Source organism: Mobula birostris, chromosome 18, assembly GCF_030028105.1.
Source record: "Mobula birostris isolate sMobBir1 chromosome 18, sMobBir1.hap1, whole genome shotgun sequence".
NCBI classification, from domain to species: domain Eukaryota; kingdom Metazoa; phylum Chordata; class Chondrichthyes; order Myliobatiformes; family Myliobatidae; genus Mobula; species Mobula birostris.
In genome coordinates this window covers 21,894,988-21,967,076 of record NC_092387.1, presented here as the reverse complement: position 1 = coordinate 21,967,076, position 72,089 = coordinate 21,894,988, and the positions used below count along the sequence as shown (strand labels likewise).

Sequence of the window (72,089 nt, the reverse complement as noted above, 5' to 3'; positions counted from 1 at the left end):
GAGTGCTGAGAAATTGTTTTTGCAGCCTAACTGGGATTCAGGTTAAGAACCGTGCGGCTAATTAATGGCAGCATGTAAATAAATTGTGAAAATAAAGTTTTAAGTTTGTCAGAACTGGGGTTAATTATGTTAGATAGGTTTCTTTGATTGCTGTAAAACCTTGATGTTTAGTCATAATCCCCTGGATGGTAACTTCACACCATTAGCTCTTCAGCCAAGCACGTACACCAAATATCTGAACCCGTGATTCCTCAAATACTGAGCCGGATTACTGTTACAACCACACATCACCATACAGTGAAGATGACCTGTCTCACAGTGATCTCAGCAAGTTATAACAGTCCAGATGAAAGGTCTTGACATAAAATGTTGACTCTTCATTTTCCTTCACACATGCTGTCTGAACTACTGAGTTCTTCCAGGAGTTTTTTTGTTCAGGTTCCAACTTCTGCAGACTCTTGTCTCCATAACGTTCACTTTGACCAGATTCCAGTTTATGCCTCCAAATGTGGATCCTTTTATTCCACCCCGTTGCGATAACACAGTTATGTTCTTTGAATTCCAAATCGAATTGATGTCAGGTAATTCAGCAGAAACCACCACTAAGATCTAAGCTTTAAATTGGCACCAAGGTGCAAGAGCTTTTTACTCCCAACGTACCCTAACATTTAACTGGTCGATTACAAGACTTTTGTGTGCAAATTAGCTGTGGAGGATTCACATGTAAATCACAAATGACTGCATATTTAAAATACAATTCCCACCATCTGTGCGTAATCAGTGTTAAACAAGTTATCCAATAACCCTATTGCAGACAGAATACAAGTAAACATGAGTAGCCACTCGGCCCCTCAAGGCTGATTTATCATTCATTGGGATCATGTCTGATCTGCTTGAAGCTTCAACTCTTCTGTGCCAGCTCCCCACAGTCCTTAACCCCTTGAACTTCTAAAAGTTTATCCTCCGTCTGCTCCAATGAACTAGCCTCTATCTCACTGAGGTTGAAAATTACAAAGATTCATTGTCATCAGAAGAATTTCTGGTTCATCTCAATTTTAAATGACTATCCTTTATCTTGTAACTAGGTTCCTTGTTCAAGATCCACACTCTAGTGCTAGCCTCTCAACATTCACTTTGTTACGCCTTCTTGGGATCTTTGTTTCAATGAGATCACCTCCCATTCTCAGTACCAAGGAATTGGGAACAGCTGGCATCTTCATTTTCTCACCGACCCAGAGACTCTAGTTCAGTTCATTTATTATATTTATTGACTTACAGTGTGGAATAGGCCCCTCCAGACCTTCAAGCCGTGCTGCCCAACAACCCCCGATTTAACCCTAGCCTCATCACGGGACAACTTACAATGACCAATTAACCTATCAACCAGTAAGTATTTGGACTGAGGCTACGTCCACACTAGACCGGATAAATCTGTAACCGAAGCTTTTTCTCTTCGTTTTCACCCTCCATCCACACTGAAACAGCTTTTTCCTCCCCCGAAAACGGAGCTTTTCAAAAACGCGAGGAAACAGGAGCACCTGATGGAAACCTCCCGGGGAGAAGGCACAAATTCCTTACAGACAGTGGCGGAAATTGAACCCAGCTTGCTTGTTCTGTACAGTGTTGTGCTGACCACTATGCTACCGTGCTGCCGATTCCTTCTGTGAGGTGTTTGCGTGGCCTTCCGGTTTCTGACTCGATGCCCTAATTGCTCTGGTAAGTTCTCATTCCAGAAAACATGGTTTGGTAGGTTAACTGGCATTGAGACTGGTATATCAGTGAGTGGATAATAAAGTAGTTCAGATCCACACGGAAAATGTCGGAGGAATTCAGCAGATCAAGCAACATCTACAGGAAGAATAAAAAGTCGGTGTTTTGGGCTGAGACCCTTCCTCAGGAATGGAAAAGAAGAGGGGAAGAAGCCAGAATAAGATGAGGGGATGAGAAGGAGAACAAGCTGGCAGGTGATAAGTGAAGCCAGGTGAAGGGGAAGATGGGTGGGTGGGGGGATGATTAACAAGCTGAAAGTTTACAAAAAAGGGAAAGGGCTAAAGAAGAAGAGATCGACAGGATCGGAGAGTGGACCATGGGAGAAAGGGAAGGAGAGGGGGGGACCAGAGAGAGTCAAGAGGCAGGATAGGCTTTCGTTTCCGATACTGATGAAGGGTCTTGGCCCAAAACATCAACTGTTAATTGCTCTCCTTAGATGCCGTATGACCTGAGTTCCTCCATCATATTCTCTGTGTTGCTCTGGGTTTTCAGCATCTGCAGAATCTCTTGTGTTTATGTACAGATCCAAATTCTTTAACTGCTTGTGATAAGATGACCCTCTCATCCTGGGAATTAGCTCATCTCGATTGCCTCCAATGCTGGTATATCCTCTAAATAAGGAAGTCAAAACTGTGAACAGTACTCCAGAAGTAGTGCCACCCACACCTTGCACAATTGTGATGATACTTCTCTATTTCCAAACTTGCAGCAAAGGCCAATATTCCATTTGCCTTCCAAATGACTTGTGGCATTAAAATTACCCAGGGCAACGCTGATATCTGTATACGCTGTAAAAATCCACTTACTTTTTCTAAACCCCAGCGGATACAAGCCTAACCACTGTAAACTTTCTTCATAAGGCTATCCACACATCCCAGGTATTCCGCCGGTAAACTTGAGAGAAAGTTCTTCCAATTTGCTGACCTCCTTTAAATAAGGTGACTAGTGTTATACATGGTATTCCAATTTATAATGAAATCCTGTCCTAGTCACATGCTCTGTAATCTTTCTCCGTTCATTTGTTCCTCATCAACATTGTCATACTGTGAACTAACTGTTGTGAGTGTCAGTGAAAGCCACTGGAGAGAGACACAGCTGGTAGTATAGAAGTCTTTATTAGGATCACACAATTGTATTTGGAGTCATTCTGAGGAGGGGCTCTCTGAACCAACATCACATCACATTTTTATATGCTAAAGATCAAATGTAATAGCAAGACAATTTCAATAGGCACTGCTCTACATACCATCCTTACACATCTGGAGAAGAAGGATGCTTATGTGAGAAATGCTGTTCTTCGACTACAGTTCAGCATTCAACACCACAGTTCCATCCAGCCTCGACAAGCTCAGAGACCTCAGCCTTGACCCTGCCTTGTGCAGCTGGATCCTGGAATTCCTGTTAGATCACAAGCAGGTTTTAAGAGTGGGGTCCCTCACCTCCAACCCTCTGACTTTCAATACCTCAGGGCTGTGTACTGAGTCCCCTCCTTTACTCTCTGTATACCCATGACTGTATCACCACCCACAGCTCCAATCTGCTAATTAAATTTGCTGACATCACTACATTGATTGGCCTTAACTCAAACAATAACGAGGTGGCCTATAGGGAAGAAGTCATCTCTCTGACACAGTGGTGTCAAGAAAACAACCTCTCCCTCAATGTCGCAAAAACAAAGGAGCTGGTTGTGGATTACAGGAGGAATGCAGACGGACTAACCCCTATTGACATTAATGGATCTGGGGCTGAGAGGGTAAACAGCTTCAAATTCCTAGGCATCCACATCACCGAGAATTTCACGTGGTCTGTACACACCAGCTGTGTGGTGAAAAAGGCACAACAGCACCTCTTTCACCTCAAATGGTTGAGGAAGTTTGGTATGGGCCCCCAAATCCTAAGGACTTTCTACAGGGACACAATTGTGAGCATCCTGACTGGCTGCATCACTGTCTGGTATGGGAATTGTACCGCCCTTAATCACAGGATTCTGCAGAGAATGGTGCGGACAGCCCAGAGCATCTGCAGTTGTGAACTTCCCATGATTCAGGACAATTACAAGGATGGGTGTGAAAAAAAGGGCCTGTAGGATCATTGGGGACCCGAGTCACCCCCTAACCACAATCTATTCTAGCTGCTATCATCCGGGAAACAGTACCACAGCATGAAAGCCAGGACCAACAGGCTCCGGGACAGCTTCTTCCACCAGGCCATCTGACTGTTTAACTCACATTGATTTGAGTGTATTTCTATGTTACATTGACTGTTCTATTTATCATAAATTATTATAAATTACTATCATTGCACATTTAGATGGAGACATTAAAGATTTTTACTCATGTATGTGAAGGATGTAAGAAATAAAAGTCAATTCATTTGCTATATTCTATAACTCTATAATGTGCCCTAGCACTAATATTTCACAATATTTTCATCTTTTCAATAGAAATTCTTCATTTGTTTATTTACACAGGGGAGAAAATAATGGAACAGATGCATATAAATGTTAAGAGTAGGATTACTTTTCAAGCAAGCCCAGGCTACATACATTACCTTGTATTCTTTAAAGTGCCAGCTATTCTCAACAATTATACCCTCCCTGCCCCCTAACATTTGTTTACCTCACCATCCATCCCCCGTGCTGATAACAAGGCATCCTTTTGCACAAAGTTAACTTGTAGTATTTTTGTATCTTGAACTGTAGTACCAACACAAATTTCATGCCATGCATCAGTGATAATGAACCTGATTCTGATCTGTACTGGCCAGTGGTCTTTGGAAGCCTTCTCTGCATAGAAAGGTCCCATAAAGATGATGTATGGATTGGTATGTTGTGGGCTGCCCCCAGCACATCTCGGACTGTGTTGGTTGTTATCTTATCTTAATGAGATGAATTGCCAGTTAATGTGCATCAGCTGTTGAGGCTTCATGTTAAATATTGGATAGGAAGAACTCAATCCTCATTGGTAAGTAGCATAGTTGGTTCCTTGGTACACTAGGAATTGCTCCTGGAGTGTCCTGGAGTCTCCAATGATTACAGCTGAATTCCCAGATAAACAACCTATCCTCATCTGCCAGCTTCATTATCATTAAGGTGTTACTGAATCCCTGGCACCCTCTTCATCCAATTGGTGTGGAAATTATTGGCCTGCTCATACTTGGAGGGTCATATCCTGATCTTTTTGCATTGATCACTCCTAAATCAGCAGCAGGGTACTCAGTTCAAAGTTCAAAGTAAAGTTGTTATCACAGTACATATATGTCACCATATACGACTCTGAGATTCATTTTCTTTCAGGCACTCAATAAATCCACAGAATAATAACCAAAATGAAATAAGTGAAAGGTCACACCAACTTGGGCTTCAATCAGTGTCAAAAAGATAACAAACCTTAGAAATACAAAAGGAAGAAATAATAATAATAAAAAATAAATAAACATAAAATATTGAGAACATGAGATTAAAAAGTCCTTGAAAGTGAGTCCATCGGTTGTGGGAACACTTCAATGAGGGGGCAAGTAAAGTTGAGTGAGATTATCTCCTTTGGTTCAAGAGCCTGATTATTATGACATTTATACCCTGTGTTTATATATGTCCTTAACAATAAACTTGAACTGCACGAATCCCACGTTCTTCAATTTCCTTACTATTCAATATATCTCTGTTTTGAATAGATTTGCCTGAATATATCTTTCATCTTTAGCCAGCAAGCTTCTCTTGGAACTCTCACTGATGGAACCCATTTTAACCAATGTCCACACAGCCAGGCAGTGCAGGGACCAAGATCTGTGCCTTAACACCACATACATCAGTCCTGTGACAAATCCAACCACTCCCCCCCCCGCCCCATATCCGCACTAAGCTGTTCAGAGTCTGAATCTGGCTTACGGCTACTGCCTTATATGACATTAAATTTATTGTTTTGCATCAGCAATACAGTGCAAGACAAAATTTCTACAAATTACAAAATAAGTAAGTACAAAAAGAAAGAATCAAGTAGTGTTGATAGGTTTGTGGACTGTTCAGAAATCTGATGGCAGAATCAGTAGGTGTGGGTTTTCAAGCCCCCAATGGTGCTAACGAGAAGAGGGCATGTCCCAGATGGTTAGGATCCTTAACGATGGATGAGTTGGAACCTTTTGAAGTACACCTCGATCCTCAATGGTGGGGAGGGTTGTGCCTATGATGGAACTGGCTGAGTCTACAAACCTCAGCAGCCTCTTAGAACCCTGCGCATTTGAGCCTCCATACCAGGCAGTGGAACAACCAGTCAGAATACTCGCCAACACACATCTGAAGAAATTTTCAAGAGTCTTTGATGACATAACCAAATTTCCCATTACTCCTAATTTAATAGAACCACGAGCTTGCTTTCTTCATGATTGCATCAATGTGTTGGGCCCGAGCCAGGTCCTCCGAGATGTTAACTCCCAGGAATTTGAAGCTGTTTACCCTTCCGTCACTGACCACTCAGTGAGGACTGTTTTGTGTTCTCCCAACTTCACCTCCCAGCCGTCCGGAATCAGAATCAGAATAAGGTTTACTATCACTAGAATATATAATAAAATTCGTTGTTTTGGGCCAGCAGTACTTTGAAACGCATAATAAAAAACATAAGTTATAATAAGTATATATAAAAATTAAATTAAGTAGTGCAAAAAGAACAAGAAAACAAGGTTAGATAGTGTTTATTGGTTCATTGTCCATTCAGAAATCTGATGGCAGGGGGAAGAAGCTATTCCTGAAACGTTGAGTGTGTGTTTTCAGGCTCCTGAACTTCCTCTTTGACAGTAGAAATGAGAAGAGGGCATCTCCTGGGTGAAGGGGCGGTCCTTGATGATGGCTTCCACCCTTTTGAGGCATCATATTTTGCAAGTGTCATCGACGCTAGGGAGACTGGCACCCATGATCGAGTTGCCTGAGTTTAAAACCTTCTGCAGTTTTTTCCAGTGCTGTGCAGTGTCCCCTCCATACCACAGGGTGATGCAGTAACCAGCTAGAATGCTTTCCACAATGTTTTCCATCGGGATGCAGCTCCTTAGAGACCATGTTAAGGAACTGGAGCTGCACCTCGATGACCTCCAACTCATAGGAGAGAATGAGGAGGTGATAGATGGGAGCTACAGGGAGGTAGTCACCCTAAGTTATAGGAGACAGGTGCCTGGGTGACTGTCCGGAGAGGGAAAGAGAATAGGCAGCCAATGCAGAGTACTCCTCTAGTGGTTCCCCTTAATCATAAGTATACTGCTTTAGGTACTGACGGTGGGGTGGGCGTTGGGGGGGGTGGGTGACCAGGTCTCTGGCACCGAGCGTAGCTCAGAAGGGAAGGGGGAAGAAGAGGACTGCAGTAATGATAATGGATTTCATATTTAGAGGGGCAGAAAGCACATTATGTGGATGTGAAAGAAACACCCACATGGTATGTTGTGTCGCAGGTGCCGGGGTCAGGGATCTCTCGGATTATGTCCATGACATTTTTAATGAGGGAGGGTGAACAGCCAAAGGTCATAGTACCAATGACAAAGAACTCCTGATGAGAAAATATAGGGAGTTAGGGAGAAAACTGAAAAGTAGAACCCCCTGGGTAGTAATCTCTGGATTGCTGCCTGTGCTATGTGCCAAATAGAGTAAGAATGGGATGATTTGGCAAAATAATGTGTGGTTGAAGAAATGATTCAGATTTCTGGATCATTTGGGATCTCTTCTGGGGAAGGTATAACTTGAACAAAAATGACGGGTTATATCTAAACCCGAGGGGGGGCAATGTCCTTGCCGGCAGATTTGCTTGAGCTGTTTTAAAGGGGAGGGTTTAAACTAATTTGGCAGGAGGATGGGAACTGGAGAGATAGGGCTGAGGATGGGACAGATGGTATATAACTAGATGCAGTGTGTAGTGAGACTGTGAGGAAGGACAAGCAGATGATAGGGCAAAATTGCAGTCAGTGGGATGTGGTGAAATGTAACGGAGGGCCAAAATCAAAAAGGGTGATGAATGCAGGACTGAAGGTGTTGGATTTAAATACACACAGCATATGGAATAAGGTAGATGATCATGTAGTACAGTTAGAGATAGGCAGATATGATGTTGTGGGCATCTCTGTGTTGTGGCTGAAAGAAGATCATAGTTGGGAGCATAATACCCAAGGATACACATTGTATCAAAAGGACAGGCAGGTAGGCAGAGGGGGTGAGTGGCTCTATTGATAAAAAAATTAAATCAAATCCTTAGAAAGAGGTAACAGTGGATCAGAATATGTAGAATCTTTGTAGGTAGGGTTAAGAAACTGCAAGGGTAAAAAAAAACTGATGTAAGTTATATAGAGGCCTCTGAACAGTAGTCAGGATGTGGGCTGCAAATTACAACAGGAGATGGAAAAGGTATGTAAAAAGTGCAATGTTGTGGTAATCATGGGGGATTTCAATATACAAATTGATTGGGAAAATCTGGTTGGTGCTGGATCCCAAGAGAGGGAATCTGTAGAATGCCTATGAGAGTGGCTTTTGAGAGCAACTTGTGGATGAAGCCACTAGGGGAATAGCAATTCTGGATTGGGTGTTACATAATGACCCAGGTTTGATTAGGAAGCTTAAGGTAAAGGAACCCTGAGGAGGCAGTAATCATAATATGATAGAGTTTGAGAAGAAGAAGGTAAAATCTGATGTAGCAGTAGTACACTGGAGTAAAGGGAATTACAAAGACATGAGAGGGGAACTGTTCAAAGTTGATTGGAAGGTGACATTAGCAGGGATGATGCCAGGACAGCTGTGTTTCTGGGACAAATTCGTAATTCGCAGGAAAGATATATCCCAAAGGTGATGAAGCATTCTAAAAGAAGGAAGGGACAACAGTGGCTGATGACAGGAGTCAAAGACAGCGTGAAAGCTAAAGAAAGGGCACATGGTATAGCAAAAATTAGTGAGAAGGTTGAGGATTGGGAAGGCAACTAAAAAACCACAAAGAGAGAAAAAATGAAATATCAGGGTAAATTAGCCAATAATATGAAAGAGGATACCAAGAATTTTTTAAGATATATAAGGAATAAAAGAGAGACGAAAGTGGATGTGGGACTGTTGGAAAATGACAGTGGAGAGATAGTGAGGGAGAACAAAGAAATGGCGGAGGAACTTAATAAGTATATTTGCATCAGTCTTTACTACACTCTTTAAGAAGGGAGGGAAGCAGAAGAAAAAAAGAAAGGAAGTTAGCCTGACTTCAGTGGTTGGAAAAATGTTGGCGTCTATTATTAAGGATAAGGTTTCAGGGTACTTGGAGGCACATGATTAAATAGGCCAAAGTCAGCATGATTTTCTAAAGGGGAAATCATGCCTGACAAATCTGTTGGAATTTTTTGAGGAAATAACATGCAAGGTAGACCAAGAAGAGTTAGTGGATGTTGTTTATTTGGATTTTCAGAAGGCCTTTGACAAGGCACGGCACATGAGGTTGCTTAACAAAATAAGAGCCCGTGGTATTACAGGAAAGGGACTAGCATGGTTAGAAGTGGCTGAACAGTTGGAGGCAAAGAGTGGGAATAAACGGGGCCTTTTCTTGTTGGCTGCCGGTGAATGGTAGTGTGCCGCAGAGGTTAGTGTTGGGACCACTTCTTTTCACATTGTATGTCAATAATTTGGATCAAGGAATTGATGGCGTTGTGGCCAAATTTGCAGACGATGCCAACATAGGCTGAGAGGCAGATGGTGCTGAGGAAACAGGATGTCTGCAGAAGGATTGAGGGAATGGGCAAAGAAATGGCAGATAATGTAGGGAAGTTCATGGGGACTTTGGCAGAAGGAATAAAGGTGTGGACTATTTTGTAACTGGAGAAAAAATTCAAAAATCAGAGGTATCGAGGGACTTATGAGTCCTTATGCACGATTCCCTAAGGTTAACTTGCAGGTTGAGTCAGTGGTAAGGAAGGCAAATGCAATATCAGCATTCATTTCGAGAGGACTAGAATACAAAAGCAAGAATATAATGCTGGGGCTTTCTAAGGCATTGGTTAGACCGTATTTGGAGTATTGTGAGCAATTTTGTGCCCTTTTCTATGGCATTGCAGAGAGCCAGAGGAAGTTCACAAGAATGACCCCAGTAATGAAGGGTTAACATAGTGTGGAGGGCTGTCAGAGGTTACAACGGGACATTGATAGGATGCAAAACTGGGCTGAGAAGTGGCAGATGGAGTTCAATCCAGATAAGTGTGAGGTGGTTCATTTTGGTAGGTCAAATATGATGGCAGAATATAGCATTAATGGTAAGACTCTTAGCAGTGTGGAGGATCAGAGGGATCTTGGGGTCCGAGTCCATAGGACACTCAAAGCTGCTACGCAGGTTGACTCTGTGGTTAAGAAGGCATACGGTGCATTGGCCTTCATCAATCGTGGGATTGAGTTTAGGAGCCAAGAGGTAATGTTGCAGTTATATAGGACCCTGCTCAGACCCCACTTGGAGCACTGTGCTCAGTTCTAGTCGCCTCACTACAGGAAGGATGTGGAAACTACAGGAAGGGTGCAGAGGAGATTAACAAGGATGTTGCCTGGATTGGGGAGCATGCCTTATGAAAATAGGTTGAGAGAACTCAGCCTTTTCTCCTTGGAGCGACGGAGGATGAGAGGTGACTTGATAGAGGTGTACAAGATAATGAGAGGTATTGATCGTGTGAATAGTCAGAGGCTTTTCCCCAGGGCTGAAATGGCTAGCACAAGAAGGCATACTTTTAAGGTGCTTGGAAGTAGGTACATAGGAGATGTCAGAGGTAAGTTTTTTACGTAGAGAGTGGTGAGTGCATGGAGTGGGCTGCCAGCGACGGTGGTGGAGGCGGAAACGATAGGGTCTTTTAAGAGACTCCTGGATGGGTAAATGGAGCTTAGAAAAACAGAGGGCTATGGGTAAAGCCTAGTAGTTCTAAGGTAGGGTCATGTTTGGCACAGCTTTGTGGGCCGAAGGTCCTGTATCATGCTGTAGGTTTTCTGTGTTTCTAACATATGAGGAACGTTTGATGGCTCTGGGCCTGTACTCACCGGAGCTGAGAATAATGTGGGAGGTGGGGGGACTCATTGAAACCACCCATCAAATATTGAAAGGTCTGGATAGAATGGACGTGAAGAGAATGTTTCCTATAGTGGGGGCACAGAGGGCGCAGGCTCAGAACGAGGGGAGTCCATTTAGAAAAAAGATGAGGAAAAACTTCTTTAGCCAGAAGGTGGTGAACACAGCTGTGTAGGCCAAGTCATTGGTTATATTTAAGGTGCAAGTTGATATATTCTTGATTAATTAGGGTGTCAAAGCTCAATGCCTTCTATGCTCGCTTTGACCATCAGAACATGGAGGAACCATTGTGAACCCCCACATCCCCTGATGATCCTATGATCTCAGTCTCTACAGCTGATGTGCAGGCTGCCTTCAGGAGGGCAAATCCCCAGAAAGCACCTGGACCAGACAGGGTACCAGGCCACATACTGAAAACCTGTGCTGACCAACTGGCTGGTGTGTTCACTGAGATCATTAACCCCGTCAGAGTGTGGTATCCACCTGCTTCAAGCAGTCTTCAATTATTCCAGCGCCCAAGAAGAGCATGGTGACCTGCCTCAATGACAATCACCCAGTTGCACTTACATCCAGAGTGAAGAAGTGTTTTGAGAGTTGGTGATGAAACATTTCAGTGCCTGCCTGAAAAGCAATTTGGATCCACTCCAATTTACCTTCTGGAGCAATATGTCCACAGCAGATGCCATCTTTCTTTATTAATCTTTTTATTGATTTAAAAAAAAGTATACATACAGTCAAGAGGAGAATTAATTCAAATATATATATATCAGTAACAATATAAATCAAGATTAAGATAAATGTCAAAATCATAGATATTGTTAAACTATTATAAAATATATAATAATAAAAAAAATAAAAATAACAATTCTGTTCTTACAAGTTTATGAAGAAAAAGGAAAAAACGTTGGGTAAACCACTACACTATAATAAAACAAAAAAAAAGGGACTGGATAGTCCATTTTGAGGATATGACAAAAAAAAAGAAAAATATTTTCTGATCAAATCTAAAACTTTGAAAAAAAGATTGAAAGCATAATAAATCAAATTATATGAAAATATTAGATAAATGTCGCCATATTTGTTCAACTTTAAAGGATGTATCAAATGTCCGACTTCTTATTTTCTCTAAACTTAGACAGGACATAATGGAGGAGAGCCAGTAAAAGACAGTAGGTGGATTAGAATCCTTCCATTTCAATAAAAAGGCTCGCCTAGCCAGTAGGGTCGAATACAGCAGATGCCATCTCATTGGCTCTTCACTTAACCCTATAAAAACTGGACAGCAAAGCTCTGCACTCTGTAATTATTTTCCCTTGTACTATTTCAATGCACTGTTGTAATAAATTGGTCTGTATGAACATTGTGCAAGACAAGATTTTGCCTGTATGTTGCTATGTGTGACAATTATAAACCAATTTGCCAATTATGTACTTTAAATTGTATGTCACATTGACTGTACCTCAGCTGCAGTGTCCACAAGTGCCACTGTGTTTTGGGCGTCATTAGAGCTTGTCCACAGCATCGTAATCCTAACCTGTATGTAATGCATTTTGGGCAGTCGAACCAGAGTTAGATAGTGATAGGAAGTGCGGTGCTCAGTGTTGTGAAACAGAAGGACCTGGAAGTACAAGTGCGGTTTGCAGAAAGACATTGTTGCACCGGAGAAGATCTACCATGGTGCTACCTGGACTGGAGGGCCTGAGTTATAGGGGAGTTTGGCAGAGTGGAGCACAGAAAAGAGGGGTGACCTCATAGAGGCTTAAATCAATCATGATGGGTATGGATAAGGTGAGCAGTCATAGATTTTTCCTCAGAGCGGGGAATCTAAAGTAGAGAGTACAGATGCAAGACAAGAGGGGAGAAATGTGAAGCTTCTTTTATATGGAGGAGCATGAGTATCTGGAACAAGGGGCCAGAGGAAGTGGTCCAGGCAGTATAATTACAACATTTAAGAGGCATTTAGATAGATGTATGGAGGGGAAGGACTTGAGGTTATGGGCTGAACGCGGGGAACTGGGACTAGCAGGGAGGATGCTGTGGTTAGCATGGACCAGTTGGGCCAAAGAGCCTGTTTCCATGCTATATTACTCTATGGCTCTATGCATCAGGGTGCTCTTTATTGACTACAGCTCAGCATTCAATCCCACAATTCCCTCAAAACTAATCAATAAGCTCCAAGATCTTGTCCTCAATACCTCCTTGTGCAATTGGATCCTGGATTTCCTCACTTGCAGACCCCAGTCAGTTCAGATTAGCAACATCATAAGACCATAAGACATAGGACCAGAATTAGGCCATTTGGCCCATCCAATCTGCTCTGCCATTCAATCATGGCTGATCCCTTTCTCCCCTTCTCAGCTCCACTCCCCGGCCTTCTCCCCATAATCTTTGATGCAGGGAGAAGACCAAGGAATGGGGCTGAGGAAGGGGAGAAAAGGGTCAGCCGTGATTGAATGGCGAAGCAGACTTCATGATCTCCATCAACAGAAGTGCACCATAGCGATGCGTGCTTAGCCCCCTGCTCTACTCGCTTTACACCTATGACTGTGTGGCTAAGCACCGCTCCAATACCATATTCAAGATTGCTGACAACACCACTGTCGTGGACCGAATCAGAGGTGGTGACGAATCAACATACAGGAGGGGAGACTGAAAATCTGGCCAAGTGGTGTCATAACAACCACCTCCCACTCAATGCCAGGAAGACCATGGAACTGATTATAGACTTCAGGAGAGGGAAATCAAAGGTCCGTAAGCCAGTCCTAATTAGAGGATCGTTGGTAGAGAGGGCCAGCAACCTTCAATTCCTGGGTGTTACCATGTGAGAGGACGTCCTGGACCCACCCAGCACATAAGTGCAATTGCCAAGAAAGCACAGTGGTGCTTCTACTTCCTTAGGAGTCTGCGGATATTCGGCATGACATCCAAACCCTTGGCAAATTTCTATTGCTGTGTACTGGAGAGTGTATTGACTGGCTGCATCATGACCTGGTATGGAAACACCATTGCCTTTAAATGGAAATTCCTACAAAAGGTGGTCCCTTCAGCCCAGTACATCACTAGGAATGCCCTCCCATCCACTGAGCACACCTACATGAAATGCTGTCATAGGAAAACTGCATCCATCATCAGAGATCCCCACCACTCCGGTCATGATCTCTTTTCACTGCTGTCGTCAGGTAGGACTTGCACCACAAGTCTCAAGAGCAGTTATCACCCCTCAACCATCAGGCTCTTGAATAAAAGGGGATAGCTGCACTCACTTGCCTCATCATTAAAATGTTCCTACAACCAACTGATCTCACTTTAAGTCTCTCTATCTCATGTTCTCATTATTTTTTGCTGTTTATTTAGATTTGCATTTGCACAGTTTGTTGTTTTCTGCACTCTGGTTGATCTTTCATTGATCCTGTTATAGTTGCTATTCTATAGATTTGCTGAGTATGCCACAAGAAAATGAATCCCAGGGTTGTATATGGTGACATATACAGTGTGTGATTTGATAATAAAATTTACTTTGAACCTTGAATGTTTGCGGTGGGGGGAGGCAGAGCAAATTCAATGGGCCAAACAGCCTAATTCTACTCCTAGGTCATATGGTACATCTGTAGGAATTTGTAGGTCATTGGTGACATACCAATTTCCTCAGACCTCTAATGAAACATAGCCACTATTGAGCCTTCTTTGAGCATGAATATGTTGCACCCTAGGTAGATCTTCAGAGACATTGGCACGCAGGAACTTGAAACTGTTCACCCTTTCCACTGCTGATTGCTTGATGGGGACCGCTGTGTGTTCCCTTGACTTCCCCTTCCCGAAGTTCACAATCAATTCCATGGTCTTACTGGCCTGAATGCCAGGTTGTTGTTGTAAAACAAATCAACCAGCTGATCCATCTTGCTCTTGTATACCTCATTGTAGGGGATGGCATGGGGAGAGAAGGGGTGGACAAAGGGGGAGGGAGAGAGGGGGAGAAGGAGGGGGAGGGGGAGAGGGGGCGGAGGGGGAGAAAGGGGGGATAGTAGTGGGAGAGGGGGTAGGGGAGAGTGGGATGAAAGGAAGAGATGGAGAGGAGGCAACAGGGAGAGGGGATGTAGAAGGGGAGGGAAGAGAGGGATGTAGATGGGGAGGGGAGAGGGATGGAGGGGTAGGGTGAGAAGGAGAGAGGGTGGAGACTGGGGGGATAGGGGGAGACGGGTGAGGGGAGGAAGCAGGGTGATGGCAACCAAAAGAATTGGGCAGATTAGGAGAGACAGATGAGCACAGGTTACCTGAAACTCAAGAATTTCAAGTTTGCGCCATGCGGTTGAGGACTATTCTACAGTCCAGTTTTATCAACTCTGGAAATGCTTCACAAAAATCTCAGCTGCTGTCCTGTAGACGCACTTCTGGCATCTGCGCTCTCCTATGTTGTCTTTGATACCTTTCAGGCTTTCTCAGGGAGTCAGATCTGATGGAAATGGCTTGCAAAACCCAGGGAGTTTATCATCTTCAGCGAGTAAAACAATATTTATTCCTCCACAACATTTTTAAATAGGTGGCTGTTTTTGTATTTGAAATCTTCTTGTGTGCAAATGGACTGCAGCAATTTCGAACAATTTCAAAGGCACTTTCCTGGCTCTCGAATGCATCAGAAGTGATAGGGAAGCTACTTTCTGCTTCAAGACCGACGTAAGTGAGAAAAAGACTACAGGTCCCAGAATGCATCCGCGAGGAAGTCGAGTCGACTGTGCACAGGAGGAAGAGGCGCTGGAAATAAGCTGGGTTCGTTCAAACTAAACACTGTATTGAGGTTTTGCAACGTTTGTCTTGATTGCACTGGTAGCTTACTTGCGCGCGTGTTGGTTGTCTTCAGTCAGATCTAAGATGCAAACTTTGCGCGTTTTATTGCGCACCGAGCTGCTGTAACCAATTGCACATGTCGGCAACAAATCCCAACGAACCGTTTCATTCAGTGCCTTAAGGGTGCATTTTTTTTTGCAGACCGTAAGAACTCATTTTAAAGTCGATTGAGATTTAAACCTTATTTAGTGCAACTAATCTCTGCCGACATTGTTGAATGTGTAATGTGGCCTCTGTGTGATTAGGTGCTTGGAATCAGGATAGACAAGGCACAGGAAATGGTATGTTTACACCATGTTTTAGTGTGGTTTGGCTTTGATTTTAGGTATCAGCTGGGGTTGAGTGGGGAATGCTGCCAGATCTGGTCAGGAGGTTTATGAGAGCGATTCCAACTTTGCACATTATGCGCGATGACACTCCCATACAAGACTATACAAGTTAGAGGCAAATCGAACAAGTCATGAGCACAAGGAGAGATACAATGAAAACGCTGCTTGAGTTGCATCAGGCGCATGGGTAGAGAGAACACAGCGAAAAATGAGCACAATAAAAAATAAGGACACGAACACAGTGATATAAGAGGGAGTCTTTAGTGTTCCGTTGCTGAGTTAGGGTTAGAGTTGTGTTGGTTGGATCGAGAACCCGATAGCTGTCGGAGACTGACAGTTCCTGATCACGGTAGAGTGTGGCACTGTTGGAAATGACGTCCTGTGATCCAGAGGTGAATTATCTAAGGCCTCACCTTCACACTTGGGTGGGTGTAACAGGTCCCATGACATTATCTGAAGAAGAATAGGAGGGTGCTTATTCCCGGTGTCCTGACCAATATTGACCCTTTGGGAGACTGGGGGCTGTGGGACTCTGGCCAGAGAAGAAGTTGGCCTGGGCTAGATCAGCTGGATCAGATGAACTGTGGAGAGACTTGATTGTTTCAGTAGTTTCCTCGGGTCTGAGGAGATATTTTCCACCATCAACTCGGTTGATCTCCCTCAGTGTCATTTGTTTTATTCTTAACCCAGGTTGTCCTATAAAATGCCTGAAGGACCCGAGCTTCACTTGGCAAGCAAGTTTGTTAACAGGGTCTGCAGTGGCCTCGTGTTTTCAGGGAGCGTGGAAAAATCTGCTGTGAGTAAAAACTGTGAGGTACCATTCCGGTGCGACGCCTACATCATCTCAGCGGTGTCACGGGGGAAGGAGGTCAAATTGACCCTGGCACCAATCAAAGAGGAGGACTGGAAGGATGATATGAAGTGCCCGGCAACGGAGCCTGGGGAAGAGTCTCCTGGTCCGGTGGATATCGTCTTCCGCTTTGGGATGTCTGGCTCGTTTGAACTGGCTGCAGAGGAGGAGGTCCCAAAACATGCCCACCTCAGGTTCTTCACCAGAGACAAGCCCAGACAGGCGCTGTGCTTTGTGGACCCAAGAAGGTTTGGGAGCTGGGAGGTCAACGGGACCTGGCAGCCGGACAGAGGACCCTGTGTGATGTTTGAATATGAAAAATTCAGGTATGTTATAGTAGAATCTACAGAACAAAAATAGGCCCGTGTGGCCAGTGTCATTCGTGCCAACCGCAATGACGATCTGCCCTAATGCCGTTTGCCCGCATGAGCCCCATATCACTCCATTCCTTTCCTGTCCAAGTACGTGTCCAAATAGTAATTTGTTTATTATTGTCTCATGTGCTGAGATAGACTGAAAACATGTTTTGCAAGCCATCTATACAGATCACTTAACTGAATAAGTGCATTGAGATTATTATTAATATTAAGTGAAAAGCAGAATGTAGTGTTACTGTTAGAGAAAGTACAGGCAATAACATGCAAGGGCCACCTTGGGGTAGATTTTGAGGTCAGGAATCCATCCTATTGTACAAGAGGCCCATTTAATAGTCTTGAACAGTGGTTCAAGCTTCATTTTATTGTCAAAGTATACATGTACAATACAACTCTGATATTAGTCTTCTCCAGATACCCAAGAAAATGCAAAAGAAACAAAACTGGCAGACCTCAGAATCCCCCACCCTCTCCCCCCAGAAAAAGAACAGCGACAATAACAATCCCCGACCCCCTTCCCCACAGAAAAAAACAGCAACAATAATAATCCCCCACCCCTCTCTCCCGCAGTAAAAACAGCAACAATAATAATCCTGACACTCTCCCTGCAGTAAAAACAGCAACAATAATAATCCCCCACCCCTCTCTCCCGCAGTAAAAACAGCAACAATAATAATCCTGACACTCTCCCTGCAGAAAAAAAAACAGCAACCATAACAATTCCCCGACCCTCTCCTCTCTGTCCATGAGCCTGGGTGCATATTTTCAGGTTGTTGTGTATTTTGCACAGTACTGTAGTAATTTTATGCAATGTACTGTACCACTGCCGCTGCAAAAAAAAAACAAATTTCATGACAGATGTAAGTGATGATAAACCTGATTCTGATATGGGTGTCTGTTGTGGACTGAGAGTGGGAAGAGGGCAGGGAGAAGGGAATCATGGTTGGGAAAAGGGGAAGAGAGAGGGGAAGGAGTGGGAAGCACCATAGAGACATTCTGTAATGATCAATAAACCAATTGTTCAGAATCAAGTGACCTTATCTGGTGCCTCAGGGTGGGGTGTGCCTACACCTGTGCCACACCAATAGTCTTGACTCGGCAATGGGGGTGCCTTTGCATGCAGTCGAAGCAACGGCCTCATTTTTTAACCGTGCCTCCTTTGCTAACCTACACAGGCAGAATGTGCTGTCGAATCTATCTAACAAAGCTTTTGACAAGCCGATCTGTGAGATGCTATTAAACCAGAAGTACTTCAATGGAATTGGGAATTACCTACGGGCAGAGATACTCTTCAGGTGAGTGAGGTGTTTCAGTTCTTCCCTTATTTCATTGGGAATTGAGCCTTGTATCCCTCCCCACAGCCACGGGGGTGGGGGGGGGGGAGGGCAAACAGTATTTATTTCTCACCAGTGTGGGATTGGAAATACACCCATCCTACTGGAACTTAATGTGGGCCATATGGCCCCCAGGGGCCCATGCCAGATTTCATATGATTAAAAAACAAGAAACTGGAGACCACAGGAGTTTCTGAATGGGCCATGAGAAATTTGCTGTTGTAATGAAATATTCCTCAGATATATGAATTAAAAAGGGATGAATAGTAACATAGAAAATAGGTGCAGGAGTAGGCCATTCGGCCCTTCGAGTCTGCACCGCCATTCAGTATGATCACGGCTGATCATCCAACTCAGAACCCTGTACCTGCCTTCTCTCCATACCCCCGATCCCTTTAGCCACAGGAGCCATATCTAACTCCCTCTTAAATATAGCCAATGAACTGGCCTCAACTGTTTCCTGTGACAGAGAATTCCACAGATTCACCACTCTCTGCGTGAAGAAGTCTTTCCTCATCTCGGTCCGAAAAGTCTTCCCTTTTATCCTTAAACTGTGACCCCTCGTTCTGGACTTCCCCAACATCGGGAACAATCTCCCTGCATCTAGCCTGTCCAATCCCTTTAGAATTTTATACGTTTCAATAAGATCCAATTGTTACAATACATACATACAGTCCAGAATACATACAATAATGTATATAACACACAAAAAGCTAGAGGAATTCACACCCTGCGGGGCATCCCCCTGAGACCCGCTCCACATCCACCCCCAAATCAGTGAGCACACTGGCATGACCCAGCAGGATACCTGCAACGTTATATTCAACACATAATAGTACCTATAATCTGTTAAAATATAAATATTGATACTATAATAGAATAATTAGTATAGTTGACCAAAAAAAAGCTCTAGAAACTTAACAGAGTGTGGGGGTCACAGAGGTAAATGAAAGTGGGTTACGAGCAGAAAATGGTTAAGAATCACTGATCTAAACTTCTCCACAGCCTTGATCCAACAAAAGGATTTCCAGAGTTGAGGTTCGGAGTAGCTTCTGACTGAGTTTGGTATCAAGGAGCCATTGTAAAACTGAAGTCATGGGCATCGTGGGGAAGGTACACAGTGGTGTGAACCTTAGCTCATGCAAAGGATGGTTGTGCTTGTTGGAGGTAAATCACTCTGCCCCAGGACATCATTGTGGGAATTCCTCAGGAGAGTGTCAATAGACAATAGACACTAGACAGTAGATGCAGGAGTAGGCCATTCAGCCCTTCAAGCCAGCACTGCCATTCACTGTGATCATGGCTGATCATCCACAGTCAGTAGCCCATTCCTGCCTTCTCCCCATATCCCTTGACTCCGCTATCTTTAAGAGCTCTGTCTAACTCTTTCTTGAAAGCATCCAGAGAATTGGCCTCCACTGTCCTCTGAGGCAGAGCATTCCACAGATCCACAATTCTCTGGGTGAAAAAGTTTTTCCTCAACTCCGTTCTAATTGGCCTACCCCTTGTTCTCAAACTGTGGCCTCTGGTTCTGGACTCCCCCAATATCGGAAACATGTTTCCTGCCTCCAGCGTGTCCAATCCCTTAATAATTTTATATGTTTCAATCAGATCCCCTCTCATCCTTCTAAATTCCAGTGTATACAAGCCCAGTTGCTCCAATCTTTCAACATATGACAGTCCCGCCAACCCGGGTATTAACCTTGTGAACCTACGCTGCACTTCCTCAATAGCAAGAATGTCCTAATTCAAATTTGGAGACCAAAGCTGCACACAGTACCCCAGGTGTGGTCTCACCAGGCCCCGTACGACTGCAGAAGGACGTCTTTTCTCCTATACTCAACTCCCCTTGTTATGAAGGCCCACATGCCATTGGCTTTCTTCACTGCCTGCTGTACCTGCATGCTCACTTTCAGTATGTATGTGTAGGCCTCAGTGTCCTAGGCCCAATCCTCTTCAGCTGTTTTATCTAGGACCTTCCTTCTGTTATAAGGCCAAAGGTGGGGATGTTCACTCTTTAATTCCATTTGTAACTCCTCAGCAAATGAAACAGTCCATGCCTGTGATTCAGAAAGACTCAGACAATAGTCACAGATGGGCTGAAATTGGCCAGTAAAGTCTTGTGTCACAGAAGTACGAGGCAGTGACCATCTTCAACAGGAGAGAGTCTAATTACTTTCCCCTGACATCAGCTATCGTTACCATCCCCAAGTCCTTTGCCATTGATATCCTCAAATCGCTGTTGATTCGAAACTCAACCGGACCAGCCATGTAGCTTCTGGATGAGTAGTAAGCACAAGATCAGTGGTGAGGCCTATGTCCTTGCTCCATGGTTGCAAACACAGGTCAGGGACTGGCCACCCTGTGGTGGTTGACACACCTCCTGACAACCAAAATTCTTTCCACTATCTACAGACCTGTGTCACAGAGTCATTGAGCACTGAATCCACCATCAGAATTCTGAATAGTCTATGAGCACTACCTCATTATTTTGCTCTTTGTACTGTTTGTTTATTTTATATTGTTGCTTATAGTATTTTTTACTGTTGCCATAAAACAAATTTCATGACATATGGCAGTGATACTAATCCTGATTCTGATTCAGAAATCTTCCCAACTGGTCCTCGCCAACCAAGATTCCCATCTAAGCTAGTCCCATTTGGCCTATATCCCTCTAAACCTCTCCTCTGCATGTCCTTTTAAGTGTACCTGTCTCAACCACTTCCTCTGACAGCTCATTCCCTATACTAATCTGTCTTTATCTTTAGGTTGAAAGTTCCTCCGTTTGAGAAAGCAAGGACAGTGTTGGAAACTTTACTTCATAAGGAGACGGTAAGGTTAATCCCAGGGTTTTACGGAGACAAGGTGGGAAAGAGTTTCCATCATCTGAACATTTTCACTGGAGCAGCGAGGAATGTGAAAACTCCCAGGGAATGCTGTGATATACATCCCTGAATCTGGAATATCGCAATGGTCCTTTGCAAAGTACCATTGGATTATTGGATCATTTTGCATTCCATAGATTTATTTTTGTTTGTGACAAAGAAACAGGTAAGGCAGTTTCTCGGTCACACACAAAAACATCCACACCTTAGTTGCTATACCTACACACAACTAAAGTTTTTCTATGTGGCTATGTGGCTAAACTCAGCTCAAACACCATCTGTAAATTTGCCAGTGACACAACTGCTTTTGATAGTGCAGCACTGTGCAAAAGTCTCAGCACATATATGTAGTTAGGGTGCCTAAGCCCTTTGCACAATACTGTAGTAATTTTATGTATTGCACTGTTCTGCTGCCTTGAAAAAAACACAGATTTCATGACATGTGTGAGTGATGATAAACCTGATTCTGATATGGGTCTCTGTTGTGGACTGAGAGTGGGAAGGGGGCAGGGAAAGGGGAATCGTGGCTGGGAAAGGAGGAAGGGAGAGGGGAGGAAGTGGGAGGCACCAGAGAAACTTTCTGTAATGATCAATAAACTGATTGTTTGGAATCAAATGGCCTTGGGGTCATTTCAGGGCTCTCAGGGCTGAGTGTGTCTGCACCCACACCACACCCCACCCCATCCACCTCCTTGTCTGCCACCCGTCCCACACTCCTCCTGCAATGCACCACTCTTGCCACTTCCATCATCCTTTGGTCCTGCCAGATTTACAAACTTGCACTCTGCTCCACGTTGACATATACCTGGTTATATACCGTATATGTGCCTAAGATTTTTGCACAGTACTGTATATCAGATGTCGATGAGGAGGCGTACGCGAGTGAGATGGATTAGGTGCTTAACAACAACCTCACACTCAATGTCTGTGAGAGCAATGATCTTCCCTTTTCTGCTCATTGATTTGGGTTCTTGATCATGCAGTTAAGTTATGCTACCTGACTAGTAATCCAGTAAAAAAAAAACAGGTTCACTCCAATCTGTACCATGGCAGTAGGTGAATCTAAGTTTAGCTAAGTAACCTGGAATGTGGAAATGCCAGTTGAGGTTGACCACCTGCTTCAGAGTCAGGAGGGGTCTTGTACTCAACACTTCCTGGGTGCTAACTCCTGAGCTAACCTGGCAGAATGTCCAGGAAGGCCGAACCCATTCATTGTTTCATGGATGAGGCTCTGTGGAAGAACAATGAATAAGCAGGAAGGTTCGGCCAGTCGTATAATGTGTAAAGGTTGGGGCAAAGTGAGCTGAGGTTGGGGGAGAGCAGTTGGATGGGAGTGGAACACAATGGCCAAGAGGTCTATAAGGGTTATTGAAGATCAGGAGCTTGCTTCCAGTGCAGCTACATTGAGCCATAGCACTGACTGTCCATCTCTCTATTCTCAAGACAGCTGAGTTGACTCTGAGTAAGAAAATAAAGATGAAATTGGAAAATCCTGATGTTCTCGAGCTGTGCCACTTGCTACCAATGGAGGTCATTAATTTGGGTAAGTGGTTCTATCTTCAGGCAGGAAAATGCTGATAATCCACCCGTCATCCCTTTGGAAATCCAATTTATGGTCCAGCTTCTGTTGAGGAAATTGGAGGGACGCCTCGTGTCTGCTTGAGCAGCTTCCAACTGGGCAGCATCAACATCAAATTCTCAAATTTCTAGTAACCGCTTGCCTGTACCTTTTTCCTTTTCACCTCTTCTGTATCCCTTGATTCACCAGGGACCCATCATCCCGTCTCTTTCCCCTCTCTCCCCTTCCCTATCTGCCCATTACCCACACACTTCTCCTACTGTTTCCCCTCCCTACGTCCCTCCCTGTATTCCATACTCCAATGCCCTCTCCTATTAGATTCCAAATTCTTCAGCCCTTTGTCACTTGCAAGCTTCTGATATCCCACTCTCTTCCCCTCCCTCATCTGGATCCACCTATCACCTGTCTGTTCCAGCTCCACCCCTTTCCTCCACCATTTTGCACTGGCTGTCTCTCCTCTGAAGGATCAGGGTCTGGACCTGAGCTATTGATTGTCATTTCCCTTCATAGGTGCCTGATACACTAAGTTCCTGCAGCACTTTTGTCTGTTGCTCCAGTTTCTGGTGATGTTGGTTGTGTTTCCTTTAAACTTGCTGGTGCCTTTGTTCCCACACTCTCTTTAGAAAGATGGGACATAGGATCGGAAGATGTTGAATCCTTGTGGGTTGAGTTAAGAAATTGCAATGATAAAAGGACGTCAATGGCAGTTATATACAGGCCTCCCAGCAGTGGCTGGGACAGACCACAGATTCTAACAGGAAATAGAAAAGGCGTGTCAAAAGGGCAATGTTATAGTAGTCATGGGAGATTTTAACATGCAGGTCGATTGGGAAAATCAGGTTGGTAATGGACCTGAAGAGAGTGAGTTTGTTGAATGCCTTAGAGATGGCTTTTTAGAACAATTTGTTATTGAGCCTACTAGGGGATCAGCTATACTGGATTGGGTGTCATGTAATGAACCAGAGGTGATTAGGGAGCTCAAGGTAAAAGAACCCTTAGGAACCAGTGATCACAATATAATTGAGTTCAATTTGAAATTTGGTAGGGAGAGGGCCGGCTGGTGGCGCAAGACATCGGCACCGGACCCGTGAGCAGAGGTTCCCAGGTTCGAAACTAGTCGGGTCCACTCCCGAGTACGCTTTCCATCCGTGCCGGGTTGAGTGTCGAGATCACAACTCAACCTCGTAAAATAAGAAAAAGGGAAAATACTGCAAAAATGTCTGTGTGAGGAGTGGCGCACCACACAGTCTCTCTCTCGCTCAGCGCCTTGCAAAAGCCATGAAAAAGACGTCATCACGGACGCATGCACAGAGACGCAGACACACACGCACAGACGCGCGTGCACGCACATGCACAGACTTGCACGCATGCAGGCACACGCCAAAAAAAAAGAAATTTGATAGAAAGTAAAGTCTGATGTAGCAGTATTTCAGTGGAGTAAAGGAAATTAATGGTATGAGAGAGGAGTTGGCCAAAGTAAATTGGAAGGAGCTGCTGGCAGGGATGTCAGCAGAGTAGCAATGGATGTGCATTTCTGGGAAAAATGAAGAAGCTACAGTACACAACAGGAATTCTGCAGATGCTGGAATTTCAAGCAACACACATCAAAGTTGCTGATGAACGCAGCAGGCCAGGCAGCATCTCTAGGAAGAGGTACAGTCAACGTTTCAGGCCGAGACCCTTCGTCAGGACTAACTGAAGGAAGAGCGAGTAAGGGATTTGAAAGTGGGAGGGGGAGGGGGAGATCCAAAATGATAGGAGAAGACAGGAGGGGGAGGGATAGAGCCAAGAGCTGGACAGTACATGTGTATTCCAAAAATGAAGAAGTACTCAAACAGTAAAATAGTATAACCACGGCTGACAAGGAAAGTCAAAGATCTTGTAAAAGCAAAAGAGAGGGGATACAACAAAGCAAAAAAAATGGCGGGAAGATAGAGGATTGGGAAGTTTTTGAAAACCTACAGACAGCAACTAAAAAAATAATTAGAAGGGAAAAGATGAAGTATGAAAGCAAGCTAGCAAATAATATCAAAGTGGATGGCAAAAGTTTTTTCAAGTATGTTAAAAATAAAAGAGAAATGAGAGAGGATATAGGACCGCTAAAGAATGAGGCAGGAGAAATAATAATGGGGAACAAGGAGATGGCTGATGAACTAAATGAGTATTTTGCATCAATCTTCACTGTGGAAGACACTAGCAGTATACGTGGTGTTGTAGTATGTGAAGGAAGAGAAGTGGGTGCAGTTACTGTTACAAGAGAGAAGGTGCTCAAAAAGCTGAAAGACCTAAAGGTACACAAGTCACCCAGACCAGAGGAACTGCACTTTAGGGTTCTGAAAGAGGTAGCATTAGAGATTGTGGTGGCATTAGAAATGATCTTTCAAAAATCATTAGACTCTGGCATTGTGCCAAAGGACTGGAAAATTGCAAATGTCACTCCACTCTTTAAGAAAGGAGGAAGGCAGCAGAAAGAAAATTATAGACTAGTTAGCCTGACCTCAATGGTTGGGAAGATGTTAGAGTCAATTGTTAAGGATGAGGTGATGGAGTACTTGGTGACACAGGACAAGATAGTACAAAGTGAGTTTATACATGTTCAAACCTGTTTGAATTCTTTGAGGAGATTACAAGTAGGATAGATAAAGGGGATGCAGTAGATGTTGTATATTTGGACTTTCAGAAGGCCTCTGACAAGCTGCCACACATGAGGCTGTTTACCATGTTAAGAGCCCATGGTATTACAGGAAAGTTACTAGCATGGGTAGAGCATTGGCTGATTGGTAGGAGGCAGCGAGCGGGACCACTTCTTTTTATGCTGTATATAAATGATTTAGATGATGGAATAGATGGCTTTGTTGCCAAGTTTGCAGATGATACAAAGATTGGTGGAGAGGCAGGCAGTGTTGAGGAAACAGGTAGGATGCAGAAGGACTTAGACAGATTAGGAGAATGGGTAAGAAAGTGGCAAATGAAATACAATGTTGGAAAATGCATGATCATGCACTTTGGTTGTAGAAATAAATGTGCGGACTATTTTCTAAATGGGGAGAAAATCGAAAAATCGGAGATGCAAAGCCACGTTAGCATTCATTTCAAGAATTCTAGAATACAAGAGCAAGGATGTGATGCTGAGGCTCTATAAGGCACTGGTGAAGCCTCACCTTGAGTATTGTGAACAGTTTTGGGCCCATAAACCTTGCCTATCCATGTTCCTAACACAAACATGAGAAGAACAGCAGATGCTGGGAATCCAAGCAGCACACACAAAATGCTGGAGGAGCTCAGCAGGCCAGGCAGCATCTATGGAAAAAAGTACAGCTGATGTATCGGGCTGAGACCCTTCACCAGGACTGGAGAAAAAAAGATGAAGAGTAGATTTAAAAGGTGCGGGGAGGGGAGAGACATACCTAAGGTGGATTCAGTGAAACTGGGAGAGGGGAGGGTGAAGTAAAGAGCTGGGTAGTTGATTGGTGAAAGAGATACAGGGCAGGAGAAGGGGAGTCTGATAGGAGAGGACAGAAGGCCATGGAAGAAAGAAAGGGGGGAAAGAAAGAGGGAGGTGATGGGCAAGCAAGGAGATAAGATGAGAGAGGGAAAAGGGGATAGAGAATGGTGAAGGGGGGGCCATTCACGTAAGTTCGAGAAATCAGTGTTCATGCCATCAGGTTGGAGACTACCCAGATGGAGTATAAGGTGCTGTTCCTCCAACCTGAGTGTGGCCTCATCGCGACAGTAGAGGCAGCCATGGAGTGACATATTGGAATGGGAATGGGAAGTGGAATTAAAATGGGTGGCCAATGGGAGATCCCGCTCTTTCTGGTAGATAGAGCATAGGTGCTCGGTGAAGCGGTCTCCCATTCTACGTCAGGTTTCACAGATGTACAGGAGGCCACAACAGGAGCACTAGATACAGTACCTGACCCCAACAGACTCACAGGTACAGTGTCGCCTCACCTAGAAGGACAGTTTGGGACCCTGAATGGTAGTGAGGGAGGAGCTGTAGAGGCAGGTGTAGCATTTGTTCCGCTTGCAAGGGTAAGTGCCAGGAGGGAGATCAGTGGGGCGGGACAAATGGACAAAGGAGTCGCGTAGGGAGCGATCCCTGCAGAAAGCAGAAAGTGGGGGTGCTGATGGAAAGATGTGCTTGGTGGTGGGATCCCACTGGAGATGGCAGAAGTTCCGGCAAATTATGTGCTGGTAGAGTGGCAGGTGAGGACAAATGGAAAGGAGGATGGGATAAGGGCCGACATGCGCGAAATGGAACAGATGCAGTTGAGGGCAGCATTGATGGTGGAGGAAGGGAATCCCCTTTCTTTGAAAAAGGAGGACATATCCTTCATTCTGGAATGAAAAGCCTGTTCCTAGGAGCAGATGTGGCAGAGACAGAGGAATTGATGGAAGGGGAGTGTGTTTTTACAAGTCAAAGGGTGGAAAGAGGTATAGTCCAGGTAGCTGTGAGAGTCTGTGGGTTTATAATAGACATCAGTAGATCAGCTGTCTCCAGAGATACAAACAGTGAGATCGAGAAAGGGGAGGGAGGTGTCAGAAATGGACCAGGTAAATTTGAGGGCAGGGTGGAAGTTGGAGGCAAAGTTGATAAGTCTGTGAGCTTAGCTTGGGTGCAGGAAGCACCTATCTGAGTACCTTTTAAATCGCTCCCTTCTCCCCTTAAGACTAAACTCTGAAAGAATAAAGATTGCACATTTTATGCACCGCTATAAGATCACCCATTCTCCTGTGCTGCAATTTAAAAATCAGAATTCCCAACCTGCTGAACCTCTCTCAGTCCCTCAAGTAGCGCCAACGTTCTCATAAATCTCCCCTGCTCTTTTTCAAGCTTAATTTTCTGAAATTCCAAGCACAGCCTCAATGGAATCCAATTCCGTCTTGTGATGAATCACTGGAATTCTCTATTCCAGCATTTTCAAATACCAAATCACATAAGATTTACAGTGCCTATTAAAAGTATTCAACCCCCTTGGAAGTATTTATGTTTTATTGTTTTACAACTTTGAATCACAGTGGATTTAATTTTAAATATAAAACACAAAATAATTGACTGCATAAGTATTCACCCCCTTTGACATGAAACACCAAATCATCACTGGTGCAGCCACTTGGTTTTGGAAGTCATATTATTAGTTAAATGGAGATCACCGTGTGCAGTCAAGGTGTTTCAATTGATTATAGTAAAAATACACCTGTATCTGGAAGGTCCAACTACTTGTGAGTTAGTATCCTGGCAAAAACTACACCACGGAGACAAAAGAACACTCCAAGCAACTCCGTGAAAAGGTTATCGAAAAGCACAAGTTAGGAGATGGATACAAGAAAATTTCCAAGTCATATCCCTCGGAGTACAGTTAAGTCAATCATCAAGAAATGGAAAGAATATGACGCAGTTGTAAATCTGGAGCAGGCCGTCCTCAAAAATGGAGTGACCGTGCAAGAAGGGGACTAGTGAAGGCATTAAGAGACCTGTGACAACTCTAGAGGAGCTACAAGCTTCAGTGGCTGAGATGGGAGAGACTGTGCATACGACAACTGTTGCCCAGGTGCTTCACCAGTCACAGCTTTATGGGAGAATGGCAAAGAGAAAACCACTGTTGAAAAACAACTGTCATGAAATCTCAGCTGGTGTTTACCAGAAGGCATGTGGGATACTCTTAAGTCAGCTGAAAGAAGGTTCTATGGTCAGATGAAACCAAAGTTGAGCTTTTTGGCCATCAGACTAAATCAAAAATACACCATCCCGAGAGTGAAGCATAGTGGTGGCTGTGTCATGTGGGAATGCTTCACTGCAGCAGGCCCTGGAAGGCTTATGAAGGTAGAGGGTAAAATTAATGCAGCAAAATACAGGGAAAACTTGATGCAGTGTGCAAGAGAACTGCGACTTGGGAAAAGGTTTGCTTTTCAGCAAGACAATAACCTCCAAGCATAAAGCCAAAGCTGCACAGGAATGGCTTAAAAACAACAAAGTTAGTGTCTTGGAGTGGCCAAGTCAGGGTGCGGACCTCAATCTAATTGAGAATTGTGGCTGGACTTGAAAAGGGCTGTTCCCCATACAATTGTGTGACAGAGTTTGAGCAGTTTAGTAGAGAAGAACAGGAAAAATTGCAGTGTCCAGATGTGCAAAGCTGATGGAGACCTATCCACATAGACTCAAGGCTGTAGTTGCTGCCAAAGGTGCATCTACTAAATACTGACTTGAAAGGGGTGAATACTTACGCAATCAATTATTTTGTATTTTATTTTTGTAATGAATTTAGATCACTTTACAGAGATCTGTTTTCACTTTGACACGAAAGAGTCTTTTTCTGTTGATCAGGCAGAGGTATGCATATCGGATGAGAAATTGAGTTGAGGTTAGTGATCAGATTGGCCGTTATTGAATTGCAGCTAAGACTCAGAGAATTGCACGACCTATTCTACCAATATTTTGGCGGCGGGATATGAGTTTTTGACCTCTGGTTCATCATGAGAGCACTGGAACAGTTTAGGGTGTGAGTGGACACGTAGCGGGCACGTGTGGGTGTATTTGCTGATGAACTGGAACCTTTCTTTTAGCATTGCACCATATAAAAATGGTCTTTGTAAGGTGTAGTCTCCAGTGGATGGCTCAAGCCCTCGTTCACAGAAGGTGAGTAAGCAAAAATGTGGAATTAATGCAGGCAAGTGTGATTCGTAGGGATTGTCATAGTCATAGCATAGACACAGCGGGTCAAAGTGCTATGACTCTATCTGCACAAAGGGTCGACACATATAGTCAGCCTTATGAAGTGAGGCACAAGTACTGAGGCACTAGAAATCCCGAAATTAAATCTGGAAATACGGAAAACATCTCAGATCTGCATCTGTGGAGAGAGAGAGACAGAGAGAGAGGAACCTTAACATTAACCTTAACCTTAATATTAGCAAATTTGCAGATGACACAAAGCTGGGTGGCAGTGTGAAATGTGAGGAGGATGTTATGAGAATGCAGGGTGACTTGGACAGGTTGGGTGAGTGGGCAGATGCAGTTTAATATGGATAAATGTGATGTTATCCACTTTGGTGGCAAAAACAGGAAGGCGGATTACTATCTGAATGATGTCAAGTTAGGAAAAGGGGAAGTACAACGAGATCTAGGTGTCCTTGTTCATCAGTCACTGAAAGTAAGCATGCAGGTACAGTGAAGAAAGCTAATGGCATGTTGGCCTTCATAACAAGGGGGGGTTGAGTACAGGAGCAAAGAGGTTCTTCTGCAGTTGTACAGGGCACTGGTGAGACCACACCTGGAGTATTGTGTGCAGTTTTGGTCTCCAAATTTGAGGAAGGACATTCTAGCTATTGAGGGAGTGCAGCGTAGGTTCACGAGGTTAATTCCAGGGATGGTGGGACTACCATATATTGAAAGATTGGAGTGACTGGGCTTGTATACACTGGAATTTAGAAGGATGAGAGGGGATCTGATTGAAACATATAAGATTATTAAGGGATTGGACACGCTGGAGGCAGGAAACATGTTCCCAATGTTGGGGGAGTCCAGAACCAGAGGCCACAGTTTAAGAATAAGGGGTAGGGCATTTAGAATGGAGTTGAGGAAAAACTTTTTCACACAGAGGGTTGTGGTTCTGTGGAATGCTGAGCCTCAGAAGGCAGTGGAGGCCAATTCTCTGGATTCTTTCAAGAAAGAGTTAGATTGAGCTCTTAAAAATAGTGGAGTCAAGGGATATGGGGAGAAGGCAGGAATGGGGTACTGATTGTGGATGATCAGCCATGATCACAGTGAATGGCGGTGCTGGCTCGAAGGACTGAATGGCCTACTCCTGCACCTATTGTCTATTGAACTATTAACACTTTTTGATGGTGGCCTTTCACCGGCGTTCCTGACAACAGGGACTCTTTGCGTAAGGAAGGAGAACAATAGAACAGAACTCCCTCTGTGCCAATGGATCAGTGTAATTATCCGTTTTCCCCAACTGCAGGTGGGGAGGGCTACAACTCCAGCCGCTCGAGCGAATCCTCTGCTTTCAGTGCCTGGCTCCGCTGCTACGAAGTGGCGGGAATGCAGACGTTACGTGACAGCAACGGTAGAACCATCTGGTTTCAGGTAATTGGAGCTGCTCTCTACTATTCTATACTGCTGTTAGAAGACCGCCAAATTGCTCCATAGTACAATAATTTGGACTACTGTGTTAAGAGTTGTAGATAGAACCTGGAGGCGCTTCCATTCCTGAGTCCACACTGTCCCTCAAGCACCCATTTACACAAATCCTACTTTAGTCGTTTTATTCTTGATCCAGTAATCTACCTCGTCATGATCAGGCACCTTATTGTTTTCCTGCACTGCACTTTCTCTGTTACTCTTTATTCTGCGTCATTATTGATTTACCTTGTTCTACCTCGGTACACTGCGTAATGATCTGATCATTATGAACAGTATGCAAGACAAGCTTTTCACTGTATCTTTGTTCTTGAGACAGTAATAAACCAATTCCAATTCCAGTCTCCGAGCAAGCAGCTTGTGTTATCCTAAAGGAGGGACACAAGATCTGCTGATTTTTAAAGGAGTTTAACTTAGACTTCAAATTCTGATTCTGATTTATTTATCACATGTACATCAAAACATACAGTGAACTGCATTATTTGCATTAATAACCAACACGATCTAAGGATGTGCTGGGGGCAGCCTGCAAGTGTTGTCACAAATTCCAGTGCCGACGTGGCATGCCGTCGATGCTTGCCAGAAAGCAGAATACAACAAAACAACACCAGCAAAACAAACCCTTTTCCTGCCTCCCACCCACCCACTTGCCCAGCCACACACCCAACAGGCCTCTAGCCTCCAGTTTCCAGGCTTTGGCTAGTGAACTTCCACTTCTGGACTACTGCTAGACCATCAAGCTCCTTTCTTCTGTATTGATCCCCCGGACTAGCTGGTGACAGGATCTGAACTCTAGGTGGCCAGTCTGTCTGCCCATCGTGCCTCCTGCTCGTTTGGCGTTCAAGCGCAGAGCTGAAGCTTGGATATTAGATGTCGTTTGTCACCCATCCACATCATTGGACTTTGAACAAGAATGCAGTGTGGAGGTCTGATCTCTAACTGCTCCACAGACCTGTCCCTAAACCCTAACCTAGCCTCTGATTCCCCTCTCTGACCCCAAAACCAACCCTATGAACTTAATTCAAGTTTTCCCTGGAATTTAACGGAGAAAGAGTTTAACTCCCCTTCAGTTTTCCACTCTCCCCTCCTCTCATTTTCCATTCTGTATTCTGATTACCCTCTCACCCCTTCTCCTCCCCCACCCTCATGAACTGTCCATCATCTCCCTTGTTTCTCCACCTCCTTCCATACTGTCCTCTCCTTTCAGATTCCTTCTTCCTCAGCCCTTGCCTTTTCCACCTATCACCTCCCAGCTCCTTACTTCATTACCCCACTTCATCCCCCGGTCTCACCTATCACTTGCCAACTTGTACTCCTTCCCCTACCCCATCTTCTTATTCTGGCTTCTGCCCCCTTCTTTCCGGAAGTGACGAAGGGTCTCGGCCCAAAATGTCAGCTGTTTACTCTTTTCCATAGATGCTGCCTGAGTTCTTCCAGAATTTTGTGCGTGTTGCTCTGGATTTCCAGCATCTCCAGAATCTCATGTGTTTATGATTTACAGATTGGTAGATTAATTGGCTGTTGTAAATTGCTTTTAGTTTTTGGTGGGAAGGAGGGGAGAATTAACAAGGATTCTGGGAAAAATTAATGGGGGAATGGGATTGCTGTATGAGCCCGATGTGGGTCAAAATGGCTGCCTTTAGTGTTGTAAGGAAATATACAGTACTATATGGTACATGGCGGTTGTCCATCGTATCTGACGACGACAGGTAATCTGTGTGGGAGAGTTTTTAAAGTGGAAAAGCTATTGCACTGGAGCAGTTCCACTCTCTCAACCTCAGAAGTCTGGGTCCAGTGGTACAACCGAGAGTCACAAACTGGAGTCTTCCTTGGTTGCAGTGGATGACCATGACATTGTCTGTGCCTTGTCATGCCCTTTGCTCTCCCCGGAGCGTTGCAGTACCACCTTCCTATCCATTGGATCTCATCCGCCCAGTCCACCGGAACTGACTTTGCATGCTAGGACAGGTGAAGGATTAACATAAGTGGCTGGTTGATGGTTAGTGTGGACTCAGTCGGCCAAAGGCCCTGTTTCGGTACTGATCACTCTCCCTCTTTATAATTAAACCCATGGAGTCAGTCATCACCATTTGAACCTCCACTACAACTCCCTCAAGATGAATATACTCTTTGTCCTTGCTCTTCCTAGTTGTCTGTTTGGTTTTATTCCAGGGTAACCCAGGACCACTGGCTCCAAAAGGTGAGTATGATTTTAATTATTTGCCGTTGTGTTTTACACCATTGCCATTTGAATTAAGAAGTTTACACATCAGGTGTTTTGAGCTGACTTCTGAACTATAAATGGACGATATTTTGGGCTGTGCAATTCTAATCTATTCCACAAACCAATTTTTCTACTGCTGAAAGGATCCAAAGTTCGCAAAGCCAAGTCTCGGAGAAAAGGGACAGTGGATGAGAATGTAAACCAATCAGAAGCACCTGAGGTGAGTGAAAAAATCTATTTGCTACATGGTGGAAACTCTCAATCATCGGCCTGTAACCTTTCTCCGCAGGTGCTGCCTGTCCTGCTGAGTGTTTCCAGCGGATTGTTTTTATGTCAGATTTCCACCGTCTGCAGTGTTTTAGTTTCTGGCTGATGTGATTGGTGTCAGCTCTATTTCTTGCCTGTTCCCAGTTATCCATGACTTCCCTATTGCACAAAAAAATTTATCCATTATTCTGAATCTACCCCACCCCCATCAAATTCTCAATTCCCCCACAGATGGTGGGACATTGATATAACTAAAAGAGCTACAGCCTCACAGCTTGAGTGGGATGAGTCAATTCCTCACCTCCAGTGCTGTCTGTGTGGAGTTTGCCTGCTCGGTGTGACTGTGGGGGCTTCCCCCAGGGTGCTCCGGTTACCTTCCACATCCCAAAGATTGCTTTAAGTTTTTCCCAGCAACAGTAGGTGGTAGAACAGTCTGGAATGTGAGAAGAAGAGTTTATGAAGAAAATTATAGGAGGAGTGCCATTGCTCTGTGCACCGGTATGGACTCAATGGGAAAATGGCCTCTTCTTATCCCGAAATATGGAAATCCGCCACTACTTTCATGAGGACAGCTTTAGATGGGAGTTAAACATTCTGAACAGGGTGCTCCAGTTTCCTCCCACGCCCAAAGGTGTGCAATTGGTAGGTTAATTGGTCCCTGGTGTGTGGGTGAGTGTTAGAATTTGGAGGGGTTGTTGAGAATGTGGGGAGGATAAAGTAGCATGAGTGTAGGGTTGGTGTAAATGGGTGGTAGTAATTTGAAAACCTCTTTCCATGCTGTATAACTCTGTCCTAAGAGGAATAATAATCCTGTTGGTCACTGTTACCAAAGCCCTTAAGAATACAAAAGGTTTCAGTAAAATCTCTTATTGCTATTAGTTCATTATTGGCACATGTACTGGAGGTACCGTGAAAACCTTTTGCTTAGTGCCATTCAGCTAGATCATGTCATGACGAGATCATAAAAAGAACCTTCATTCATGATGTGCCATATCATATGATGTGGGCGATCATTGTCTTTGACCATGATTGTTCTTGGCAAATTTTTCTACAGAAGTGGTTTGCCATTGCCTTCTCCTGGGCAGTGTCTTTACAAGACGGGTGGCCCCAGCCATTATCAATACTCTTCAGAGATTATCTACCTGGTATCAGTGGTCGCATAAGCAGAAGTTGTGATATGCACCAGCTGCTTATACGACCTGCTCCCATCGCTTCACATGACCCTGATAGTGGTGGGTAAGGCCAAGCTCAGCAGGTGCTACACCTTGCCCAAGGGTGATCTGCAGGCTAGTGGAGGGAAGGAGTGCCATACACCTCCTTTGGTAGAGATGTTTCTCCATCCCGCCACCCAGTAAAATGAATAACAATGCAGAATATAGTATTGTGGTTACAGAGATCCACTTTCAAGGACATCTTCAAATGGCAATGTAGTGATTTTTGTCCCAGATAGTTGGCAAGGAAAAAGCAGTAAGACAATTCAGAACTGTCCTCGTCACTGCGGTTTCAAGCATTTAGGCTTGGAGATGCCAGAAATGGGAAAGAAAATAAAATGATTTCACTACTTCAACAAGTTAAAAACTACAAAGAATTTTAAGGTATTGACAATCATCTTGAATGTTGCAATGAAAAGGAAGATTTGGAGGGTGCAATTGTTGAAAGCTTGGTTTGAAGGCAGTTCATTATCTGCGCTGATTTTGCTAATTTACAATGTGTCCAAGTTAACCAGAAGCTGCTCTATTTTTCCATTCCTGATGGAGGCCAGTGTGTTTCTTGTTACATACTTGGATTTTCAGAAGGCCTTTGACAAAGTGTGTGCATGAAGCTGCTTAACAAGAGCCCATGGTATTACAGGAAAGATACTGGCATGGAGGCAAAGAATGGGAATAAGGAGGCCTTGTCTTGTTGGCTGCCGGTGACTAGTGGTGTTTCACTTTATATGTCAATGATTTAGATGACACAATTGATGGCTTTGTGGCCAAGGGTGCAAATGATAGGAAAATAGTGGAGGGGCAGGTAGTGCTGAAGAACCAGGGTGGCTGTGGAAGGACTTAGACAGAATGGGAGAATTAGCGAAGAGGTGTACAGATGGAATATAGTGTATGGAATTGTATGGTTATGCACTTTGATAGAAGGATTAAAGGGGTAGACTCTTTTTCTAAATGGGCAGAAAATTCAAAAACCAGAGGTGCAAAGGGACTTGGGAATCCTTGTGTACGATTCCCTGAAGGTCAACTTGAAGCTTGAGTAGGTGGTTAGGAAGGAAAATGCAATGTTAGCATTCATTTCAAGAGGACTATAATATAAAAGCAAGGATGTAATGCTGAGGCTTTATAAGGCATTGGTCAGACTGCACTCGTAGTATTGTGAGCAGTTTTGGGCTCCTTATGTAAGAAAGGACGTGCTGACAATGGATACTGTCAAGAGGATGTTCACGAGAATGATTCGGGTAATGAAAGGGTTAATAGCTGAGTGTTTGATGGCTCTTGGGCCTGGAGTTTAAAACAATTGAGGAACTTCTCATTGAGATGTAATGAACTTCCGGTCAAGATGGTGCCTGCATACATGCTCCTTTGGTCAACATTTTCTGGATAGATCATGAAGCCATCTTCACTTCTTTTATGGCTTTTACATTTGTTTCTCATCTTGAATGTGATTCTGGAATTGATGGAGCCTGTGTTTTTCTGTCTGGAGATCGTTTGGGTGCCTCAGCGCTCTGCAGTCTCCGAGAGGGTTCTGGGAAGCAGAGGCAGCGTGAACAAACTTCGTGGCGAAATGGCTGCAAGATGGCGTGCAAGCCGATCTTTGACTCCCTTTCGTTAATTATAGCTTGCGTTGCTCGCCGACTTAAGCAACAAGGGAGACTGAAGCATCAAAGTGCGTGCGGAGGGTGCATACCAGCTCTATACCGGAGAGGAGAGATCCGCCGTGCCCAGAGACTGTTACCCAGGTTTTCTCTACATTTTGGATGTGGATTTGTACTATAGACTTTTTAAAAAGTCTTATAGTATTTATATCCTCTGTTTTTTCACCTGATCTCATTTTTTTTGTGGGTGGGGGGGATTTGGGAGTTGCTGCACCTGATCCGTTTTGTTCATTTTTTTGTGCGGGGAGGGGAATTTGGGGTTGATGTGCCTGTTCTGTTTCTGTTTTTCTTTGTGGGGAGAAGGGACTTGTGGGTTGATGACTCTGCTGCCTTCCTTTTCTTTCTTGGTTGCATGGCTACCTGGAGAACTGAAGAATTTCAGACTTGTATACTTTGATAGTAAATGCAGCTTTGAACCTTTGAATATTGAAAGGCCTAGATAGAGTGGATGTTCCCTATAGTGGGGAAGTCCAGGACCAAAGGCCACTCCCTCAGAATAGAGGTACATCGATTTAGAACAGAGATGAGGATGAATCTCTTTCGCCAGAGGGTAGTGAATCTGTGGAATTCATTGCCACAGACAGCTGTGGAGGCCAAGTCATCTGATACATTTAAAGTGGAGGTTGATAGGATCTTGATTAGTCAGGGCATCAAGGATTGTGGGGAGGCAGGAGAATGGGGTTGAGAGGGATAATAAATCAGCCATAATGGAATGGCAGAGGAGACTGGATGGACGGAATGCCCTAATGTTGCTCCTATATCGTATAGTCTTATGCTTTAAGCAGCAGCAGTGTCATTTTGAGGGCATTTTGAGATGTCCTGACAACGAATATGCTGGAGTATTTGTAGATACTTTCACTAGTGAACTAACCTTCAATGGCCTCAGCTCTTCCTTGTACTGTTTTCCTTTGTCAATAGGGTCACACTGGCAGAAAGAGGAAGGGGCAATCAAAGCAGCAAATAACTCCAGAGATTTCAGAAGATCTTTCCAAGAAGATGCCCCGGAGAAATAGGGCAGCTGGGAAGCAGGCGGAAGGGACAGAGGCATGTGAGGAAACCAGGAGAAGACCTGTGCGCACCAGGAAGAAGACTGCAGGAACGTCATCGTCACTTCCAGAGACTCCAGCAGGTACCTGACTCATTCTGTGTTCAGCAGCTAACTCATTCCATGTCAGAACCCTAGCCGGGGACATCGAGTACTTTGCTAGGTAACCGCATTGCTCCCTAAAGCAGACAGCTATCTTATAAATTCCCTGAGTTGTTCGGGCTCCAGTGGGTTGCTAAACAACACTGACCTTCCGTTTTAAACTGCTTAGACTTGGTTCCAGTTCACTCTCTAGCTTTGCCTCTCTCTAGGATTGGAAGGCCTCCGCTATATTTTCACTTTCCACTAAGACAAGACAGAATGCCCCATTTCTCAGTTATAGAACACAGAAACAGGCCCTTCAGCCCACCTTGACCACCCATTGTACCTACCTACCCCAATCCCATTGACTCACATTAGCTTTCAGTACCTTGGCAATAGAAATTCTTGTCATCTTATGTTACTCCATGTAATGTTAGTACTGGGAGTGTTCCTGCTCTTCAGGTGGAATTGTGAATCATTTATCAATCACCAAATCGTCAGATTTCATAAATTAATCCATCCCTGCTCTTTGTATCATTGGTGTGTAGAAGAACTGTACAGTAACTGATTGATCCTCTGGCTGCATTAAAGGAATATCATAGAAGATAGACACTCAGTAGCCTCTTTATTAGCTACATCTGTTAATGCAAATATCTAATCAGCCCGTCATATGGCAGCAACTCAAGGCACAAAAGCATGAAGACATGGTCAAGAGGTTCAGTTGTTGTTGGTGACGTTGACTGTGGAATGCTTGTGGGTGCCGGACAGGGTATCTCAGAAACTGCGGATCTCCTGGGATTTTCACACACAACAGGCTTTAGAGTTTACTGAGAATGGCGCAAGGAAAAATAAGCACCTAGTGAATGGCAGTTCTGTGGATGCAAACACATTGCTAATCAGAGAGGCCCAGAGGACAATGGCCAGATTGGTTCAAGCGGGCGTTACAACAGTGGGTCTCTGAACGCACAGCAAGTCGAGCATTGAAGTGGATGAGCTGCAGCAGCATAAGACCACAACTGGCCCCGCTCCTGTACTTAATAAAGTGGCCTCTGAGTGTGTAGTGAGCAATGATCCAATATCCCAGTGCTGCCACTACTTAGAATCACCTCGAATCTATCAAACCCTCGGCGTGGACCAGTAGCAAGTGGGCAACAGAACCCAGGTGGCAGATGCTTCGTTATTTAAATAGGAGGAATGAAATCAGTTGGATATCCATGACATTGCCTATATCAGAGCCACAGCACTTTTACCTGTCTTACAGGAGAAGGTTAGGCAGAAGTGCCCTCCAGTCCATTGCCTGGACTGTCCCCCACCTCCCCTGGGGGAAGTGTGGCAACGCCTGAAGCTACCCTCTGTAATCACCACTATGCTGAACCAACTCTAGGCTATACAGACTCACTTTCTTGTTCTCAGGTTTATAGTTTTATTTGCAGTTTGCCTGCTTTTGCGCATTGGTTGTCGGTCTTTGTTTATATACAGAATGTTTGTGAATTATATTCCATGTTGACATCCTGCAGACATCCTGCTTCGGGTTTGATTCGAAGAAGGAGTCTGAGAGTCTGAGTGGGAGTGCCGAGAAAGACATTTTTGAAATTTTCGTTATTTTTTTTCTCTCCAACGGCGTTCTGAGAGGCGGGACTGCGCAGGCATGTGACGTCGGGCTGTGCAGCGCGGCAGATTTAAAAGGAACAGATCCTCATAGAGCGGGCAGTGTAGTGAGCGGGCAGCGTAGTTTGCGGGCTGCGGAGTGAGCCGGGAGCAGAGTGAAGACTTAAGGGCTTCGGCTCAACGGGCTTAGGCGGAAACAGGCGAGGGAGGTTTGGCATTCATTTTCTGTTGTTATTTGAGGAGGGGGGCAGTATGAGTGTGAGGGCAGTTTGCTGTTCTCGGTGTCGGATGTGGGAGGCCCTGGAGTCTCCAAGCCTCCCGGACGTCTACATCTGCGCCAAGTGCATCGAGATGCAGCTCCTAAGGGACCGCGTTACGGAACTGGAGCTGCAGCTCGATGACCTTTGTCTGGTCAGGGAGAGTGAGGAGGTGATAGGAGTTGCAGGCAGGTGGTCACGCCGGGGCCACGGGAGGCAGACAAGTGGGTCACGGTTAGGAGGGGGAAGGGGAAAAGTCAGGTAATAGGGAGTACCCCGGTGGCTGTGCCCCTTAACAACAGGTACTCTTGTTTGAGTACTGTTGGGGGGGACAGCTTACCCGGGGAAAGCGACAGTGGCCGTGCCTCCGACACAGAGTCCGGCCCTGTAGCTCAGAAGGGTAGGGCAAGGAAGAGGAGGGCAGTTGTGATAGGGGACTCGATAGTAAGGGGGTCAGATAGGCGATTCTGTGGACGCAGTCTAGACCCGGATGGTAGTTTGCCTCCCTGGTGCCAGGGTCCGGGATATTTCTGATCATGTCCAAGATATCCTGAAGTGGGAGGGTGAGGAGCCAGAGGTCGTGGTACATATAGGTACCAATGACATAGGTAGGAAAAGGGAAGAGGTCCTGAAAGGAGAATATAGGGAGCTAGGAAGGGAGTTGAGAAAAAGGACCGCAAAGGTAGTAATCTCGGGATTACTGCCTGTGCCACGCGACAGTGAGAGTAGGAATGCGATGAGGTGGAGGATAAATGCATGGCTGAGGGATTGGAGCAGGGGGCAGGGATTCAAGTTTTTGGATCATTGGGACCTCTTTTGGCGCAGGCGTGACCTGTACAAAAAGGATGGGTTGCACCTGAATCCTAGGGGGACCAATATCCTGGCAGGGAGATTAGCGGGGTCTACTGAGCTGACTTTAAACTAGAATGGTTGGGGGGTGGGAATCAAATTAAAGAGGCTAGGCGTGAGGAGGTTAGTTCACTACAGGGGGATGGGAACCAGTGCAGAGAGACAGAGGGGTGTAAAGTGAGGGTAGAAACAAAAAGTACGATGGAGAAAAGTAAAAGTGGCAGGCCGACAAATCCAGGGCAAGCATTAAAGAGGGCCACTTTTCAGCATAATTGTAAAAGGACTAAGAGAGTTGTAAAAGAGCGCCTGAAGGCTTTGTGTGTCAATGCAAGGAGCATTCGTAATAAGGTGGATGAATTGAAAGTGCACATTGTTATTAATGAATATGATATAGTTGGGATCACAGAGACATGGCTCCAGGGTGACCAGGGATGGGAGCTTAACGTTCAGGGATATTCAATATTCAGGAGGGATAGACATGAAGGAAGGGGAGGTGGGGTGGCGTTGCTGGTTAAAGAAGAGATTAACGCAATAGAAAGGAAGAACATAAGCCAGGAAGATGTGGAATCGATATGGGTAGAGCTGCGTAACACTAAGGGGCAGAAGACGCTGGTGGGAGTTGTGTACAGGCCACCTAACAGTAGTAGTGAGGTCGGAGATGGTATTAAACAGGAAATTAGAAATGTGTGCAATAAAGGAACAGCAGTTATAATGGGTGACTTCAATCTACATGTAGATTGGGTGAACCAAATTGGTAAAGGTGCTGAGGAAGAGGATTTCTTGGAATGTATGCGGGATGGTTTTTTGAACCAACATGTCGAGGAACCAACTAGAGAGCAGGCTATTCTGGACTGGGTTTTGAGCAATGAGGAAGGGTTAATTAGCGATTTTGTCGTGAGAGGCCCCTTGGGTAAGAGTGACCATAATATGGTGGAATTCTTCATTAAGATGGAGAGTGACATAGTTAATTCAGAAACAAAGGTTCTGAACTTAAAGAGGGGTAACTTTGAAGGTATGAGACGTGAATTAGCTAAGATAGACTGGCAAATGACACTTAAAGGATTGACGGTGGATATGCAATGGCAAGCATTTAAAGGTTGCATGGATGAACTACAACAATTGTTCTTCCCAGTTTGGCAAAAGAATAAATCAAGGAAGGTAGTGCACCCGTGGCTGACAAGAGAAATTAGGGATAGTATCAATTCCAAAGAAGAAGCATACAAATTAGCCAGAGAAAGTGGATCACCTGAGGACTGGGAGAAATTCAGAGTTCAGCAGAGGAGGACAAAGGGCTTAATTAGGAAGGGGAAAAAAGATTATGAGAGAAAACTGGCAGGAAACATAAAAACGGACTGTAAAAGCTTTTATAGATATGTGAAAAGGAAAAGACTGGTAAAGACAAATGTAGGTCCCCTGCAGACAGAAACAGGTGAGTTGATTATGGGGAGCAAGGACATGGCAGACCAATTGAATAATTACTTTGGTTCTGTCTTCACTAAGGAGGACATAAATAATCTTCCGGAAATAGTAGGGGACAGAGGGTCCAGTGAGATGGAGGAACTGAGCGAAATACATGTTAGTAGGGAAGTGGTGTTAGGTAAATCGAAGGGATTGAAGGCAGATAAATCCCCAGGGCCAGATGGTCTGCATCCCAGGGTGCTTAAGGAAGTAGCCCAAGAAATAGTGGATGCATTAGTGATAATTTTTCAAAACTCATTAGATTCTGGACTAGTTCCTGAGGATTGGAGGGTGGCTAATGTAACTCCACTTTTTAAAAAAGGAGGGAGAGAGAAACCGGGGAATTATAGACCGGTTAGCCTAACGTCGGTGGTGGGGAAACTGCTGGAGTCAGTTATCAAGGATGTGATAACAGCACATTTGGAAAGTGGTGAAATGATCGGACAAAGTCAGCATGGATTTGTGAAAGGAAAATCATGTCTGACGAATCTCATAGAATTTTTTGAGGATGTAACTAGTAGAGTGGATAGGGGAGAACCAGTGGATGTGGTATATTTGGATTTTCAGAAGGCTTTTGACAAGGTCCCACACAGGAGATTAGTGTGCAAACTTAAAGCACACGGTATTGCGGGTAAGGTATTGGTGTGGATGGAGAGTTGGTTAGCAAACAGGAAGCAAAGAGTGGGAATAAACGGGACCTTTTCAGAATGGCAGGCGGTGACTAGTGGGGTACCGCAAGGCTCAGTGCTGGGACCTCAGTTGTTTACAATATATATTAATGACTTGGATGAGGAAATTAAATGCAGCATCTCCAAGTTTGCGGATGACACGAAGCTGGGTGGCAGTGTTAGCTGTGAGGAGGATGCTAAGAGGATGCAGGGTGACTTGGATAGGCTGGGTGAGTGGGCAAATTCATGGCAGATGTAATTTAATGTGGATAAATGTGAAGTTATCCACTTTGGTGGCAAAAATAGGAAAACAGATTATTATCTGAATGGTGGCCGATTAGGAAAAGGGGAGGTGCAACGAGACCTGGGTGTCATTATACACCAGTCATTGAAAGTGGGCATGCAGGTACAGCAGGCGGTGAAAAAGGCGAATGGTATGTTGGCATTTATAGCGAGAGGATTCGAGTACAGGAGCAGGGAGGTACTACTGCAGTTGTACAAGGCCTTGGTGAGACCACACCTGGAGTATTGTGTGCAGTTTTGGTCCCCTAATCTGAGGAAAGACATCTTTGCCATAGAGGGAGTACAAAGAAGGTTCCCCAGATTGATTCCTGGGATGACAGGACTTTCATATGAAGAAAGACTGGATGAACTGGGCTTGTACTCGTTGGAATTTAGAAGATTGAGGGGGGATCTGATTGAAACGTATAAGATCCTAAAGGGATTGGACAGGCTAGATGTAGGAAGATTGTTCCCGATGTTGGGGAAGTCCAGAACGAGGGGCCACAGTTTGAGGATAGAGGGAAGCCTTTTAGGACCGAGATTAGGAAAACCTTCTTCACACAGAGAGTGGTGAATCTGTGGAATTCTCTGCCACAGGTAACAGTTGAGGCCAGTTCATTGACTATATTTAAGAGGGAGTTAGATATGGCCCTTGTGGCTACGGGGGTCAGGGGGTATGGAGGGAAGGCTGGGGCGGGGTTCTGATTTGGATGATCAGCCATGATCATAATAAATGGCAGTGCAGGCTCGAAGGGCCGAATGGCCTACTCCTGCACCTATTTTCTATGTATGTTTCTATGTTGTGTTTTCCTGTAAATGCCTGCAAGAAAATGAACCTCAGTGTTGGATATAGCAACATGTATGTGATTTGATAATAAATTTACTTTGAATTTTTGAACTTTGGTCTTTTCTCTCAAGTTGCAGAATCTTTAACTCCAAAGACTCGGTCGAAGAAATCCAAGAACAAATCGTGAAGGGAGCAGGTTTTATGTTCGGAAACAAGCCCAATAGGATTTTTGGATTAAAGTGGATTTATTAAGCTGCGGGCAAGGAAGAAGTGGATCAGGATAGACGGAGTGGTAGGATGTAGTATCACTCAGCTGAAGACCTCTGTCACTTATTGTGGTCTACTGGATTAAATCTCCACTACAGCCCCTCCCTTCCTGAGGCTTCATCTCCCTGGCAGCTTGTAAATCGTCTTTTAAAATGTACAGAGTAACAAGAAAATCCAAGTTTACTATTTTTACATGTTTTCTACTTTTTAAATGTGGTCTATCATTTTTAGCAATGAAATAAAAGCTATCTGACATTTTAATGTGAGAATTTGTTGTGTGTTTCATGTGAATTGCCAAATGCCACCACGAAAGCTCACCACTGCCTCCGGTTCCGCAGAAAGCTAAGGAAGTTTGCCTGACTCAGATGACTGTTACCAATTTTTACAGCCGCACCTAGAGAGCATCCTATCTGGATGCATCATGGCTTGGTATAGCAGGTGCTCTGTCCAAGATTGCAAGAGATGCAGAGAGTTGTGAACACAGCCCAGTCCATCACACAAACCAGCCTCCCTTCCATTGTCTCCCTCTACACTTCCTGCCACCTCAGGAAAGCAGCCAACATAATCAAAGATCCCTCCCCCCAAGTCATTTTCTCTACTCCCCCGCACTTCCATTGGGCTGAAGTTACAAAAGCCTACCCACATCCTTTGCATAGTACGGATAAACAATATTCCAAATCTCGTCAACATAGAACTGTAGAATGGCATCTGAACTCTGAATGGCATCTGAAAGGCGGGAGGAGAAGACGGCGGCACAGCGCAGTGCGCGCGGCCTCTCCGGTGAAATGATATCATGTTTGAAATAGGGGCCGTGCACAATTCTGATTTGATGGAGACAGACATGAGAAGCACGGAGAAACATCTGGAGAAACTTCTGAAATGCCTGGTACGCTGCCTCTGCTACTGTGCGATCGAGAATCTCCGGAGGGGAAGGCCCCAAATCCTCGGCTCTTCCTGTTGTGTGCGGCCGGGGCTGGGGTCGAAGCGCTCGGTGCTTGGTGTTGGAGGGCTGGTTGGAGGCTCGAAGTTTTTGGACGGACTGAGAGTCGGACTGTGGTCGGGTGCTTCCAGGATGCTGCATCGGCAAGTTTGCAGCGCTGGAAGCTCATGGCAGGGAGAGTTTTCTTCCTTCTCCCGTCTGCGTGAGACGATGGGACTTTCGAGAGATGTTGAACTTTTTTTTACCGTGCCCATGGCCTGCTCTTCATCAAGTTACGGTATTGCTTGCACTGTTGTAACTATATGTTATAATTACGTGGTTTTTGTCAGTTTTTCAGCCTTGGTCTGTCTTGTGTTTCTGTGATATCACACCGGAGGAACATTGTATCATTTCTTAATGCATGCATTACTAAATGACAATAAAAGAGGTCTGCGAGTCCTCATAATCTAAAAAAACCTCCTGTACTTAGTGGCTCAACTAAGCATGCCATATGCCTAGTCTCCACTGGCTGATGTGAACTCTAGCTCAGACTGGGAGTACAACTACAGAACAGCCAACCAAAGGCAAAATCTACAAAACTTAAATGGGTGAAATAGCCATTTAAGAGGGAAGGTGCATTGGCCAGGTAATGCCTGATGTGAGTGAGCTGAAAAGACTGAAGAAGTTGCACATTGTTCTGCACACCGAGTCGTGGCATCATCTAGTGTACAGCACAGGAACAGGGCCTTCTGCCCACTCTGTCAATGTTGACAAGTCCTATTTTTGCATCAGGATCATTAGCAGACCTCAAGCCAATCGACATTTCCCCTGCCGCAGTGTTTGATTCTAAAAGGCTCCAAGATGTTTGCCTCCACTGTGCTGTGTTATTCCCTTTTTTAATCTCCCCACATTCTCTTCAGCTCCTTTCAGATTCCACCTCCCACCTACACACCAGTGGCAATTTACAATGGCCAAATGATCCACCAACCTGAATAAATTTGGAAATTGGAAGGAAGCCACATGATCACAGGGAGGAAGTGCAAATGCCCACACAGACAGAACCTGAGATCAGGGTTGCATCTAGCCTCAGTATCCAATACCATCGTGTCTGATTTATGATGGGCTCAACTCTGCGACCTTCCAAATGTTTATCTATCTTTCTCCACCTTCCATCACCCTCAGGGATTGCAGGGGTGGGGTGGAGAGAACTCCCAGAGATTCACTACATCTCAGAGAAGAAATTTTACACATCCAGCTTGGTAAAAGCAGGGATAAAAGCAGTCCATGATAAGCGATGGTAACACAACAGAAGAACTCTTAGGTTCAGAGGTTCTAAGAAGTTGCTGACTCCAAGAAAGAGCAGACAGCAGAAGCAGGGTGGGTGGAATGGCTTTCCCTGTTGTATCATTCCAGGAGTTTATGATGGAATACTTGGGACAGAGAATTGTCTTTGTATCTAAATTGTTATACCACCATCAGGAATGCCTACCGTACTATTCCATGCTCTCACTTCAGGAAGTCTGATCACCTGGCTGTACTTATACTCTCTGAGTATAGGCAGAGACTGAAGGCTGCAGCACCAGTAGAGAGGACCAAGAAGATATGGACAAAGGAAGCACAGGCACACTTACAGGACTGCTTTGAATTGGTGGACTGGACCCTATTCAGGGCTTCATCTTCGAATCTGGATGAGTATGCTGCAGTTGTTACCGATCTCATTAAAACCTGTGTGAATGAGTATGTGCCCACAAAGACTTGCTGTACATTCCCAAACCAAAAGCCATGGATGAACCAGGAGGTATGTCCTCTACTGAAGGCTAGATCTGTGGCGTTCAAGGCTGGCAACCCAGGTCTGTACCAGGAAACCAGGTATGACTTGCGGAGGGCTATTTCAAGGGCAAATGGATAATTTCCAATGAGGTTGGAGGTGACATCAGATGTACGACAACTCTGGTACAGTTTGCAAGACATTACTTCCTACAAAGCAAAACCCAATAGCATGAATGGCAGTGATGCTTCACTAGCAGATGAACTCAATGCCTTCTATGCACGCTTTGAAAGGGAGAACACAACTACAGCTGTGAAGATCCCTGCTGCACCCAGAGATCTGTGATCTCCGTCTTAGAGGCCGACGTTAGCCTGTCTTTAAAGAGGGTGAACCCTTGGAAGGTGGAGGGCCCTGAGTAAGTGGTGCATCATTATATTGTAGGTGATGAATGTAGGGGTTTACTGTATATACAAAGTACACAACCATTCGTGTTCTTTCATTCATAAAAATTGCTAGTGAACGTAGCAGGCCAGGCAGCATCTATAGGAAGAGGTACTGTCGACATTTCGGGCCGAGACTCTTGAAATTCCAGCATCTGCAGATTTCCTCGTGCTTGCGTGTTCTTTCACTGCCCACATACGTCATGCTGCAGAGTTAATGATCTGAATCTGTGTCTAACACAATATAGCTTCAGGTTGAGCCCAACAGCTTTATTGAGGCTGCAAAATATTTGTTCAGCTATTTTAATGAGATAAATGGAAGCTAGGTTTCCATTTAGATGGAAGCTAAGATGAAGAATAATCAATACCAAATGAAGCTAAAACATGCAGAGGAGTACAATGAAGGTTCACCAGACTGATACCCACGAGAAGATGTTAAGCAGATTGGGCCAAAGTGAATGGACAATAGACACAGTAGATGAGTATTACGTGAAAAAATAATGTGAGGTCATCCACCCCGAATCAAAAAATAGAAAATGGTGAGTGTCTGGAAAGTGCTGGTGATCAGAATGCTCTGCGTGTCCTTGTACACACATTCTGAAAGTTATCATGCAGCAAGTTATAAGGATGAGGTACAGAAGCCTGAAGTCATGTACAACCAGCTTTCTGAACAGCAAATTCTCTTCAACCAACTGACGCAACCATAGTCACTGGAGTTGAGCAACACTTCACTGAAATAGATTTTGTACTTCTTTGTTGCAATTGTGTTCTTTGTTACAAAAATTGTATAATTTATGTCTAATTTAAGTTTTTTTGTGAATGCTGCTTATATGATGCCACATGCCTGTGATGCTGCTGGAAGTCAGTTTTCCTGTGCTGATATGGACTTGTGCAGATGACATCAAACTCAACTTTGGCCTTGTGACTTTGCCAAGAGGGTGGGCAGAAGCATGCAAAGGTTCATCCCAAACTGCAGTGGGATACCTTTCTGATTTGCAGGCTGTTCCCGGAGACACACACCAAGACAGACATCAACTGCTGCTGGAAGGCGACCAACTCAGTGAAAGATGTTCTTTGTTCCACCTGAAACTTGACGGCCGTCCAGCTCAGTGAGACGTCTGCTGGGGATTGCTGCCAACTGGCTGCAGGATGCACTGAAGTTCAGTGCAGACAATGCAGCAGTCTGGGGAAGGACCACAATTAGGCTTCTTCCTCTACTGGACATGAGGGGGAGCTGAGTCGGGTGAGGATGCCTCTCAATCACTGAAATGGTGTATCACCCAGGGGGCCACATGATTGGCAATAGTTTTTAAAAGTAAGTTTACACTATTAAAGATATTTACAAGGAATGTTAAAATTTGCACTGTTTATATTTTTCCCTATATTTTATATTATGAATAAAGTTTATCTTTGAAATACAAGTGTTGTTCATTGCACCTGTGCATCTACTTGTGCATAAGACGTTATATAATTTTCTATGCCTGCACTTCTAGACTGAAAAATAGCTTTTTTCCCCAGAGCAATAATTGCTCTGAACCAATTGATCATGCATCATCCATAAATTTGTTATATTGCTACTTTAATTCTGGTTTTATGGCTGTCATGCATCTGAGTTGTGCTTTTGTATTGCTGGACGTTGCTTGTACTGGCTGGTTACTTGATTTTATTTATTGTTTATTTATTTTATTTGTTGTTTTATAGCATTGAGTACGAGAGTTGCAAACTCATTTTCGCTGGATTGGTGCATGACAAATTGTACTATGCAATGACAATAGACATTTCATATTTCAAGATATTTCATATTTCATAAATTTGGCTTTGAACTTGACTGTGGATTTCCAAGAGGGTATGGAGAAGGTGACGCATGATTTGCCTTATTTCCTGACAGCAATGTTGAAGTGATATATCAGCTCTGAAATATCTTGTGGACACCCTGGTGCTGTATAAGTGCAAGATTTTCCATGGAATACATAATCCTTAACTTGGCCCAGGACACTCCTAGCATTTATTATCTTGGAATGGAGAAATTCCCATTTTGTCCTGGCATTCCTAAGGACTTTACAGCCAATAGTTAGACTTTGAACTGAATTCACTTTAGCCTTTGCAGGGAAATGCAGGAAAAAAATAAGGCCTAGCGATTGACAGAGGAGGTAATCGAGCACTTGGTCTTTTTCAAATGGAGTCCATGTCCATAGCTTGCTGAATGTGGCATTTTAAGAGAGGAAGCTGGTACAGATAGTGTATGGCAATAATGCCTTATTGATTGGGATGGTGATATTGGATAATCATGTTTTTGCTTTATGAAGTTTTTGTTTTGAACTTCTTTGTGTGCATTTTTGGTCACCACAGTACAGAAAAGATGTGGATGCTTTGGAAAAGGTGCAAAAGATATTTACCAGGATGTTGCTTAGATTTGTAATGCCCTGGTAAAGGTTTCACTGCTAACGTTGTAGGGTATTTCAAGTAATAGTCTTTCTGTAGAAGCAGTGTTTGGGTTACTGTTTGAGATAAGGGATGTTTAGGAATGTGGGCCATCTGATCAGGAGAGTGGAATGGGGAGAAGGTTCTGGAGAAGGCTGGGAGAGCGGTTTTGTGACTGGCACAGGTGGTGGGTCTGTGTCTTTTTCAGTGGGAGATGAAGGGAGAAGATGCTGGAAAGAACTGATAGTAGAAATCGATCCGGTGGGGAAACATGATTCGATGGAGCCCAGGTGCGGAGTTCTGCCGAGGATTGGTGAATATGGCTTTTGGAAAATTTGAGCTCCAACCTATGCAAATTTGACTGTTTAATTATAATGGACCATTTTGTTTTTTTTTTCATTTCTTAACTAACTCTTTGGTTTAGTTAACATTCACAAATATACTTCTTTACAATTGTATGCAGTGTGTGATCTGTTATTTCACATTGACTGGCTATTGCAGGACAGTAAATCACACAGCACTGACACAAACGAGGGTCTAGGTGGGCGAGACATCTCAACCCCATGGATTTGGCAGGTCCAAAGTCATATACTCCTTAGACATACGAAGTCGGAGAAAGGTGGGCTCTCGCCTCGGAACCCAGTGACTGTCAGTGGGGGGCAAACGAGCCACATTTGCAGAGATGCCCAGTAAAAGGTGGTTTCAGATTATAAAGTATTAGCTGTAAGGAAAGTTTGGAGAGACATGGACTGTATTCTGTGGAGTGTCAGATACTGGATTAACTATCTTCCCGAGGCATAACCAGGAACCTACAAAGCTTCACTGAAATAATCTGGTTTCCTTAAGTGTGGCTTTGGAAGGCTTCACATTCCATGTTACTGCGTGACAATTGAGAGAAGCTCTACAATAGCCAAGTTATGAAGAAAGGAATCTCACACCTCTCAGTTTTCCCTCTGCTGAGTTCAACAGATGAGCAAACTTGAGAAGGCAAATTCTGGATATTGAAATCAAACTTCATGGATACCTTAATGTCAAAGCTTCACTCCTATGCAGGGCAAACTTGTGGAAGGGACTAGGAGAAGCTTAAAATATTGGGTAACATTCTATCTGTAAACTGGATGTGAGCCCACCAAGATTGGCTGAATTCAATCTTGCTCACCAGCTGTACATATTAAATGAAAGAAATTTGGTGTGTTTAGACCAGTGATTCCCAAGGGGCTGGTTACGTGTCCTAAGGGGGCATTAGGGGAAATAGAAGTCATTTGGTTGGGGGGGGGGGTGTGCAAGTTTCTTGGAGGGGGTGGTAAGTGGCACCCTAACTTGAGGAATGAGACCTGACCGACTGTTAGTAGAGCAGGCACTTCCAAAAAAAAGGGATGAGGCACTGGAGCACAGGAAGAACCATAGCTCTGCAGGTGGTGAGCACTCAGCATCTCAACGCCTGTGAAACTCAGCAATCTCATCTGACCTTACAAACCAAACAAACATTATTGGGGATGCATAAAATAGCAGCCAGGGTGACCACCATTTCCCCTTAACCAACAGCATGGAATGAGTTCATGCTGCTTAAAATGTTTCTTTGATCTTCTTGACACTGTTGAATATTTGCTCAAAGTAGACAAGAGCTTGAGAAACAAGATTGAACATCATTGTGGAGATGTGGTATACCTAGCTGATCTGTATGACGAAATGAACATTTCAAATATGAAACTATAGGTTGAGAGTCTCAATTTAATCTAGGCAAAATGTGCAGTGTCCTCTTTTATCAGAAAATTGGAAGTATATGAGCAAAAACATAGGGCGAAGAATGTTTTCACAGTTTTCCTGCATGGAAAGTATGGCACTATCTTTCACAGATGGTGATTTGCAAGAGTATTGCTTACACCTGCAGTCACTGAACAAGGATTTTCAGAATCAATTCGAGGAGTTGAACTGTTTAGAAATTTCATATTGGGTAATTAATCCATTTATTTGCAGGGTGGAAGAACAGGAAGAGAGCTTACAAGAAGAAATGATCAAAATTCAGAATGATGAAGTAAAAATGCTTTTTGGCTTTTGTGGAATGTGTTATTGTGTCATACAAAGCTTCCTGTTCTTTGGAGCAGAGCCAAACTGTTCTTCATTGCATTTTCATACTACCTTGTTGAAAGAGGCAGTGAACCATATACTCACAAACAACAGAATCCGTTTGGACATTGTTATGCATGGGGACTTAAGGCTTTTACTGTTATAACTTGAACTAGATATTTCAACTCTTGCTAAAAACCATCAAGCTCAAGGATCACGTTGATATCAAAGCCATTAAACAGGTACTGTGTAAGCTAGGTTTAAAGACAAATAAAAATTTGAAGTGGAATCATTTATCTTATGTTAGCATATGGTAGACTTATTTTAATACTATAGGGGCGCTGGGAAGTATTTGTGCCTAAGAGGGGAGTTGGCAAGTATGAAGGTGCTTTGGGGGGCATTGGGCTAAAAAAACGATTGGCAAACACTAATCGCCGAAAGTCTGCACCCAAAAAATAAATTTCTCACAACTTGTCTCCAACTAGTTAAAAAAAAGCAACACCTTTAGCAGTTCTGATTTTTCATCAAAAGTTAAATCTGGTTCTCCTTCCACAGATGCTGTCAGACCTGCTGAGTATTTTCACCACCTTTTACTGAGTGGTGCCATAACAACAACCTCTTCCTCAAGATCAGAAAGACCAAGGAGCTGATCATTGACTTCCAGGAGAAAGAAACCAGAGGTCCATGAGGCATTTCTCATCGGAGGAACAGAGAGAGATGGAGAGAGTCAGTAACTTTAAATTCCTTGTTGTTATTATCTTGGAGGACTTGTCCTGGGACCAGGACATTAGTGCAATCACAAAGAAAGCACAACAGTGCCTCTACATCCTCAGGAGTTTGTGAAGATTCAGCGTGACATCTAAAACTTGGACAAGCATCTATAGATGTGTAGTGAAAAGTATGTTGACCAGCTACATCACAGCCTTGTATAGCAACACCAATGCCCTTGAACAGATAATCCTATGGTAGGTTGTGGATTCAGCTCATCCATCACGGATAAAACCGTCGCAACTATTGAGCAGATCTACATGAAGTTATGTCGCAGGAAAGCAACATCCATCGTCAGGGACTCCCACTACCCAAGGCATGCTCTCTTCTTGCTGCTACCATCAGGAAGAAGGTACAGGAGCCTCCAGACTCACATCACCAGGTTCAGGATCAGTTTCTACCCTCAACCCTCAGGCTCGTGAACCAAAGGGGATAACTTCACTCAGCTTCACTCACCCCATTGTTGAAATGTTCCCATAACCAATGGACTCACTTAAAGGACTCTTCATCTCATGATCTCAATATTTATTGCTTATTTATTTATTATTTTTCATTCTTTCTTCTGTGCTTGCACAATGTGTTGTCTTCTGCACTCTGGCTGAAAGCCCAAATTGGGCAGTCTTTCATTGATTCTGTTATAGTTATTATTCTATAGATGTTTTTGAGTATACCCATAAGAAAATGAATGTCAGGGTTGTATACGACTAATATATGTACTTTGATAATAAATTTATTTTGAACTTTGAACTTTCATTCCAAAATTTGCAGTGTCTGTAGGCTTTTGACTTTTCACATCTTGCAGCTATTGAGAATATAGGGAGGACTGGCAAGGAAAGGTTGATTAATCTAGCAAGATTCCCTTTGGGTGCTTATGTTCCTGTATGAATCTCTGGTGTATTTGTAGGATGTAAACATCAGAGGGAAGGGCAGAACTTGCTTGTCACCATCGCCCTCGTGGAAGTTTTGCTGATCCACCTCTATGGATTGCTGTAGAAGGTGTTCCCATTGGGAATTTTACTCTGTGACAATAATGGAACACCAAGATAAGTTGCTATATGACTTGGGCAGACATTTGGAGTTGTTGGTGTTCCCAGACTTTCATTGCCCTTGTAACTTGTAGGGTTTGAGAGGTTCTTTGGAAGAAATGAGGACAGTTATACATCTAGATATTCAGAAATAAACTTCCAAAACAGTTGGTGAAAGTGTTGGTTGGTTTGGCTACTTCACTTATCCCCTTCTTTAAAACCAGTATTTTACCACTTTTCCCAGCTCAAATGAAAGCCCAATTCCCTAGCTCTCTCCACAGATGCTGCCTGACCTGTTGAGTATATTCATCATTTTTCAGTTTTTATTTCAGCTTTTGAACATCTGCAGTTTTTTGTGCTAATTTGGCAGGACAGCAGGTGTAGGGCATTTCCAAGTGCTCCACACTTGTCAGATCGGATAACTTGTGAACTGCATTTGCTTCAGCTTCGTACCTGTTTACGATTAAATGATAACCATAGAAACAGATCAACTTTACTGAAAAAAAGCAAAGAAAATAACAAAACTCCCATCCACCACTGTCAGATTAAATGATGCGTGAAACGAATTGATTTGAATTGACATGGCAGAAAACAACAGGACTTTAATCCATATGTTACGCCTCAGCACTGACGCAATATGTGGATGAAAGTGCACCGCCAGAGCTACTGTCAGAAGTTGCTGTAGGAAAATATTCTGCATGTTGCTTTATTTTTCCTTTTCACATACCTTAATGTTCTTATGCACATTTATAAGAGGCACAGAGGAGACAGCTGGTATCTGTTTCCCAGGGTTGAAATGTCTAATACCAGAAGGCATGCATTTATTGTGAGAAGGGTTAAGTTGAAATGAAATGTGTGGAGCAAGTTTTCCCCCCCCCCCAAAGACAGTGGGGAGCCTGGAATGCCTTTGAGTGGAGGTGGAAGCCCTTAAGGAGCTCTTATACAAGCATATGAATGTTCAGAGAATGGAGGGAGATAGACATTTTTTACACAGAGGGGATGAGTTTAGTGGTTAATTATTAATTTAATCAACTTGACAAGATGTCAGAAGTTGAAGGACCTATTCTATGTTCTGTGTATGGACTGTTCTGTCTGGATGGCATGCAAGCAGAATTGTTTCATTGCTGCATGTTACAAGTGACAATAGTAAAGATCAAAGTACCTATATGTCACCATATTTACTTACCTTGCCCTATAGATGTCCCTTAAACTTCTCACCCTCTCAGGTTTGATGCAAGTTCTGTAGTATTAGACATTTCTACACTGGGGAAAAAGATCTGGACTGTCTAGCCTATCTATACCTGTCATAAATGTTAGAAAACTTATGTCAGGTCTCCCCACAGCCTTCGCCGCTCTAGAAAAAAAAACAACCAAAGTTTGGCTAACCTCTCCTTGTAGCTCATGCTCCCTAATCCAAGCAGCATCTTAGTAAACCCCTTCTCAATCCTCACCAAAGCCCCCCACCTGCCATTCTTCCTACAATGGGGCTACTGGAACTGAACGCAACAGAGAGAAGTGGAGACTGTTAGGGAGTATTCTGGTGTTATGTGAATATAGCAGAAATTAATTCAAACAACATACACAAGGACCCTACAGTGTTGGTGTGTGGCCAAGTGGTTAAGGTGTCAGTCTAGTGATCTGAAGGTTGCTAGTTCAAGCCTCAGCTGAGGCAGCATGTTGTGTCCCTGAGCAAGGCACTTAACCACACATTGCTCTGCGGCGACACTGGTGCCAAGCTGTATCAGCCCTTCACTTGTACAACATCGGTGTCGTGGAGAGGGGAGACTTGCAGTATGGACAACTGCCAGTCTTCTATACAACCTTGCCTAGTTTGCGCCCTGGACACCTTCCAAGGCGCAAATCCATGGTCTCACAAGACTGACAGATGCCTATTTATAATTCAAACAAGAACAAGGCTTCAATTCTTATTGTAAATGTAAATAAATTCAGGAAGCTTGCAATTATCATTCAGATTTTTTTTGTAAATTGCAAGCACTAAAAAGCAAAGGCTACTCCACAGACTAAGAGACTGCACATGTAAGAGCCAAATATTAAGACAATGGGTTTCTGTTAATTGGCTTGCTTCAAACTAGGCAACATAGCTAAGTTATTCGCACCGTGGTGACTTGAGTGCAAGCTGGCGGACCAGGTGGATGTTGTGACTTAGCATATCAAACATGGTTACAGGTATAGGCAATCAATAGTTTGTGTACTTATCGTATTTGTGTACTCAGAGACAGCCCTGACAACATTAATGCTGGGTGTCTGGCTCTGTTGTCAATATGTTTGAGTATTTGTGTTAATTTGTTTCTCCCAAAGGCGTTTGGAGCTTCGAAGGTGCTGACAAACAACCAAACCCAGGTGTGAAGGAACAGCAAACTCCCATGTTGAGACAGAAAAACGAGTTTATTCATCAGAACTACAACTGAACTTTGGTGGCAATACCGAGACGAATCATTCTCAAAACATACACAAGGACCCCACAGTAAGTGCTAATTGGGAGACCGCTTTAAATCACAATAGGCTGAAAACCCATGCCAGTCAAAATAAACTTTGACAAGATTATACAAAAAGCACAAGGGCTTAATACCTCTAGATAAAATAACAATTAATAAATACAGGTGCAAGGCCAGCAGGGCTCATGCCACAATGTACATCTACTATGCATCTCAAAGGAACCACTTATGATCCCAAAATATTGAAGTAACTGATGTCATCTTAACTATTGAATATGTATTGAATCACCTGCTGTTACCTTTGATCTTAAGGGTATAAACATGTGATGTACCTCTGGGTTTGTGAGCCTCTATTGAGAGTGTCTTCAGAATGATGCCAGATTGTTGTGCTGAATACAACTTCACCAGCTTCAATGTCTCTCCAGTGACTTTGATCACAGTCATAAAAGAGATGATTTACAATCGTCCAGCACAAGGGATGCTAGACAACAGTAGGATGGACAAAATCAGCTGTGGACAGGATATTGTTCTTGAAATTTAAAAAAGATTGCAGATGCTGGACATCTGAAATAAAGAACAGAAAATGCTGGAAATACATCAGCAGGTCAGGCAGCACCTGTGGAGAGAAACAGAATAATTGTTTCACTTAATCAGAACCGGGAAAGAGAAAAATGGAGGAAGTTTTACGTTACGGAGAAGGTGATGGGAAGGTTTGGGAAGGGCGAGGAAATATTGGTGATAGGGTGAGGCCTGGGTTGCTATGGGAATGAATTCTCTAGTCAAGTGACCTTATGGGTGCATCTGGAGGGAGGTGACATAGTCAAAGAAGCATGATGTAAATATTAGAGATTCTGCAGATGCTGGAATTCTTGGGCAACACACACTAAGTGCTGGAGGAACTCAGCACATCAGGCAACATCTATGGGGGGGGGAATAAACATTTGACGTTTAAGGCTGAGATCCTTCATCAGGATTAGAAAAGGGGGAAGAAGCCAAAATAGGAAGGGAGAAGAGCATAGGCTGGCAGATGATAGGTGAGAGGGCAGGTGAGTGGGTGGGGTAGGGGTAGGGGTTTAAAGTAAGACACTGAGAAGCTGGGGATGGATAAGGAGAAGAGATAAGGAGCTGAAGGAACCTGATAGCAGTGGACCATAGAGAAAAGAGAAGGAGGGCAACCAGACATGGGGGTGGGGGGGGTGGGGTGATAGGTTGGTGAGGAGAAGACCACACACACACACCTTTTGACTTCTAATTCACTCTGCCATCTCCACCAACTATGGCATTTTCCCATTCAATCACAGGAGATGCAGTCCCACTCTTACTTCCCCCCTTCCATTAGTATTATCCAAACATTCCTCCTAGGGTCCCCCATTCATTGGTCAAATTTATCAACTTCATTAGATATTTATTCATCAATGTAGCTACAAATCTTCCTCCATATCAAGGTGTTGCCATAGATACCTGCATGGGCCTCAGTTATATCTGCTTTTTCATTTGGCAACGTGGGGCAGTCTAGGTTCCAACCTTAGCTGGGCACCATTCCCCAAATCCTTCTCCAATACTGCTTCAACTGCATTGGTTCTGCTTCCTGCACCCATGCAGAACCTCAGTTTCTGTGTTCCAGTGTCTGTATTCTCTTGTGTTTACCCTTCAACGGTTCAAAGGTTCATTTATCATCAAAAAATACAATTCTGAAATTCTTCTTCTTCAGATAGCCATGAAACTGGGAAAGAAAAGAACAGCAGCATGATCACCAACCCCCAAGTCCCTCCTCCCCACATAAAAAAAACAAAAACAGAACAGGTACATGGACCACCAAATCCCCCAACCCAGCACACAAAATAAAAGTGAGAAAGATTGGGCGAAAAACACAATACAAAAAAAGTGTTCTCTCCTAGTTAGTTCTCCCACAAGGATCTCCTCATCTTACTAACCTTAAGTTCCATCTGCTGAGTTTGCCAATTGATCAATATTCTCCTAAGACTATCCTCCTTGCTATTAATACCAACAACATTCATGTCATCTGCAAGCTTACTTATCATACTTCCTGTGTTCATATCCAAAGTATTAATATATATCATAAATAATAAGGGCCCAGTATTGATTCCCATGGAACACCATTAGTCACAGGCTTCCAATCCCAAGCAATGCCTTCCCTTTACCATCACCCTCACTCTCCTATTACCAACCCAATTTTGGACTTAACTTGCCATCATATCTCAGATCCCATGGGTTCTAACTTTGTGGACTAGTCTCCTATGTGGGACCTTGTCAAAGGCCTTACTGAAGGCCATCTAAACCACATCGAGTTCTGGCCTCATCCTTACATTTTACCACCTCTTCAAAAAGTTCAGTCAAATTGGTCAAGCAGGATCTTTAACTAACAAACCCATGCTATCGATATTTGACTAAACCCTACCTTTCCAAGTATGGATTAACCCAGTCCCTCAGGAATTTGTTTTCAATAACTTCCCTACTGTTGATGAGAGCCTCACTGGCTTGTAAATACCTGGCTTATTTTTGTTTACCTATTAGAATAAAAGGTTCAGTATTTGCTGAACGCCAGTCAGCTGACAACTAATTTACCTACGGTCAGCAAAGATTTAAAGAGTTCTGTCAGGGCCTCAGCAGTCTCCTCCCTTGACACCCTTAGCCCCTGGGATACATCCCATCCAACCCTGGGGATTTATCCATCTTTAAAACATCCAATGTATTCTTCTATTCTGTGGTGACACTTTCAAGAATTTCAATGCTCAGAATCAGGTTTATTGTCACTGACATAATTCATGAAACTTTTTTGTGGCAGCAGCACAGTGCAGGAATGTCAAATAAATAAACACCATTGCTTACTACAGGTGGCTGTGGCTACAGACTTCAGCTGCAATGGTTCTGAAGGGGGCCATTTTGACAACTCACCTGAGAGCAACAGACAAAATGGCACCACTGTCCAGCACCATCCAAACGTATTCTTCTCCTTAGTGAATACAAATGAGAAGTGTTCGTCTACATCCTCTGGTTCCACATATGGATTGCCCTTTTTGCCCAAATGGACCCTCCTCCTTCCTTGGTTATCCTCTTTTCCTTAACATACTTATAAAACCAGAGTTCTTTTTGGCCCTGAATATCCTCCATTATTCCAATGTCTTACTTACTGTATAGCTCTAGGTTCAAAAGCAAAGGTATGGTCTGGCAAGAATTTCATTGTTAGTTCCCCTGCTTTGTTCTTCCCCTTGCAATATCAACATACATGTGTGCCAATTCCATTTGCTTCCTTGGTGGCGATTCATCCCTTCTAGTCTTCAGGTCATCTGATGGTTGTGAACCAAGCAGATCTATAGAGTCACAGAGTTATACAGCATGGAAACAGGCCCTTCCATCTAAATCGTCCCAGTTGCCTGCTTGTACGAGTCCCATTTTCCTGCATTTGGTTCATCTCCCACTAAATCTTTCCGATCCACGTACCTGTCCAAATGCCTTTTAAACAGAAGTGTCCCTGCCTCTACTCTGTCAGCTCTGAAGCCTCTGGCAACTTGTTCCATATACTCACCACCCTCAGGGTGAAAAAGATCCAATAGATCTCCTTTACATTTCCACTCTTTCACCTAAAAACTGTGCTGTCTAGTTTTTGTAATTGGAAATCAATTGGTAAATTGGTTTATTGGTGTCAGAGTGAAAAATCTTTGATTTGCATGCCATCCATACAGGCCATTTCATCACTCCAGTACATCAAGGTAGTATAAGGGAAAGGGATAACAGAATGCAGAATGAAGTGTTACATTTACAGTGAAAGTGTGCCTCTATACTACTACTGGGCTGTTACTCTTTTTTCTGTCTGTTTTGTATTTAACTTAACCTTTTAGAAATCCCAAAAAGAATGTCATGTGCTTTAGAATTTTCAAGCTCTGTCGGACTTTGCTAGATTTCGATTAATCTTTCTGTAAGGACTTCCTTGTAAATGTAAGTGCTTTTTCAGAATCTCTCATTGGACGGAATGCTTTTTTTCCCTGTACTGGTTAATGTTTTTGTATTGAGCAGAATTTATCCTAGGCCCGTAACAGTTTTTCAAGGGAAGAAGTTGGGATAGTAAATGGGGGAAGTGATCTTTTTTTTTAATATAAATTGAGTCTACCTTTAATGAAGGTCTCAGTCATAACAGTGCATTCATTTTTGGTATCTGCACCTTGGTTGCACTAAGTAGTAGTGTGGCACAGTGAGTAGAGCCACCGCCTCACAATGTGAAAGACCTGGGTTCAATCCTAACCTTGGGTTTTATCTGTGTGGAGTTTGCATGCTTTCCCAGTGGCAAAGTGGGCTTCTCTCAGGTGCTCAGATTTCCTTCTACACCCTAAAGATGTGTGCATTGGTGTGTTCATCAGACTTGTAAGTTGCCTCTTGTGTGGGGGTGAGTCTGGGGGGAGACTGATGAGGATGTGGGGAGAATAGACACAGGATTAATGGAGGATTTAGTGGGCATTTGATAGTCAGCTGTAAGGCCTGTTTTTGAGAGAATGCAGAAGGTTTACCAGGATGCTGCATGGATCAGAAGACATGCACTTTAAGAAATATTTGGACAAGCTAGGTTTGTTTTCACTGGAGTGGCAAACACCAAGCGGAGACCTGAACGAAGTTTATAAAATTCAGAGAGGCAGATATAGATTGGACAGCTGTTATCTTTTTCCCAGGGTCAAAATGTTTTATACCAGAAGGCATGCATTTACCTGGTTGATGAGGTGGAGATATGTCTCTACCAAAGGAGGTGTGTGGTGCTCCTTCCCTCCGCTAGCCTGCCGGTCACCCTTAGGTAAGGTGTAACACCAGCTTACCCCCTCTAATCAGGATCACATGAAGTCATATGCATATCACAAATCCTGGTTATGTGACCACTGACACCAGGCAGACAATCTCTGAAGAGTATTGATAACGGCTGGGGTCTCCTGTCTTGTAAAGACACTGCCCAGAAGGCAATGGCAAATCACCTCAGTAGAAAAATTTGCCAAGAACCATGAAAGCCCATGTCATATGACACAGCACATGATGATGGTGCAGTTAAGGTGAGGGGGAGAAAGTTCAAAGGAGATGTGTGGGGCAAGTTTTTTACCTGGAGAGTGGTGGATGTATGGAATGCTCTGCAGAAGGCTGCGGTGGAGGCAAATACTACAGTCATTTCAAAGAGCTAGACAGGCTCATGAATGTGCACATTGAGGGATATAGACATTATACAGACAGAATCATTATAATTAGACATGTTTGGCATAATTAGTTGAGCACAATATCATAGTGTAGAATTCTATGTTCCAAGTCATTTCTGATCTAACTGAATAGGATCAAAGGTCAAATTCAATGCTTCCATAGCAACTCATGGCACAAATGTGAAGAAATGTGTGCATAAGTATTAATCTGGTGGATGAGAGACAGGTCACAAACTAACAAGTAATTGCTGTCTATTTTAGTTCTTAACTACAATTCCTACCAACACTTTCTGCTCTCGATTGCTTTTCTCAGAGTCTACCTTAGGTTATTGCTCGGAACAAGTTACTTCAATTGTCAGTAGATCTACTGTAGGTGATGTTAGTTTCTTCTGTACCTGTCTCATCAGCACGGCTCATTCCAAATATTCCTCGCAACTCAGCAAGGGGACGACAGGCAGCTCTGCAGACATAACAATCCACCTTCGGGAGAGATGCTCTTCACTTGCAGGACGGTAAGTATATACTCAAGCTGGTCTTGGTCGGCATTGGCGTCCGGTTGTTTGAACCTTCGGCAGGTTGTGAAGATGGGGACAATGGCACCTGTGCAAGGGAAGTAGTCAGGAAAAGTGACTGCAGTAGTGGGATATACCTGCCAAGTCTGAAAACTCCAGAATGTTGCATCTTGTTCTAAACACACCTAATCGCTAATCAGATTATCAGATTAGAATAGATAATGCTTTTATTATTGAAGGCTAAATATATACAAAGTTCAAGGTGGGATATTAGAGGAAGGTTTTTTACTCAGAGGTTGGTTGGTGCGTGGAATGCATTGCCTGAGTCAGTGGTGGAGGCAGATAAACTAGTGAAATTTAAGAGACTACTAGACAGGTATATGGAGGAATTTAAGGTGGTGGGTTATATGGGAGGCAGGGTTTGAGGGTCATATAGAGAGACAGTGGTGGGACAGTGATGCAGTAAGTAGATCTGCACGTGGGTTCAATCCTACCTGTGTGGAGTTTATACATTCTCACTGTGACCATGTGGGTTTCCTCTGGGTGCTCCTGTTTCCTTCCACATCCCAGAGACGTGTATGTTGGTACGTAATTATCCCAGTGGTAGGATTGACGGGTTGATTGGAATGCTGAAATAATTACAGTAATAGGATTAATACAAAATCAAAGTAAATGAATAGTTAGTGGTCAGTCTGAACTCAGTGGGCAGAAGGGCCTGTTTCAATGTGTATCTCTCCATGACTCTAAAATAGTTCCTCTTGCAACACACACATAAAATGCTGGAGGAACACAGCAGATCAGGCAGCATCAATGGAAATGAATAAAGAGCCAACATTTTGGGCCAAGAACCTTCTTCAGGACTGGAAAGGAAGGGGAAAGATGTCAGAATGAAAAAAAGGTGGGAGGAGGAGAAGGAGGATAGCTAGAAGGTGATAGGTGAAGCCAGGTGGGTGGGAAAGGTCAAGGATCAGAGAAGGAATCTGATAGGAGAGGCGAATGGACCATAGGAGAAAGAGAAGGAGGAGGGGACCTAGAGGTAGATGATAGGCAGGTGAGAAGAGGTGAGAGGCCGGAGTGGGGAATAGAAGAGGGAAGAGGGAGGGATTTTCTTTTTAACTGGAAGGGAATAGGAATTGGAAATAAAATGTTTGGCCACTGGGAAGTTCCCGTTCTGACAAATCATTCCATGGCCTCCTCTTGTTCCACGACGAGGCTACCCTCAGAGTGGAGAGGCAACACCTTATATTCTGACTTGGTAGCTTCTAACCTGATGTAATGAATGTCAATTTCTCCCTCCAGTTTTAAAAAAAATCACTCCCTCTTCTTCTATTCCCCACTCTGACCTCCCACCTCTTCTCACCTGCCTATCATCTCCCTCTAGGTCTCCTTCTCTTTCTCCTATGGTCCACTCTCCTCTCCTATCAGATTCCTTCTTCTCCAATCCTTGACCTTTCCCACCCACCTGGCTTCACCTACCACCTTCCAGCTAGCCTCCTCCTCCCCCCACCTTTTTATTCTGGCATCTTTCCCCTTCCTTTCCAGTCCTGAAGAGTCTTGGCCCAAAATGTTGACTGTTCTGGTGAATGGAGTGGAGGTGCTTGATGAAGCAGTCCAGTGCTCCAATGTAGAAGAGGCTGCACTGGGAGCACTGGACTCAAAAGATAACCCCAGAAGATTCACAGATGAAGTATTGCCTCACCTGGAAGGACTGTTTGAGGCTCTGAATGAAGGTGTGGGAGGAGGTGTAGGGGCAGGGGTAGCACTTTGGCTGTTTGCAGGTATAACTGCTGGGAGGGAGGTAGTGGGGAGGGACAAATGGTCAAGGGAATCAGGGAGGGAGTGATCCCTGCAGAAAGCAGAGTGGAGGAGGTAAAGATATGTTTGGTGGAAGGATCCCTTTGGAGATGGCAGAAGTTGTGGAGAATGATGTGTGGTGGTAGTTAAGGGCAAGAGGAACTCTATCACTGTTAAGGTGGCGGGACGACGGGGTGAGCACAGATGTTTGGAAAATGGAGGAGATTTTTAACATTGATATCTGTCATAAGTAAAATACATAAATTGGAACAATAACATCATTGTTAATAGGGTTCTGGGAACAGTAGTAATGAACTGACCCTGAGACAGCAGTCTCCACTGATCATTCATGAAGATGGACATAATTACTCTTATCTACAAGTAGTGTAGCCACCACAAAGACTCTTAGTTACTGAGTGGGTTAATGCTTTGGCACAGACCCAGTGGGCCAACACATAGTTTTGATTCAGTATCTCTCAATTAGTTTACAATGAAGAAACTTGTGTATTTTCAGTGCTAAATAGGTATCTTTTGATTTATGAATGCAGAATTCACAGATTAGTGCTGTGACACCATTGATTCTTGAACATACAAAGCAATTTTTCACTAATGAATAACCCTTCACTCTCCATGTGTAGGCACACACTGTACTAGGATACCAATATCTTTCACTCAGTCTTCCTAATGAAGAAAACTCCACTGCAGACAGCTTATCTGTGCTTCATAAGTGCATGTTCTGCTTTGAAAATCTAGTTGCATTGCCTTGTGTTGGAATTTCAGACAGGGAATAACGTAACAGTAAATGCTTGAAAACTCACTGTTGAGAGTGACGAGATGGACTGGCACTATAAGACAAAGTGCAAGTTAAAATATATGTATTTTGTTTAGTTGGAGATGCAGGACAATAACAGACCCTCCTATCCCAATGAGCACGGCACTGTCCAATTACACACACGTGACCAATTAACCCGCTAACCCATCTGACTCTGGGCTGTGGAAGGAAACGGAAACCCACGCAGTCACTTGGAGAACTTGCAAACTCCACGCAGACAGCAGTGGGAGTTGAACCACAGGTTGCAGGTGTTGTAACAGTGCTACAGTAATTGCTATACTACTGTATATGCTCCAGTTTATATCATACTGTTGCAATCAAACTGGAATATACAGTATATTCAACAACCATTTTCCTTAGTGAATGCTGGCCCCTTTTAATGTCTAATCTATGGTTAAGTGGTGACTGGACATTGTCTCAACAGTGGAATGTGGCAACTGTACATTGGCCACTATTCCCCAGTCTGGCTTCTTACCTCTTCTCACCTGCCTATCCCCTCCCAATAGTGCCCCCTCTCCTTCCCTTTCTCCTATGGTCCACTCTCCACTCCTATTAGATTCCTTCCTCTCCAGGCCTTTATCTTCTCCACCCACCTGGCTTCACCCATCTCCTTCCAGCTAGCCTCCTTTCCATCTCTTCCCCCCCCCCCCCCACCTCTTTTATTCTGGCATCTTCCTCCTTCCTCTCCAACCCTGCAGAAGTGTCTCAGCCCAAGACTTTGACTGTTTGTTCACTTCCAAAGATGCTACCTGACCTGCTGAGTACCTCTAGCATTTTGTGTATTGCTTCAGCCTGATAGAATTCCACCTGGATCAGTGAAACTAGCTTTCCTACTGAATGGCTGTGAACTGCACAAATAATCATTTTGCTGCTTCACTGACAGGTCAGGCATTTTAGTTTTCTACTTGTTGACTCATCATCTTAAATAAGGGAACTGAAACTTTCCAGAACGCCGTCAACCTGCCAAAGTTCCTGCTCTGAAGGAAACCTGTTAAATGTTCTGTCTCAGAGCAAGCCAGTCCTTCAAGTTGAATTTATTGTCGTGTGCACGAATACATTGAGGCACAGGTGCAGTGAAGCACTCGCTTGCAGCAGCATCACAGGCACCAAGATGCAGGCAACACACAGAATATATCTTTTACATAGATTGTACACAACAGTAAAGAGGAAAAAAGGCTGTGTAGAAACAGAATAGAAGACAGAACATAGAACATAAAAATCCTACAGCACAGTACAGGCCCTTCAGCCCATAAAGCTGTGCTGAACATATCCCTACCTTAGAAATTACCTAGTGTTACCCAAAGCCCTCTATTTTTCTAAGCTCCATGTACCTATCCAGGAGTCTCTTAAAAGACCCTATCGTATCTGACTCCACCACCGTCGCCAGCAGCCCATTCCACGCACTCACCACTTTCTGCATAAAAAACTTATCCCTGATATCTCCTCTGTACCACGTAAAACTGTGCCCTCTTGTGTTAGCCATTTCAGCCCTGGGAAAAAGCCTCTGACTATCCACATGATCAATGCCTCAAATCATCTTATACACTTCTATCAGGTCACCTCTCATCCTCCGTCGCTCCAAGGAGAAAAGGCTAAGTTCACTCAACCTATTCTCATAAGGCATGCTCCCCAATCCAGGCAACATCCTTGTAAATCTCCTCTGCACCCTTTCTATGGTTTCCACATCCTTCCAGTAGTGAGGTGACCAGAAATGAGCACAGTACTCCAAGTGGGGTCTGACCAGGCTCCTATAAAGCTGTAGAAGATATAGATCTTAGCACAAAATGCCAAGTCACAATCAGGGACAAGTTCATAGAACCATAATGTATAGGAGCAGAATTAGGCCATTAAGTCCATTGATTCTGCTCTGCTATCTAATTATGACACATTTATTATCCTCCTCAGCCCCTTTCTCCTGCCTTCACCTCGTACCCTTTGGTGCCCTGACTAACCAAGAAACTATCAACTTCTTTAAGTACACCCAATGACTTGGCCTCCACAGCCATCTTATGGCAATGAATTCCAGAGTCACCACCCTCTGGCTAAAGAGATTCCTCCTCATCTCTGTTCTAAAGGAGACTTCTTTGTATTCTGAAGCTGTGCCCTCTGGTCCGAGACTCTCCTCTCCACATTTACGTTATCTCGGCTGTCCTATATTTAGTAGACTTTAGTGAGATTCCCCTCCTCCCCATTGGTCAAAACTCTAGTGAGTAGAGGCCCAGAACAAGAGAGGTGCAAGAGTAGTGCTGGTTGGGCAGGAGGTGGTCCCTTAAGTTCCACTGCTGAGGTAGGGTTAGGGATGTGCAGGTCACCTGAAGCTCAAGTACTAGGTTTGCCTGGGGGAGGTGTGGCATTATAGGATCATGAGGAACACCAATTCTGGCTTGAAATGTGAACAATCTCAGCACTTATGATGCTCCATGAGAAGATGCAAGGACCATTTCATTCTGTGAGAGTGGGAAGCTAAGCACTTAGAAAGTGGCACAAACGGCGACCAAGCCTTGCATGTGCCTACGTTACTCTGTCTACATCTGTGATCTTCCAATCACCTCCCAGGAATTAGAGTCACTCAGCACAGGAACTGGCTGCTTGTCTCACCACATTCATGTCCAACAGTGGGCACCAATTTGTATTAAACCCACCTTCCTGCACTTGCCCTGTAGCCTTCAATGCCTGGGCAATCCAAGTGCTTCTTAAGGCCTTCCTAAATGCTGTCAGCAACTCTGACTCCACCACACTCTCTGCAGTGCATTCCAGGTATTTGCTACTCTCTGGGTGAAAAACAACCCCTCAGATCCCCTTTAAATCTCTTGCCCCAGCCTAACCTTTTAGTCCTGCCTCCCCTGTGGAACTTTGTCAAAGATCCGACCGGAGTCGAGGTAAACTGTCTCTACTACTGTGTCCTCATCGATACACGTTGTTACATCCTCAAATAATTCAACTGGGATTATTTTTAATTTGGAAAATCAACTATATTCATTAAAAGACATGTACTCACTTGCCACCTTATTAAGTATCTTCTGTTGCTAATAAAATGGCTGCTGAGTGTATGTTTGTGGTCTTCTGCTGTTGTTGCCTATGCACTTCACTGTTTGATGTGTTCTGTATTTTGAGATCTTTTTCTGCACACCATTGTTGTAAAGTCTGGTTATTGGAGTTATTATCACCTCTATCAGCTCTCTGCCCATTCTCCTCTGACCTCTCTCATTAATAGGGTAATTCCACTCGCAGGACTGCTGATCACTGGATGTTCTTCATTTTTTGTTTTGCACCATTCTCTGTAAACTCTGGAGACTGTTGTACATGAAAATCCCATGAGATCAGCAGTTTCTGAGGTACTCAAACCACCCCATCTGGCACCAGCAATCATTCCATGTTCAAAGTCACTGAGATCACATTTCACCCCCATTCGGATGTTTGGGCCGAACAGCAGCTGAACCCCTTGACCACATCTGCGTGCTTTTTGCATTGTGTTGCTGCTATGTGATTGGCTAATTAGATATTTGCATTTGAACTTCTGGTAAGATGGCAGCATGTTCGATCACAGCAGCTTCTATGGGGGTCAACCAAAGGTGTTATTGTCATTTTTACATGCATTTTGTTTTACAATGTAAGATCCTGCTAGACGTTAAGAACTTAAAATACCACAAGTCTACACCATCAGTTGGCAGAAAACTGAAGGTGCTGGGCTTGGTGCGGATCGTGCTGTTACCTGTGTCAGAGAGGCATTGGGGCAGTCGGTGCATGAAGGCAGCGTGCAGTTCAGCAGTGAGAAATTGCCTTAGTCAGCTTGCTTGTGATCGCAAGACCTTGTTGGACTCAGACCATAAGACAAAGGAGCAGAAGTCAGCCATTCGGCCCATCAAGTCTGCTCCGCCATTTTATCATGAGCTGATCCATTCTCCCATCTAGTCCCACTCCCCTGCCTTCTCACCATAACCTTTCATGCCCTGGCTACTCAGATACCCATCAATCTCTGCCTTAAATACACCCAATAACTTGGCCTCCACTGCTGCCCCTGGCAACAAATTCCATAGATTCACCACCCTCTGACTAAAAGAATTTCTTTGCATTTCTGTTTTGAATGGGCACCCTTCAATCCTTAAGTTATGCCCTCTCGTACTAGACTCCCCCATCATGGAAAACAACTTTGCCACATCCACTGTCCATGCCTCTCAACATTCGAAATGTTTCTATACGGTCTCCCCTCATTCTTCTAAACTCCAAGGAATACAGTCCAAGAGCAGACAAACGTTCTTCATATGTTAGCCCTCTCATTCCCGGAATTATTCTAGTGAATCTTCTCTGTACCCTCTCCAATGTCAGCACATCCTTTCTTAAATGAGACCAAAACTGCCCACAGTACTCCAAGTGAGGTCTCACCTGCCCCTTATAGAGCCTCAGCATCACATCCCTGCTCCTATACTCTATTCCTCTAGAAATGAATGCCAACATTGCATTCGCCTTCTTCACTACTGACTCAACCTGGAGGTTAACTTTAAGGGTAGCCTGTACAAGGACTCCCAAGGAATTCTTTCCCCATTTAAATAATAGTCTGCCCATTTATTTTTTCTGCCAAAGTGCATAACCACACACCTTCCAACATTGTACTTCATTTGCCACTTCTCTGCCCATTCTTCCAATCTATCCAAGTCTCTCTGCAGACTCTATTTCCTCAGCACTCCTGGCCCCTCCACCTATCTTCGTATCATCAGCAAACTTAACCACAAAGCCATCTATTCCATTATCCAAATCGTTGTTGTACAATGTAAAAAGCGGCCCCAACACGGACCCCTATGGAACACCACTGGTAACTGGCAGCCAACCAGAATAGGATCCCTTTATTCCCACTGTTTCCTACCAATCAGCCAACACTCTATCCACATATGTAACTTTCCCATAATTCCATGGGCTCTTATCTTGTTAAGTAGCCTCATGTGGGGCACTTAATGTGGAATGCTGCAAGTCTGATTCACTGTTTTATTGGGGTTGGCAGCAGAATTGCCTGGCCTTGGTCGTAGCGAGGACGAGATCTCAAGCAATGGTGTGGCCTGTTCCAGCTGCCCAGGAAAGTCATCAAAGCTGGGGTTGCTGCTGCCCCCTAGTGTTCAGTCAGCAGAAGACAATCTGCATTTTGTTCGACTGCAGATTTTTGCAACATTCATGGACTAAGGATCTTGAACTATATATTTTTGTGTGGCAGTATTTTACTGAAATCTTGTTTCTGCTCTGTGTTTGGTGCTGTGTGTTGAACCCTGGTCCTGGAGTAATGCTGTTTCATTGGGTAGTATTCTTTATGGTTGAACAATAATTGAACTCAAACTATGAATGAGCAGGTGTACCTAATAATGTAGTCACTGAGTGTGTATACAAAAGAAACAGTCTGCAGCTTTCTTATCATTCATAGTTTTGTCTAGCCAATACATTCACAGCACTGGAAGTCCTTCACGTTTGTATTGTCTTCAAATTAGTACCTTCCATATACAAGACACCATGCCACTCAGTCTGATTGAACAATACCCCCTTCAAGTGCTTGAGGGGCTGTTCCACAAGCACCTCCATGTCCAGTAGCAGCAGGACTTATAGTAAATGGGTGCTTGATGGTCAGTATGGATAGGATGGGCTGAAGGGGCTGTTCCATGCTATATGGCTCTATGTCTCCCTTTATTTATGCAATGACTCTGCTCTGAAAACCAATATCACTTCCACAGCACAGTGTGTAAAGCAACTGAAAATCCCTCATTTGATCTTCACTGGAAAATCCTGTTGAATTCCTAATGGAAGCAGCTGTGAGCCAGCACTGCAAATGAGTAACATCTATCCTCCTGTACAGTAGTCCACAACATTTGTGGAATGTGAATGCTCAGCAACCCAAATAATTGCATTTTAAATGGGAGGGCAGGACGATGCATTCTTATCTTTTTGACATCATAACAAAGTTCATCTTGTGACATTCCATGCTACTCAGTATCCTGAGGGTAACAAGTCTGATTTTTGTTGTTCAACTCCTTCTAGTAGTCACATGGTGGTAAAATGGATAAAAATAGAATTCAGCCCACATCCATGCAGATGCACCCACACACTGATATACACAACCCACACACTGATAGACAGTCCACCCACACACTGAAACACACACCCCACACACTGAAACACAGATACATGCCTCGTGCACTGACACACACAGATGCACACTCACACATATTATTGCATTCTCACACACATACATATTTCCATATGCTAATTCATGTACATACAATGATACATGTGCACACACACACATTCACAGACCCACCCCTTGATACACAAATACATGCACATGTGTTCTGGACACACATAGCTACACACACCATGCCCCACCCACTCACACTCCCATCACCTGCCAACACGCGAGTGTGTCTCACACAAGCATATACAGTGCCTATAAAATGTATTCATCCCCCTGGTGGTTTTCACATTTTATTGTTTTTCAATATTAAATCACAGTTTGGCTTTTTTGACACTGATCAACAGAAAAAAAATTGTGCTAAAGTGAAAATAGATCACTACAAGGTCATCTAAATTAAATACAAATATAAATCAAGATAATTGATTGCATTAGTATTCCCCCCTTAAGTGTTGGCGCGTAGCCAAGTGGTTAAGGCGTTCATCTAGCGATCTGAATATCACTAGTTCAAGCCTTGGCTGAGGCAACGTGTTATGTCCTTGAGCAAGACACTTAACCACACATTGCTCTGCAACAACACTGGTGCCAAGCTGTATCGGCCCTAGTGCCCTTCCCTTGGACAACATCAGTGCCATGGAGAGGGGAGACTTGCAGCTTTGGAAACTGCTAGTCTTCCATACAACCTTGCCCAGGCCTGCACCCTGGAAACCTTCCAAGGTGCAAATCTATGGTGTCATGACCCTAACAGATGCCTATTATTATGTATTCCCCCCTTTAATATGACATACCAAGTCATCACTGGTGCAGCCAATTGGTTTTAGAAGTTACATTAGTTAAATGAAGATTACCTCTGTGCAGTCAAGGTGTTTCAATTGATTGTTGTAAAAATACACCTGTATCTAGAGGGTCCAATTACCAGTGAGTCAGTATCCTGGCAAAAACTGCACTATGAAGACAGAAGAACTCTCCAAGGAACTCCATGAAAAATGTTATTGAAGCACACAAATCAGAAGATGCATACAAGAATATTTCCAAGTCACCAAATATCCCTTGGAGTACAGTTAAGTCAATCACAAGAAATGGAAAGAATATGTCACAGCTGTAAATCTATCTAGAGCAGGCCATCCTCAAAAACAGAGTGACCATGCAAGGGGACTAGTGAGAGGCCACCAAGAGACCTATGACAACTCCAGGGGAGTTACAAGCTGTCAGGTTACAGGGGGACTCAAGTGCAGACCAATGAATACTTTTTCACCAGGATTTATTAGGGAGCACAAAAACAGTCTTTCAAAAACAGAAGGCAGACACAAATCTGAAATGGCAGGCAGAGGTCTTACCAGGAAAGGCAGTCAGGCAAGGGCAGACAATCCAGAGCACACAGGCAAAAATCAGGTCCAAGAACAGGCAAAATACAAAATCAGGCAAAATCAGTTGGCAGAAGCCACAATGACAGGCTAGAACAACACAGGTCAGAACTGGGACAAACTAGCAAAGAATGCTAGCCAAAGCAGGGTTTAAATGGACAGGGTAATGAGTGAAAATTAGACACAGTTGGGTGCAAATGAGGAGACAAGCAGGTAATTGGAGGAAGTCCAAAAAGGAAAGGGGCTGGGCCAGCACCCACATGGCCAGGTGAAAGAAAACAGAAATTAAAGACTGCCGTGATCCAGAGCTACCAGCAGAGGCCCTTCGACCCAGTGTTCAGGCCGGATCCTTAACACAAGCTTCAGTGGCTGAAATGGGAGAGACTGCGCATACAAGTGTTGCCGGATGCTTCAACAGTTGCAGCTTATGAGACAGGGACAAACTGAAAGCCACTGTTGAAAAAAACACATGAAGTCTCGGCTGGAGTTTGCCAGAAGGCATGTGGGAGACTCGGAATTCAGCTGGAAGGTTCTATGGTCTAATAAAACCAAAATTGAG

The 72,089-nt window shown here is 44.0% G+C and overlaps 2 protein-coding genes across 3 annotated transcripts in view; both read left to right on the top strand.

The window, feature by feature from the left end:
* Positions 1–114, top strand: part of commd4 (COMM domain containing 4) — a 16,695-nt gene extending 16,581 nt beyond the window's left edge. The window contains exon 8 of the mRNA XM_072282351.1: positions 1–114. This exon is cut by the window's left edge and continues 2,164 nt beyond it. The gene's annotated coding sequence lies outside the window, so the exon portion shown is untranslated.
* A 15,409-nt stretch (positions 115–15,523) lies between these two features.
* On the top strand, positions 15,524–44,057 carry neil1 (nei-like DNA glycosylase 1). Of its 2 annotated transcripts, none has more exons than XM_072281957.1 (10): positions 15,524–15,578; positions 16,676–17,161; positions 18,385–18,504; positions 21,312–21,375; positions 22,872–22,971; positions 30,975–31,099; positions 33,326–33,353; positions 33,521–33,597; positions 37,426–37,636; positions 43,674–44,057. In XM_072281957.1, exons 2-10 carry the CDS (start codon positions 16,689–16,691, stop codon positions 43,727–43,729), a joined length of 1,254 nt encoding a protein of 417 aa, XP_072138058.1. In that variant the 5' UTR covers positions 15,524–15,578; positions 16,676–16,688; the 3' UTR covers positions 43,730–44,057. The 2 variants fall into 2 exon arrangements, with proteins under 2 accessions (XP_072138058.1, XP_072138059.1); XM_072281958.1 differs by lacking the exon at positions 15,524–15,578 and adding an exon at positions 15,864–15,937.
* The last annotated feature ends 28,032 nt before the right edge of the window (positions 44,058–72,089 follow it).

Excerpts from the sequence above, each read along its gene's own strand:
- neil1 (XM_072281957.1), top strand. The coding sequence starts at position 16,689 with ATGCCTGAAGGACCCGAGCTTCACTTGGCAAGCAAGTTTGTTAACAGG. Across the intron at positions 21,376-22,871 it reads CTTTACTTCATAAGGAGACG|ACAGCTGAGTTGACTCTGAG; the intron begins GTAAGGTTAATC and ends TCTATTCTCAAG. Across the intron at positions 22,972-30,974 it reads AATGGAGGTCATTAATTTGG|GTGGGGAGGGCTACAACTCC; the intron begins GTAAGTGGTTCT and ends CCCCAACTGCAG.